The sequence below is a fragment of the Solanum lycopersicum genome, chromosome 4 (genome assembly GCF_036512215.1).
Source record: "Solanum lycopersicum chromosome 4, SLM_r2.1".
NCBI lineage: Eukaryota > Viridiplantae > Streptophyta > Magnoliopsida > Solanales > Solanaceae > Solanum > Solanum lycopersicum.
In genome coordinates, this window is record NC_090803.1 from 21,659,645 (window position 1) to 21,731,733 (window position 72,089).

Below are 72,089 nucleotides of genomic sequence, written 5' to 3' on the forward strand. Positions count from 1 at the left end.
TGATGAGGATGTTTGATGCTAGTGATGAACACATTAAAGAGTTAGGGAGTGATTTAAAATGTATTTGGGCAGAAAGTCGATACACATGCAATATCGATTAAGCAACTTGAGTTGCAAATGGCCCAATTATCTGCGACTGTGAACACAAGGCAACATGACACTCTTCCTAGCAACACTGTCCAAAATCCAATAAATGAACACTGTATGGCAATCACTACTCGGGTGGTAAGCAAACCATTGACCCACCTATGACGTCTAATGAGGAAAAGTTGATAAAAGATAATGATAAAGTGGTAGAGGTTAGTGGTGAAGTAGAATATAACACTGGAAAAGATGTTGAAGTGCATACAAAGGTAACTCCCATGCCTAGACCATCCTCCCCCCCTTTCCTCAAAGATTAGTGAAAAAGACCGAGGATGGTAAATATCGGCATTTTATAACAATGTTGAAGCAACTTTCTATCAATGTCCCTTTGGTAGAAGCTCTAGCACAAATGCTCGGTTATGCCAAGTTTATGAAAGATCTAGTTACAAAGAAAAGATCAGTCACTTTTGAGGATGATGATAGAATGCAACATTGTAGTGCTATTGCTACAAGATTTCTAGTACAAAAGAAAGAAGATCCGGGTGCGTTCACTATTCCTTGTACAGTCGGGTTATTACATTTTACGAAAGCATTATGTGATCTGGGGGCAAGCATAAATCTCATGCACCTCTCAATTTACAAAAAGTTGGGTTTGGGGGATCCAAAGCCCACTGCGATGCGGCTACTGCTGGCCGATCGAACAGTAAAAAGGCCTATAGACATACTCCATGATGTGTAAGTAAAAATGGATTCGTTCATATTTCCAAGAGATTTTGTTATTCTTGATTGTGAAGTCGATTTTGAAGTGCCTATTATTCTTGGAAGGCCATTCTTTGCTACGGGTAGAGCCTTAGTTGATATGGAAAATGGGCAGATGTAAATTCGGTTGAACAATGAAGAACTGACCTTCAACATTTAGGTCCATGAGGCAAAGTGGTGAGCTCCAATCGGTATCTGCTATATCATACAAAGAAAAGATGAGGAAGTACCATGACCTAAAAATTTAAAAATGAGAGTTTATGGTTGGGGATTTGGTGCTTTAATATAATTCGAGGTTGCGCTTGTTTCCGGGCAAGCTCAAGTCCAAATGAACTGGCCCTTACTTGGTTACCCAACTATTCCCTCATGGAGCAGTTGAGTTGGAAACCAAGGAGGGTGTGCGGTTTAAGGTTAATGGAAAACAAATAAAAATCTATTTCGGGCATGTTGAATTGGCAAATGAAGAAATCGAGGCATACCATCTGGATGAAGTCTAATTAATCAAGTATCTTCAATCGTGCCGCGACATTAAATCAGACGCTGGTTGTGAGGCAACCCAATACATATAGTTTTCTTTCTAGTAATGGTAGAATTTTCTACTAATGGGTTTTAAATTTGCAGGCACATCACCAGGATATTCTGCAGAAAACTACTCTGCAACATTCACTGACGGATACAACGACGGACCGTCACACTTGCGACGGACCGTTGCATGAATCCGTCATGCCAAGTACGTTTTTTATTTATTTTATTTTTCAAAATTAAGGCACCCACGATGTAACCCATGACGGATCGTCGCATATGCGACAGACCGTCGTCGGGGTCTTGTTGCATCATTAACCAGCAAACCGACCCAACCCGACTGGAAACTTTTAAAAAAATGTCAACCTTTAAAAAACCCCACCCCTTTATTTGAACCATTTCTTTCCCTCTTTCTCCCATTCCCTCCCTTTCCAACTTCCTACCTTTCTCACCATCTTCTCTATCAACTGATCCATATCAATTCCCCAAATCCCCCATTCCCGAAATTTCCTTTCTACTGGTCAGAGTCTGCTGCTGTGGTTCTGTTCTTGATATCCAAGTGACTCACTTGCTTGTTTTTCTCCTCTTCTTAGGTATGTGTCTCTGATCACTACCCATTTACATTGCTTTTTTGTTTTTCAATTACTATTAGCCTATTTATTTTTGGTGGGTCTTTGTTCTTTGATCAAATTTTGTCTGGCTAAGGTTGAGAGTCCTCAAATTTCCTTGTTACACCTCTAGAAATTGGTGTTATAGCATTGATAGTTTGCTAGGTATTTAGGGTTAGAAACATGTAGGTCAACATTAAGTATTCTGTTTGAGTCACAAGGGATGATTGTGGCATCCTTAGTTCTATCACTGAATAACAGAACGAGACCCCGATGACGGACCATTGTACCCACGACGGACCGTCATAGGGTCTGTTCCAACACCCCACTATTCATTTTATCTAAGTGTCCACCAACGGACACATGCGACAGACCGTCATTCCAAAGATAGTCCATTCTGCACAACCGTTCAAGTTGTTAGAGACCCTCATCCTAAGGGTCTCCAACTTTTTCTAAGTGTCCTCTGGCGGACATCTACGACAGACCGACGTACCCTCGACAGTTTGCCCTGCACAACCATCATGGTTGTCAGAGACCCATGTCCTAAGGGTCTCCATTTTTCCAAGTGTCCACTAACGGACATCTACGACGGAGCGTCGTACCCTTGACGAAACGTACTGCACAACCGTCATGATTGTTAGAGAACCTAGTCCTAAGGGTCTCCAACTTTTTCTAAGTGTCCTCCGACGGACAGTCATTACCACGACGGACTGTACTGCACAACCGTCATGACAGTCAGAGACCCTTGTCCTAAGGGTCTCCATTTTTTTTCTAAGTGTCCACTAACGGACATCTATGACGGAGCGTCGTACCCTCGACGGTCCGTCCTGCACAACCGTCATGATAGTCAAAGACCCCTCTCTTAAGGGTCTCCATACTTTTTTTAAGTGCCCCATGACGGACATCGACGACGGACCGTCATTATCACGACGGTCCGTCCTACTTATCCGTCATAACTGTTAGAGACTTTCCTTCAGGGGTCTCCACATAAACATAGTTGAAGTAAGACATGACGGACCCCATGACGGTCCATCATACTCACGACGAGTCGTCACCTGGTCCGTCGTGTTTCACTGCTACTACATAGATGTCATTACAACTTTGCTCTAATGAGTATTTTGTCTCTTTTTGCTTGTCTTGTTTGCTCCTTCTAGTACTAATAATGATTCTTTACATGTACTATCTCTAATGGCACTGAAACAAGATCGAGTTTACGCATGTGGGCGTTCAAAGTCTATCGCCTCGTCTGCCCGACTGGTTATAGGCTTTGATGATAAGCATGATCTCGAGTACGTGCCCCCAGGAACTACCACTCAAGCACGAGCTGCACGTGCAACAAGAGCTACACCAAAAACATGACGTTTGGTGTAGTCACTGCCTCCCAATCTGATGAAGAGCGCACACTGACCGACACACCTTCTTGGAAAGCTACATAAGAAGAAAGAGCGTCTAGTTCCTTAGGAAATTTGTGAGCCTTCGGGTCCGCCGAAGTCCCTACACCCACCACGGCTGCACAGTATGCCTTATTTGGTGAGGATAACAGTCCTGATTCCACTCCAGGCTCACCGATTGGTGCTCTCATACCGGTTGCCGACCAGCCCAACCGGTGGTGTGTCGACGGGCAATACCAAGTGCATTCAAATGCCAAGTTTCTAAATGATAAAGCGTCATGGCACGGACCCTTACACTGGAGAGGCGGGTCCTCATGAGAATTCTCCCACCATGCCAGAAATCCACAATCTCTTCACCAGACACCAGCTAGAGTGGACAACTCGTTCTTTGGTCCCCTACAGTGAGGTGTTGGTCCAAGAGTTTTACGCCTCTTATATGGCTACTCTTCGATCACAGATCGATAGGCGGGCTACCCCCGCCAAATAGGCCCCACTTGAACACGTCAGAGTACGCGACATACAGGTTTACATCTCCCTGCCAGCCATCCGCCGGTATCTGTACGGAGAGGATGTTGATACCACCAGGACCCCTTTCACCGCCGAGTTTGACTGCCAGTGGCAAATTGTTAAAGATGGACAATTCTTGTGTGAGCCATCGCTGAGAGAGACCACCAAGAGGTGAATGGCCCTGCACTTATCTATTGATGAAGAGGGTGCCGACTAAGTCATGGAGCCAAAGGGAGACATTAGGAAGGCTAACTTGACCTTCACAGCTAATTTATTATGGTTGATTGTCCGCTACTTCCTCTCCCCAACGGCTGCTGATAATATAGTTACATGGGATCACGCAGTTCTGATGGCAGCGATGATAGCCGGATTTGAGGTTGACTTTGCTTGGCTTCTACAGATGGTCATGCACGAGAGGGATTTCAAGGTCACCACTACTTACCCTTTTTCCGTGCATGATATTTTCCTTATGCAGGTCCGCAGGTGTGCCCATCTGGCACATTGATCAGCTCAAGACTCCGCTGGGAACTGTTGATATCGGCCTCTTCAGGGATGAGGCCAATGAGTTGGCTCCACGCAGAGGGCCCCATCCAGAGTTGCCTCCACTTGGTGAAAATTTGGCTGATATTGTAGCACATGCTCGAACAGCTACGCAGGCTACTTCAACTACTGACACTACCTCGGTCGAGTCTATCTCGGGTAGTAGCACTGCCCCTAGCTCTTCTCGCTCAACCCCTTTCCTCGCTCTGTTCCCGCTTGCTAGGGTCCAAAAACTAGAGGTTCAGATGGCAACACTTCTGCATCACATCCAGCCTTGGATGTAGAGTTCTATTGCTAAGTCGGAGGAGCGCATGGAGCGTAGAATGGCAAAGCACACAGAGCGGAAGATCGTTGACGTTCATCAGCGCTTAGACGCTTTTGAGTTGCAGGTGCTAGCCCGGCCAGCCTCTCCAGTCGACATGTCAACCCTTCAACCTGCGGTTGAAAGTCTGCAAGCAGATATTGATATGATCTAGAGGCTAGGGTGCCTGAGTCTGAGGCCCCTTCTGCAGAGCTTGCTGAGGCCACAGTGTTGGAGGCTTTATTCGCCACTTCTGAGATTCCACCACCTCTCCCTCGAGAGCATGCCAAGAGGCATAAGGGTAGAGAGGAGGATTAGGCTAGATCAAGGAAGAAGGAGCGTCATGACATGGAGGCTGTGAGGAGAGCCTCGATTGCTGATGAGGAGGCGCGTTAGATCAGGGCTGTAGAGTCAGCTGCTGGGGCATCTAGCTCCAGAGATGTGGAGACAGCGAGAGGCACTACTAATAGTGTTGTTACTACTGAGGACACTACTGAGGGTGTCCAGACTACATAGGTAGTGGGTTCCGGGGAACAGGACCCACCAGCTTGTTGATCGCTGGCGCTTTGCACCCCAGGTTTACTTCACCTACCACTCTCGTATTTTCGTTTTTTTTATGCATTGGGGACAATTGCATATCTTTTTGTTGGGGGTGGGGTAAATGGAAAGTGAGTGCTAGGGTGAAGTCTAAGTAGCCCAATTCACGAGCCTCTTTTGGGTTTTCTTTCCTGTGTTCTTTTTCCCTAAGAGACTGATTATTTTTATTGTTGAACTGGCATGTCTATATCTTTTGTACATAGTATAACTTTGAAGCATGATGGATAAAACAAAAATGATATCCTGATGTAATGAAAATGATGCATGGCTAGGCACAGTAATTGATAAATGTGTAGCTCTAAGCATGACATAGAGATACACTACTGCATGACCCTAAGTCTAAGACTCGAACTAGGTGTCTGATAATCTGGTAGACTAATGAGATTTCAAGTGAGTATGAGGAAAATTTTAATAGTCCACTATTTGTAATGATCTAGAACTTGCCTAGTAAGTCCTGCTAAAAGTAAGTTGTAATAGACAATTAGGAAAGGATCATAGGCCCTTGTTCAATATAGCCAATTTTTAGCCTAAATAAACAAATAATCCCTCTTTGATCCAAATGATTTAAGCTTAAAATAGACCTTTCTTTTTCTCCCCAACTGATCTTTTCTAAGAATAATGTGTTGGCCCTGGTCCCTCTTTGGACATGTGCACCTCAGCTTATGCCAAAACTTATGCCAAAAGCATAAGTTGAGGGTGGCTAATGCAGTAAACAACCTTTTTGTGGCCCTGACCAAACTTTGGGTATTGTGTACTTTGGCTCATGGCAAAGCCATTAGTTGAGGGTGGCTATTATGAGGAATGCTCTGGAAAGTGGGTTTGAAAGAACAAAGAGAGAGAAAGAACAAAAGTAAAGTGACTCAAGTACCAGTTGAAAGAAAAGTGAAATAAAAAAATATAATAAATACAAGCAAGAAAAGAAAAGAGTCACTTACACAAATGAAGAAAGAAGGAAAAATAGCAAGGTGAAAGAATATAAGAAATAGGGCGAAATAAAATGATGAAAAGGTAGGACGCTTAATAGATATGTCAAAGAGGGAAACAAGTCACTAAAGTATACCTAAATATATCCTACCTAACCCTGAGCCTATGTTACAATCTAAGAAAGTCCTATCGTGATCCTAAGAGTTGTATAGAGATCTTAAAGCAGTGAAAATAAGGGCAATCTTATGGCAATATGTATGAATGAGTTGTGAATTTGTTCTGAGAGTGACTGTTGAAAAGTATTCCTTATACTCAAACTGAAATCATTGTGTGAAAAATGAGGATGTTATATTGAAGTGAGGACACTAGTTGCAATATCGGAAATATTAGCACCTCGGTGAGAAATTGAAGAGGATAGGTGTCAGTGCGTGGTGAGACTGTGTCATGGTCTAGTTCCACAAAATTCAAGCCTAATAGTGATAACATGCATAAACATGATGAGACTGATCGGTATTGATTGCCAAATGATTGCGAAAGCTAAAATATGGATACTAATGTACAAAGATTTTGTAGTGAGTCATAGTGCGTCGCTTGAGGACAAACAACGAATTTAAGTTGAGGGTGTTGATGTACCGTGGTTTCAAAGTATTTTTAATGTTTTTTTCTTAAGTTTAGTGTGTGTCCAAAAGCCTTTTTGTATTGATTTTTATGTAAGTTTCTCCTTATTTATGGGAAATCTGTCCAAAGATGAACGCGGAAATTTTTGAGCGAGAAATGCAGAAGAGACCACCTACGGAGCTTGTGACGGTTCGTACATCTTGTGATGGTCCGTAGGTGGCATCGTAGTGAACCTGCTGAAGGAAGATAGGGAAGTCTGACCTAGCGTGGGATTACGAAAGTCCACGACGGTCCGTCCTGCTAGTTTGTCGTGATGATCAGAGAGTAGTCCAGTACCCGAATTCCAAGAAGTTAAAGTATTATGGAACGGAGACCCTCGACAGACCGTCGCGCTTGGAATGGTCCGTCATACCTGTTTGTTGAGGGTAACGAAGAAAGCAAAAGAAGAATTTGTGAAGAATGAGACGACGGGCCAAGGAGGTAGATAATAGGAAAAGAATTATCAACATAATTTTAGTGTCTAATAGGCTAGTTTCAATTGGTACGAGGTAATAACTTAGTCAAATATCGAATACAATGCTTAATATGAGGTAAAGGTAAGGGTTAGTATAGCAACACACGCTGCCGGACCAAGGTGCGGAGTGAAACTTTCTAGATGACTAAGGAAAAGGTAATTCTCTTATGCATCATTACCTATTTCTATGTATGTAAGTATATGATTAATGAAGTTATGAACACATGTGATTAGAGGTGTTATGTGAACATAGATATCACATTGTACGTAGATACACATGATGTATGATTGTATGAATATGTGAAAGGACATCCTCACATGAAGTAGGGTCTATGATAAAAGGCGATTCTCATCTTAGAATCCTTTGAGCATTATGATGTATGAAGGAGCAAGCTCGTAAAGCCTTCTTTATGAACTAATGCATTAAAGTCTTAAATATATTTAAGAAGGGAGTTTTAGCCTAGCACCGAGCGAACATGACAAATGACAGTGGAGAGTTTCACGTTTAGTAAGTCCGGCTTCCCACAAGAGAAATTTCAGATTTAGCAAGTCTGGGTTCCCAACATAGATGTTGTCTCATGAGATGGAAACCTCCACTCTAGTAAGTCTAGGTTTCTAGAAGCAATCTCCATGTTTTATAACTACGTACCCGCATAGGTTATAGATTGTGGATTCCACCTAGATATCTTTGTATCATTGGTTACACATTAGACAAGTGTTAACACTCTCTTATTGGTGTGGGAGGAGAACACTAGATTCCATGTAGATCACATGGTCTATATCGGTTATGGCTATGTCTCCCAAAGTAAGAAATGAACTAAGATAAGATTATTACATGTATGCAAGTAATACTTATGTTATGTATGTATGAATTTTATGAATTCATGTTAAGTGACTTTGCTATGTCAAGACGTGAAAGGATAAAGTACTTTTATTAAATGAGTTCGAACTTTGTATCTTTTATTAAGGTTATATATTGGTCTTAATTAAAGCGGAATATATTTATGTGATATTCTGTTATTTTTTTTATTGTATAGATTTAGTTCAATTCCAAAAATTAATTATATTTTTTAAAATTTTATTATATTAAATTGAAAATATAGAGTATGTAATAAATTATTTTTATTTTTCCAATCTTAAACAAATCTAAAACAATCGGATTACCAAGAAAAAATAAGAACAAATTGAAACGGAGTAAAGTTTGAGCAGTAATTTCATTTGGAAACAAAAATAAGATTTTTTTTTTCATGTGATACACAGATTGTTCATTCAATTCAATTTTGCATAAAATCATCTCGACTCCTATTATTTCTCTTTCTTCTTCTTGTTTTGTTCATTTCCAGATCCAAAACGACCAATTTCAACCCAATTAGCAACTGATTGATTCTCAGATGCTTTAATTGCATCTTCCTCAGATCTCCATTGATAGATTCTGCTCTCATTTTGCAATTAAATCTACTCGTAAACAGTTAAAATAGTCAGCACTCCTGGATCTGATCGAGCTTTCTCATAGTTTCAAGGCGGACCCAATCATGAACCCCTTTTCCTCCGGCACGCGTCTCAGGTTAGTAATTGTACCAAGTTCCACATTTTCTCGCATTGTCATTGTTATTGTTATTATTCTTTTGTTGCATGATTCCATTGTTTCTTAGAGGATCTATATAGTCCACCTGACTAGTTTTCAATTAAGGGTGATTGTTGTTGTGTTGTTATTGGTGATGAATTGGTATCCATGTTTGGGTTAATGTTGCATTTATTTAAGAGATGTTTTCAGGTAATATGTTACTTGGTTGTAAGGGATTTAAGCTTGAATTCATAATTGTCTTGTCACTTTGTTTAAACTTTTGTTTATTTTTTCAATTTCTTCTTGTTCATGGGGTTTATTGGTTTAGGCTTTGCTTAAACACAACATTTCAGAAATGGTTGACGTTGCATAGTTTAAGCTTAAAGTCTGGAACTGTGTTGGTTCTGGGCTTAGTTAAGAGAAAGAGGGAACTATTGGAATTGGATGATTGATCCAAACGAAAATGCTGATCATACCTATACTGGTTCAGTGGACACAAAGGGTGTGTTCTGTTTGAAGGAAAACATTTTCTAGGAAAATAACTGGATATCTTACGTATTTTCTTATGTTTGGTTTTTAAGCAAAACATATTATCCTAAAACCATTTGCTTATAATCTAGACAAATACTATGGAAGGTGCGTGTAAGGGGTGGGGTGGTGGGGATGGGACGATGGGGGTAGGCCTGAAGATAAGGTGTGATGGAGAGTGGGGAGGACATAATCAATGTGGAATACCACTTGTGAAACTTGTTTTCCATACTTCCATTAGGGAAGCCATTATCCTTATTTTTAAGTACTTATTTTCCTAGAGAAAATGTTTTCCAAAGATTTTGTCCAACTGAGCATGGAAAAATTGGATTCTTTTACACAGTGAACACACCCAAAAACTCAAAATCCATGATCAGGCGTTCTTTAAACCATGAAATATGGTGTTGAGTAGATGACCTGCACAGCTATGAAGCAATAATATCATGCAAGTGTTATGTGATGTGGCTCCCTAGAATGCAGTATTGTAGTGATTAGTACCATTAGTGGCCTTGATCTCTTAACTAGATAGTTATAATCTTAGCTTTTGTCTTTTACCACCAGAAAGGCTAATTTTATAGCAATCTAAATTTAATTGTTTGTTTTTTCTCTACGATTTCTTTAATGCTCATCATTGATTGTTATAGTCTTAGACTTTGCAATCTGGACAAAAAATAAGAAATAAAGATCAGCCACTTGCTCCTTTTTTTTGTATCTATATCGAGATACCAACAACATACCAAGTATAGTCCCACAATGAGGTGTATAATATCAAGATATGTATGGAACTTTCCATCATTATTTTGTTAGCACAGGAAGCTTTTTAATAATCCTAGATATCTGATAAATTAAACATCTAAATGCTTTCACCGATTTTCAGATTGTTCTGTAATGCCAATCTGAGAGGAAGATCAAACTGAAGGATCCTCCCAATGTGCCACGTTGTCTGTTCTTTTGTCTTATTGCTTGATACCATGTTTAGATAGTATTTAAACCCTTTGGTGGTAGCTTCTCTAAGAGCTGGTTTCTTCTTTTCCTCCATGACTTGGCCTTAGAAGTGAGAGTGTGTGGACATCGTCGCTTGTTATGATGTTGGATTTCAATAACCTTTGTATTTAGTATATGGTGCTTTGAAAAAATTGTTGGTCACTAATATAAAATATGGCTAATAAGTATGAAATTTGAGGTTATCTGTATATGATATTTGTTTAGCTATGGATGAATGATATTTCAGATGTGAGGATTTGCTTAATCTAGAGATTCAAAGTTATGAAAAAATGTGTTTTTTCATGAGTCTATGTGATTGGTTATTCTTTTCTACACTGGAGCATGCTACTAGTTCTTGGTTGCACGGGGCTGGAAGCTCACTCAAACTTGTTTGGAATTGAAGCATAGTAGTTGTTGTTGTTGTGTTTGTCTACACATTATTCTGAAAACTTGTGGTTTTAGTTTTGTCCAAGTTGGCAGTTTGCTAGCTTCTTTTTCGGACTCCCATTAGTTTTCATGAGGGTTGGCAGTTGGCAAGTTGCTTGTTTTAAATTAAACCAAACTGAACTAAAAGTTCTACTTTTGAAATATAAAAACACTTTTAGCTTAGTTTGGTTTAATTTAAATGTGTTCTGTTTTCTACATATTCCAGGTCACATGTAGTTCTTATACATATGGTTTCAGTTACCTCTGAATTGATTGGTTTACAGCTTTGTTGGCGCCTATGCTGCCTTGTCGTATAGCAGCATCACAGTTTACATTTCATTTGATATAGAATAGAACTGTTTTTCTTTCTCTTTGTTTAACTGCATGATGCTCCACATTTTTTTTGACGACAAGGGAAACCTGCAGTCGCTACCCTTTTGGGTGCGCACATGGTAAAACCCCGCTCCTATGCAATACTCGCAAATCACATAGGAGAGGTAATCCACACTAGGCAAGCGTTCTTTCTCATTATTTAGTTTTGGAATTGTTTCTGATGGGTAAGGAAACAGTGTGGATGTATCCTAAGAGGTGTAACCCATTAAAGATTATTTTATTTTCTCACAGAAAGCGTTCAGAAAGCAGGAATTACCTGCATCACAATAATTTTTTATGAAACAACATTTCTCTTCACCTACTGACTGACTATATCATTTTACTTATCCCATCCTTGCACAACCATTCCCACAGGAAAAAAGAAAAAGTGTGTAAGGATGCTGATGCTAAGTTTCTGTGTCAGATTATGTTTGGTTAACTAAAGATGCGTAGTTCATAAGATAGCGTAGATGTGATAAAGATGATGATTACCGTTATTGTTCCAATGCAGGGACATGATTCGGGCTATCCGTGCTTGCAAAACTGCAGCAGAAGAGCGTGGCGTAGTAAGAAAGGAGTGTGCTGCTATTAGAGCTTCTATCAGTGAAAACGATCCAGATTATAGACATCGTAATCTTGCAAAACTAATGTTTATTCACATGCTTGGTTACCCTACACATTTCGGTCAAATGGAATGCTTGAAGTTAATTGCATCTCCGGGATTCCCAGAGAAACGAATAGGATATCTTGGTCTAATGTTGCTGCTTGATGAAAGACAAGAAGTTCTAATGTTGGTTACAAATTCTATAAAACAGTATCCATTTCAGACTTGCTGCTTTTATTGTGGTCTCTCCTTAATTTCTTTCTTTATCTACATTAGTAGAAGTCACTTGAATGATCAGACCAAATTAAAATGATTGAAGAGAGAATTGCTGGATTCGGGTTTTTTCATATCTTCTCTTTTGTTTTTTCAAAAACAACTTGATTCATCTCCCGAAAGAAGAAACAATAGAATAAGAAAAGTCTATTGCTGGTCGCTTCGTTCGGAAGATGGAATTTTATTTTAAAAGATACCTTAACTTTTAATAGAGATCTTAATCACACCAACCAATATATTGTTGGACTTGCGCTTTGCGCCTTGGGAAACATTTGTTCTGCAGAAATGGCTCGTGATTTAGCTCCTGAAATTGAAAGATTACTTCAGTTTAGAGATCCTAATATCCGAAAGAAGGTAAGTCTTACATCTCTTGCTAATAGATAAAGTTCTTTTAAGTTGTTGAAGTTCCATTCTAATGTGAAGTTCTTTTAAGTTGTTGAAGTTCCATTCCAATGTGAAGTTCTGTGGGACTAAGCTTGCTCACACAAACTCGTTAAATTTTAATTTCTTGAAGAACTCACTGATGAATCAATTTTTAAAGTTGAGGTTCATCTGTACAGAACTGGGGGGATGGTGAGTTAAAAGGAAAAGACAAAATGCTTAACGCATGTGTGGAAACACTGATAGCTTAATAGGAATTTCTATGTGTTGTGTTAGAGAAAGTGAACTTGCTCAATTTTATTATGATGTCTGTGGGATGTCTGAGCCAATCTGTGCATGAGGAACAAGGAATTTATCAGGAATTTCAGGATTTGTTATTAGAAGGTGACTTTTCCTGACCTACAGTAATATGGAGACTGTTCTTCAGATCAGAAGTTGCTGGTTAGTAAAATGTTGAGATGGAGTCTTTATAATGGAAGCTATCATTTATGCAATCCTAGATGGTGAAATTTGCATTATGCTCTAAGCAGAGCTGTCATCAAACTCCATGTAGGAATTGGGAATAAATACGGATGAGAAATCGACAATTGATTATCATAGGCAATTAAATGTTCTTGCTTGACATTGATTGCTCAACAGAAAATTGACTCCAGAATCAAGTTAAATACGGGGAAAAGCAGACTCAGACTACTTTTGCTTAGTTTAGTCACCAATGCAGACCATTCATTGTTTTATGAGTAGCTATTACCATTAGGTCTGTAGGCATATCTTATCAGATCCTTTTGGAACCGTGCATTTATATGATTGCTTCCCATAATCAACCATAATTTTTTTTTGTGAACTATCATTTGGGCTCCACTAAGAAAGGAGTAGCCCAGTGAAAGGACTTCTACCTCCAAATGTGATGTTGGAGGTTGGAGTCACCAAGGAAGCAAAGTGGGAAAGGGCCACTATTGACTTCTGCATAGGAGGGCGGAGAAGAAGGGGTTTCGTTATGGGTGGGGTTTGTTATATAAGAAAATCGATCCTCTTGGGCTCCATTTCTAATTTGCACTCTTCCTTTTTCTCTGTGGCCTCCTTTGAACAAGGTTGACTTATGCATATTATTCAAAATCATCCTTCGATCTTTAAGTATTCTCTTCTGTGTATTTAAGTACTGCTGGTCTGATGTGCCTTTGTTACTCACATATGTTTGTTACCAACATCTGTTCACTTTACTTTGGTCTACTGGTCTACTGTAGGCTGCACTTTGTTCTATAAGAATTATAAAGAAGGTCCCAGATCTTGCCGAAAATTTTGTTAACCCTGTAGCTGCCTTGCTAAAAGAGAAGCACCATGGAGTCCTCATCACCGGTGTCCAGCTTTGCGCAGATCTATGCAAAGTTAGTGCAGAGGCCCTTGAATATTTTAGAAAGGTAAGGTTAATATGGACACCATTATCTTTTGCTACTTGTACATTCGGTCATAAGGAAATCTGTTACATATTGCTCGTTCTTTCTCATTTTTGTGACATTCTGCTCTTGAATGCAGTTCTGAGAAGCTATTGTTAAGAAAGGAACACATCTTCATTTTAACTGGTGTACAACTCTAAATATAGACACAGTTACATAAAGAACCAGCATTTTTCTCTTTCTATAGCAATTTCCAACTATAGTCAGGGGATCTGATCTTCTTAAATTAAATGCGGGAACCTGGGCCTAAAAGAGTATGATACAATAATCAAAATTGATGGGAATATATGCACTGACAACTACGGCGGGAACGTAAGACCTCCCAGCCAACCAAAATAAGGGGGAAATATAGAGAAAGGGGAAAAAAGATGGTAGAAGATAGTCTGATTGGTATTAAGATTTCCACTTTCTTGGTCTTACTCTATGTACTTGTTAGGAGCATGACGTTTGTTGTTGTAACTCCATATTTTACTGTCTTTTATATTAGGATTTTGAGTTTATTTGCCATGTGAAATAGTGCTTTTTGTCATTTAGGGCTTTGACCTTATCATTCTTGTGTCTACTAATGTTCTTTTTCCCACTTTTGGTTCTACAAGGATATGTTTTGTTTACCCTTTAAAAAACAAAACAAAAAAGAATTATTTTACTTGCACAGAATTCCTTTATTTGCTGAGTTATTGCTTGTCCAAATTCAGGGATCCTTTTCTTTTCTTGATAATGTTGGGAAAATCTGTGACTGGTACTTGTGACTAACTGGTTTGTCTGGAAGGTAAGAAAGGAATGCCAAGAAGAAGTTCTAGAAATTTCTGTTCTCTTATTGGGTATGCTAAATGGAAACTATAATCCTCTCGGACACGCAAAATTTCTCACTGGATCAACAAAATCTCTTATTTCCTTTCCTGTTCTCTCTTTCAGCCCAAAAAGGAAAGTTAGTACCTTTCTACTACTCTTCCCGTTTTCCCTCATTTTGTTTCTCTTCCTTGCTCTGTGCTTTTCTAGTATCCGAACCAAAGGTAATAATCTGCTATGGTGTGTCAACCTGTCCTTTTCTAGTCTCCAAACCAAAGGGTTTCAACCTGGTAAAAAGTGGAAGATGTTACCCAAGGGGCTGGGGTGGGGCACAACACTAGGAGAGACATTTTGTTATGAATTAAATATCGTTTTATTGATTTTTCAAGATGGTTCCTAAACTATAAGGGGTCATTTTATTGCAGGCTAGGAGGTGATATAATTTATTTAAATCCTGCAGAACTTGTACATTTTTTATAGCATTTTTTTTGCTATGTATAAAATTCAACACACCAATTATGGTGTTTGAATAGAAATTTAGGATCCTGTGCAACTATACTTGTATAAGTTGTGGGAGAAGTTATGTATTATTTTCTACATGATAGAAGATGGACTAACTAATACATGAGTGACTAAAACCTGCATAGCAAAATCCTACATAACTAATTCCTGTATAACTAATACTTGCATAGCTCTAGACCAGCAACCAAATGACCCGTAAGTTCATTTGGGCTTCGTAAGCTACTGTCATTCTCCTGTCAAGCCTACCCAACTACCTGTACAAAAAGATATTCTTTCAAAATGCTAAAAGTGCATATGAAACAATACGAACACTTACTCTGATAAATCCTCCCAACCTTCTGTTTCAAATGCCTAAAAGAGGCATAATGGGCTAGATTTCCATGCTGCTTTCGTTCCATGTAAATGTTTTGGAGCAGAAATGCTTGGTCAACCTATTATTATTTTTCTTGCTTGTTGTAAAGTTTGCAATATTTTTATGGAAGTAGTATTATTTGCTGAGATTTCTACTTTCCAGAAAGTTAGTTTTGTCTGACTTGTTAAGTTAGATTTGATAACATGCCTCTACTTTTATTGGTCGAAGAATGTTAATAGGATCTTATCCAATCTTTCATTCTGATTCTTCCTTTCTACACCACACACTCTCTTTTCTGATGTTCCAACTGAAAAGAATGACTAAACCTGCACAGGTAATTTCTTAAATTCACTTGTGTAATGATTGATTGGGGTGAAAAGACAAGAGGTGGGACATTATGAAGTAAAAGAGGAGGCATAATTTTGTGTCTCTTTGGTTAAATATGAGGTATAAGGGGAAATGAATTATTCTTTCGGTTTCTTGACATCGCTCATATTTAAGGGGGGCGGGGGGGGGGGGGTGATATAAATTTTGTCTACTTATCTCCTTTAGACCAAAAAATTGGAGGTCAAACGTTTTTAACTAATGGCAGTTATCAATGATCCCATCTCCACATTGATATGCCTCACCTTGCCATCCATTATATGAAACATTAGTTGATATATTCTATGCATTAGCTTTGAGCTTAAATGCGTATTTGAATTATGAGATAGATAAGATTTGAAGGTTCATTTCAGTTCAACTAGGCATTTACATTATCTTTTTTGTTTTGTTTCTGTTCATCTGTGGTTATAGACATGCACAGATGGTTTAGTGAAAGTGCTAAAGGATGTTGCCAACAGCCCGTATGCACCTGAATATGACATTTCCGGCATTTCAGATCCTTTTCTTCATATAAGATTGCTCAAGGTCTTGCGTGTTTTGGGCCAAGGTGATGCTGACGCTAGTGATTCCATGAATGACATTCTTGCTCAGGTCAGTTATAGCTCAGTGATCTATTTTAGCATATGTGAATGTCATGGAGTTGTACAGTTTTGAATTTTTACGAATGCTTTCCTCATAGGCTTGTTTTGTCAACATTTTGGCAGTTGATGTGTGAATCTTGCATTAGAATGGCCTATTCCCTTGATTAGTCTGTAAAGACAGAAGAATGAGTTTTTTTCCTCTCTGTGTGTACAAGATTAGCCAGATTGTTGATGATAAATGATTACTTATAGAAAAGGATAAAGAAAGCAAGGTATATTTGTACTTGATGATGCTTATAGTCAAAGTTAAAGGACAAGTGTATATAGTTACTTTATGCTCATTGGGTGTTCACGGCTCTTTTCATTTCATTTTGTTCCCTGTTTTCGTTGATCTTTATTAATACTCACAATCACCCTGCTGGGCTAGCTATTTTTATTTGGAAAATTTATTGTGTGAATCCTTGATGAGGATACTGAATGAAGCTAGTAAATGGTTGTGTTGAGCATATGCATTGCAGAATAAGTTTTTTCACAGTTCAGAGACTCTGATTAACACAAACATCATAGAAAATACAACAATCTGAGGCTATTGTATTTTTGCTTTTTCTCCTGGCTCATTTTTACAACTAATTTGTGGCAAGTTGAACTATGTTACCATCACTGGAACTACTATTATCTGTATGAATAAGAAGAAATGGAATTTGCTATTCATCAGGGAAGTTATTGTGTAAAGTCAAAATTTCATTTTCTTATTCATTGTCTAACAATTTTAAATTACTTTTTAGGTAGCAACAAAGACAGAGTCAAACAAAAATGCAGGCAACGCTATTCTCTATGAATGTGTTGAAACCATCATGAACATTGAAGATAATGGTGGTTTACGAGTGCTTGCTATTAATATTTTGGGAAGATTTTTGTCCAACCGTGACAATAACATCAGGTCATCTTCATTCATCTAGTTAAATTTTATTCCGAAAATTTGTTTGGGTAATCTACCAATTTGTTTGGGACTCTTTTTCTGTGTCTTAGGATTGCACCTTAGAATATTCTTTGGTTGAAACTGAATTAATCGTTTTCAAAGTTTGTGCACCTTCAATATGTGACTTCTTCCTGAACATCCTCCAATTGATTTTTCAAATATGTTGGGAAATGAGTGGTATGTATTATTTCTTTGCCTGCCGCACATCTGAATGTGAAAGGTCTTGAGTTATGATTCTATTGTGTTACATCAGGAGTGTAACTAGAACAATAATTTGGACCAAACCTATAATTACAAATTGGCAGAATATCTAAAAGCTCCCCTAAAATTTTGCATGGATTATTAGTTGCAGCTCTAAACTATTTGTGCTGATAATTATGCCTGAACTTAGCTGTTTGATAGTATTACCCCCCTCCCGGATGATCTCATCCCAGGGAAGTGGCATGCACGTGCTTGGCTTGCCATGTGGATTTTACTTTCCATGTCTTATTTCATTTAAATAAAAAGTTCTTTTACCTTTTGAAATTCAATAATTTTTTAGGTCATCTTTTTCCAGTCAAATTTGTGAGAGAATTTGCCTAGAACTTCCTTATGGCTAAATTTTTTTATTTTGCTAAAAGTGATGAAGTTTCAATTAATTACTTTTACAAATTTGGCCTACAAAAAAGTCATTGCATCTAAAAAAAGATATAAAAGAAATACACAGTTGAAGTTTATTATTATTATACAAGGATGATTTTGCCAAAAAAGAAAAATTCACAGTTGAAATATATAGAAATTGCATCTAATTAAGAAATAAAAAAGTAGACAGTTGCTTTGTCATTAGTTTTGCTATAACTTTTTTATTAGGCAAAAAATACTAGAGCTCTAGTCAATTTTTTTTAAAAAAATTAATTTCACCCGAAAACAAAAGTACATGGTTGAAATAAATAACTAGTGCATCTAAAGAAAAAAGATAACAGGAAATACATAGTCTGTTCTCCATTATTTTAGCTAAAACATGTCTGTTCTCCATTATTTTAGCTAAAACATTTTTATTTGGCTAAAATGGAGTTTGAGCCAAGTTTTTCACAACTTTTGGACCCAAAGAAAAAAAGTTGGGAGTTGGGACATATAGTCATCATACCTAAAGAAGAAATTAAAAAAAAATCAAAGTTGAGGTAGAACATTCATTATATAATAAGATGATGAAAGAAGAAGTTCAATATCTCCCAGGAACAGAGCCAGCAGCCATGAAGATTAGAAGTAGATCGATAATTGAGGAGAGGGAGACAATGAATGTGTCGAGAGAAGGCATGTCAGGAGAAGTAACAGTAGAAGTTGAGCAGCAATTAATAGAAGCAACTGACAAGGAGTTGGGGGAGAAAGAGACCTACAATATCACAAATAGATTAATTGAGGTTGGGGAGAGAAACTCAGAATAGTAGGGGAATGGGATATTGAGGATGCAGAACCACTGCAAGTCCAACAACAATCGATCATATGCAAGGAAAGGGAAACATCATTGTGGGTGAAGCAGAATATAATAAAACCGGGCAAAAAGCTTGGAGCAGATTTCCAAGGACATGAAGAAGAAGCTATGGAACTACTTCTACTGGTGGATAGTTCTCGACATGCAGAAGAATGGAGAATGTGAATTTCTGCAAGAACACAAGATTTAGAGGCTCCCAAGAGCTGAACTGTCTTGTGTCTTTTGATGTCAATTTTTTCTCTCTAATAAATAAATAAATAAATAATGGGAATAGGATAAAAAGAGATCGGTTAAGAGTTTAGTGATAGAATAGAATGTAGATATTATTTGTCTGCAAGAAATAAACTAGAGTGGAATTTGTCTGAGGAGGTGAAATAAATTTTGGGAGGAAGGCTGGTTAGATTTGCTTGCTCAGAAGCTAGTGGCACTAGAGGGGGTATGCTATTGCTATGCGATAGCACGACATGGAAGGGAGAAATCTTCTTATAATAGGTGCTTACTCATTAAACTGCAAATTGAGGCTCAATTGCAAGGCTTCTCTTGTCATATCACTGGGGTATATGCTCCTAACTGCTACATAGAAAGATGATTAGTGTGGGAGGAGATAGGGAGCAGTAAGGGGTCTGATGGAAGGTCCTTGGGTAGTATGTGGGGATTTTAATGTGGCCAGATTCATCACTGGAAAGAGATATTGTCTAAGAAGATCAAGGGGTATGAGAGAAATCTCTGTTGTCATTGACGAGTTGAAGCTGATAGATATACAACTTGAAGACAACCATTTTACTTGGTTCAAAGGCGATAACCAGAAGATAGCCTCTAGGATTGACAGAATATTTTTTTCAGAAGAATGGGATGAAAGCTTCAAGAATTTAAAGGGATAACCAGAAGATAGCCTTTGCAGAGACTAGGATGTGATCAAATTGATTGATCCACAACAAATTGCCTTCATCAAAGGTAGACAAATCATGGATGTAGTGCTATTAGCGAATGAAGTTGTTGACTCCAGACTAAAGCAAAAAAAATCCTAGAATCTCGGGTAAGCTAGACATGAAGAAAGCATATGACTATGTTAAGTGGGAGTACTTATTGGATTCTATGAGAAGAATGGGTTTTGGTCAAAAGTGGATACAATGGGTCAAATGCTGCATCTCAACGGTAAGATTTTCAGTGCACAAGGGGTTTAAGACAAGGAGATCCTTTGTTACCTTTTCTCTTCTTAATAGCTATGGAGGGTCTTAATAGCTTGATCATAACAACAAAAATGAAAGGGTGGCTCAGATGATTTGATGTGGCCAAAATTGGAGAAAGGAACCTGAAGATAAGTCACTTGCAATATGATGATGATACTATGATACTATGTGATGCTGAGGATCAACACGGACCTTGTGGATGATTTTGGTACTTCTTGAAGGAGTTTTTGGACATTAATTGGAGGAAAAGTTTCCTATGTCCTATTAATGAGGTGCAAAACATGGAGATTTTGCATGCAATCCTAGGTGGGGAATTAGGGAATCTACCACCATCTATATAGGGATGCCATTGGGAGAAAAAACTACAATAACTGAAATATGGAACAGTGTAATTGAAAGGTGTGAATAGAAATTGGCAAGATAGAAGGCTCAGTATCTCTCTAGGGGAGGCAGACTAACTGTCATCAATTCAGTCCTTGATTCACTCCCAACCTACATTATGTCTATTTTTCCCATTCCAGATGGGGTTATTAATAGATTAAACAAGGTGAGGAGAAAGTTTCTCTGGCAAGGAAAACAATGAAAAGAAGGGTTATAATCTGGTTAAATGGGAAGCAGTGATAACTAGCAAAGGACAAGGGGAATTGGGAATCAAGAACTTGAAATTCCAAAGCAAGGCCCTTAGAATGAAGTGGTTGTGGAAATATAGCAATATGAATTACACTCTACAGAGGAATGTGATTAATGCTAAGCATGAAGAAGAAGACCACTGGATGATGAAGGAAATAACAACACCATATGGAGTTGGTTTATGGAGGTCTATCAGAACATTATGGAGATTTTTGCAAAGATGAATGGCATGAGGCAGGAATATTGGAAAATTTGTTGGATATTCATGCATTAGTATCTATCAATAAAAGACTATTGTAGGATTTTGGACACCCCGTGGATGGAGATTCAACTTTAGAAGGCATCTAAATGACTGGGAGATCCGAGATCCAAAGAGTGGCATATTTCTTAAATACTATCAAACAATTCAATGGACCGGAAGTAGGTTAAGATACCTTATGGTGGAGAGGTAATAAGAATGGCCAGTTCAAAGTTAGTAATGCTTACTGGTGGATGAATCAAACACCTCAATGCATAAGCAACTGGCCATGGAAAGGCAGCTGGAAAAACAAAATTCCACAAAGTGGCCTGCTTTATTTGGTTGCTAGCCAAGGAAGCAGCTCTTACCCAAGACAATCTAATGAGGAGAGGGATGCCACTTTGTCCTAGGTGTTTTCTTTGTGGGGAAAAGGCTAAGACAGTTGATCATCTATTTTCTCATTGCAAAGTCACTGGACAGCTATGGAGGATTTTCTTAAATTCCAAAGGCATCTCATGGACTATGCCTGGAAAGATTACCGAAGCTATCTAGAGATGGGAGGAAGCTGGTGTGAAAGCAAAAACAGATATGGATGAAGATTTGGAAGGAGAGGAATGGTAGATGTTTTGACAGCACAGACAATAGTTTGCAACAGATTAAGCTAAACTGCCTTTTTCTTACTATGTTTTTGGTGAATCAAATATATTCAAATGACACTATCACCATAATTAATGTTCTAGATTCAATTTAGCTAGGAGTTTGCAGGATTTTGAAGTAAAATTTGTAAATATGGTTTTTAGTAAAACCTATGTACTGTTTGTCTCAATACATCCCTGGTTTTGGTATGATGTGCATGTGACCGCAACCTGTAAGGAGGTTCAGTACAAAATTTTCGTGCTGTCAGTTGGCTTATTTTTATTGCCACCTTCAGATGCTCCTGATTGTGTAAAACAATCCTTGAACGAAATCTAAATTTTCTTTGTTTGTTTCTCTCATTTAGGGGAAGGGGCGGAAAAGGGGGTTTCCTTCTGTGGATTGAGTGCCATTATTTTGGCTGCATAATTACTTCTACTCTTCTGCAATATGCTTTTCATTTTATTGAGGTTCAATTATTTCAGATATGTCGCCTTGAACATGCTGATGAGAGCTATAGCTGTAGATAGTAAAGCAGTACAAAGACATCGGGCAACAATTTTAGAATGTGTGAAGGTATACTGCCTTTATATTTTATTGTTTCTTCTCATAAACCATAACAATTTACGGCTTCACGGTTTTCCTGTTCTTCAATCTGTGTTCTTTTTCTCTCAAATGGAGTACCTCCTACATAATACATCTCTAGCGTATGTTTAGAATTGTGCTAGCCAGAGCTTTTCATGATTTGTGCTCTAGATGTGTGGTACTCTAGCTTTATAAGGTCCGTCGTAAAAGTTATGTAGATGCTGCTGGGGAATGTGTAACACGTACGTATATACATTATTAATGGCATCTTTTCGTGCTGGTACCTCCGTTATTATAGTGCTTCTTGAGTTGAAATGCAAATGTCTGACATCTTTTCCCAAAGTTTTCACATTTATCATTTCTGTTACGACTTATGTGCTATTAATTTTCAGGACTCCGATCCATCAATTCGTAAAAGAGCCCTTGACCTAGTGTGTCTATTAGTAAACGAAACCAATGTGAAGCCATTGACCAAGGAGTTGACTGAACATCTCGAAGTAAGTGATCCAGAGTTTAAGGGAGACCTGACTGCCAAAATCTGTTCCATTGTAGAAAAGTAAGTCAATACTGAATAAATGTCAAACTTATATCTCTTATGTTTGTAAAAATTCATAAAGTACTCCTGCTTTTGAATATTCTGGAAATATATCTTTGGTTGTTAGTTTGCTATTTCCTATTTTTACTTCTGTTGATTTTTCTGGCTGTCTCCTAGGGGATTATTGTGTTGTAATGTGATTACATAATTTTCCTGAACATGTGGGTTTATTCTCTTTAATGCATCTTGTGCTTACAACTGCTTATGGTGAACTAGGTTCTCCCATGAAAAAATTTGGTACATTGATCAGATGCTCAAGGTTCTCTCTGAGGTATGCATAAACTGGTAGATTCATAAATTTAAATCTCTTTTTCGTTTATTCAATAAATTTATATATCATAATTATCGTTGAAATCAATATTTTATGGTGCTCCTATGTGTTTATTGTTGGTGTGCAGGCTACAATATGATTTTGGTTCTGTGGCAATGTGATGTGGTGTTTCTAACTTTTAAGCCATCTTGTCTTTCCCTTAATGACCCTTTTTATGTTTTATTACCTGGACATGAACGCAGCTAACTATATTCTATGCGCTAAACTTTGGTAATGCAGAGGTTACAGTAGTACGGAGTTTTTGTTATATGTGGCGGCTTTCCTCTTAATAGTGGAGTAAAAAGTTCTTATTAAATTTCTATTAGTGAAAGGCTTTTGTGATTCTGACAAGTTTACCGCCATTTCACAAATATATGTTAGTAGGATGATCCTTTACAACAATAACAATTATGCCACAATTCCAGATTAGTTGTGTTGGCTATATGCATTCTCTATATCAATTTTTTTTTTGGAATCAGGTATACCAAATATAGAATTCCACAATTTTTTTTAATCCTCTGGGATACAACTGATACAATAGCACAATGAAGCTCAGTTCTGCAATGAGCATACCAAATATAGCAATTTCCCCTCATCATATATATCCACCACATTATAGCTAAATTGGACAAACATTTAAAATTAAAATCTGGATGTGATTTTTTTTGGTTGTAAAAAAGCACCTCAAGTTTCTTTATCAATATTGTCCAAAAAAACAGCTAGGGATATCCTCGATATGTTTCTTTTTGAGAAGGTAACAGTCTTGTATTATATTCCAAAAAATCAAACCTGCCACAACTTGTTACAGGTTTATTTATTACAAATGAGTATCAGGAAGATCGTCAATCCTAAATAAACAAAAATTACAAGGTGCCTAAAGCATTCATTACTGATTCTAGATCTTCCATATACTCCTGTTTACACCAAAAGTGAAATAAAACCAAGCAATTCATCTTCATCTTCTGGATGCTGTTACTTTTGTTCTGGAAGCATCTGAGGTTCCTCTCTTTCCACATAGACCACAAGATACAGGTGGGGATGATCTTCCATCTTTCTCTATGACCAGAAATGTAGGCAAAGCTACTCATATCTTCAGGGCTTGGACAATATCTCTTGGCATCACCCAAAGTGGGTCCTTCGATTTGATGAAAATGCTCCACAAAATATTAGTGATCCTACCGGGAAGAATGAGCTGGTTGACTGTTTCAGTCCCTTCTCCACACAGGAAACACCTAGGACTTAGTTGGATACCCCTTTTCATGAGGTTCTCCTGAGTCAAGACATCCTGCTTCGCTAGTAGCCAAGTGAAGCAGGACACTTTAGGAGGTATGTTAACTTTCTAGATAAGTTTTCATGGCCAGCCAGTAACCTGATGCGTGAAAGAGTTCAACTTTTTGTAAGCTTCCTTCACTCTGAAATTCCCGTTGCAGTTATTATTCCAAAAGAATCTATCTTGGGAGGTGGTGGTTCCTTCGAATTGTTCAAGGATTCGAAAGAAATCTACTAGCCTTTGGATCTCCCAATCATCTAAAGGTCTTCTAAAACTCACATTCCATCCCAGATTTGACCAAACTTTTGCTACAGTGTCTTTTTTTTGTTGGTTCAGAATGTAGATATCTGGGAAGAGGGTTTTTAGGGAGCCTTGTTCTAACCAGTTGTCCTCCCAGAAGAAGACCTTCATGCCATTTCCTACTCTAATCCTAGAATCTGCATATTCATTAGCCATTAAAATAGCATCCATGATCTCTCTTCCTTTAATGAAAGCAAGTTGTTGTGTGTCCACTAGCTTGTGCATAACCTTTTTAAGCCTCTCAGTTAACACCTTGGAGATTATTTTATACACACTACCAATTAAGCTAATGGGTCTAAAATCTGTGAGTTTCTTTGCACCCATCTTTTTGGGAATTAACACCACATAGGTGGAGTTGAAGCTTTTCTCAAAGAAACATCTCTCCTGTAAATTTTTTACTACAACAGTGATTTCCTCCCCAACAACCTCCCAGCAGTGGGTATAGAAGGCCATGGTGTAACCATTAGCACCCAGAGCTTTGTCTCCAGCACAAAGCTTTACACACTCCCATATCTCTTGGTTCTCAAATTCCCCCTGTAGCATCCTATTGTCTTCTTCAGAAATTTTGTGCCCTTCCCTGCAGCCACCAGAGGGTCTCCATGTTTCAGTTTCAGCATATAGCTTTTGGTAGAAGTCTATGATTTCTTTTTTTATTCACTCTGGATTTTTGATTGCTTCACCATCCACATTTAATTCGTCAATGTTATTGTATCTCCGGTGAGAGTTAGCAGTTTTGTGAAAGAACTTTGTGTTCTTATCTCCTGCTTCAACCAAGTAACCCTAGGTCTTTGTCGCCAAGATATCTCTTCAAATTTTGCTAAATTTTGGAACTCTATAAGGAGATCAGCCTTTAGTCTAATCTCATCTTCATGAAGAGCTCTTTGATCTTGCACGTCTTCTAATTCTGCAATTTGATTGAGAACACTGTTTCTGAGAGGCTAAGCTTCCTTGGGATGTTTTACTCCATTCCCTCAATTTATCCATAAGAGCTTTCAGTTTGAACGCTAGGATAAAGTCTGGCCTCCCTTCACATGCTATAGAGCTCCACCATTCCTTCATTCTATCCAGGAAACCCTCTGTAGTCACCAATTTTCAAATTTGAAATAGGACCTCATGGGTTTCCAATTCCCACTTTGAAGCATTATGGGATTATGGTCAGAGGTAACCTTGTGTAATAATGTTTGTTTGATGTTTCTAAATACTTCATCCCATTCATTAGACAAGAGAAATCTATCTAATCTGGATGCTGTGTCATGCCTGTCCCCTTTCCTCCAAGTATACTTGCCCCTACTAAATGGGGATCCAACAATCCCATGTCCTCAATAAAGTCCAACATTCATTGCTCTAGATATTCTGGAGTAATTCTTTTTTTTAGATGGGAATCTTGCTGTGTTAAAATCTTCGCAAACCACCCACGGGCCATCAAATAAACCTCTAGCACAGCCAACTTCCCACTAGACTTCCTCTCTTTCTACCCTAATATTTGGAGCATAAATGCCTGTGAGAAACCAAATTAAGTCTTTGTTTATCCCAGTGAGCTTACATGTAATGGAGTAAGCTCCTAGGCTGCTAATTTCCCTGACCACACTCTCCCATCCCACATAATTAAAATAGCACCTCTGGTTCCACCGGCTTCCAGTTGGCAATATTTAATCTGTTGGCCCATAAATCTTTCACGAAGCTCCCAATCTCTCCCTCAATTTTCGTCTCTTGAAAGCAACAAATGTCAGCTTTCCAACTATGAATGAAGTTCTTGATTATACACCTTTTGTTCGCCTGGTTCAAACCCCTCACATTCCATGATATGATGTTGACTATCATTGATCACCTGTCTTGTTCCCTTTCTTCTGAAGATGTTGCCACATTCCAAGCTCTTTAGTTCTTTTGCTCCTTTGACTGCTAAAGTCACTATAGCAATTTCCTTCCCCTTATCATTGTTGATCTGCCTCATACTGTCTATCTTCATAAATAGCATTGTTGCTTCCACTTTGCATCCCTTAATGTCAACACCAAAATCTTTGGCGAACTTGAGTATATTTTGATGAATCTAGATTGGCATATCAAACTCTGGATCATCTTCTTCCTCCAGATTCTTCAGGGAAATGCTTCTTCTATAGAAATCAGACTGGAATTATTTTTCTCGAGCCTTTGTGGGGTACAATGTTGCGTGCAAAAATTATCCAGGGCTGTAGAGTTTCTAGGACTTCCTTGGGTCATATTTATCCTCTCTCTCCCTTCTCTCTCCTCATGAATCTTCTTTTTGATATTTATCCTTGGCATCTGCCCTATTTCTAGTTCTTCTGGGCAATTTTGAAAAACTGCAGTGGAGGAGATATTGTTTGCTTCAGTTCTACCGTAAACAGATCAATTAAAGAAGATGGGCCACTTTCTTTTGTTTGTTCCATTAAAATACTTTGGGCCAACAGATCTGGGCCCAACTTTTCCCCCTTGTGTACCAGCCTATTCCTCTTAAAAAGAGACTTAAAACCCGCACGTGAGGAATCAGCTAGCAATTTTGAAATTGCAGGGTCATAGGACGACCCCACGTGACCTGACATTTCTGTAAAACCTAAAAGTTTTTCATTCACCTTAGGATCGGTCCTTTCAATAGACCGCTGGTCCTTCAAAAGCACTACTCTGCCCCACCGGAGATGATTCTCGCCGGCGCCTCTACCCATATTTGTATCTCGATATGTTATTCAGGTTCTTTGAAATACATCCAGCTTGCCAAAGGTTTTGTCGCATTTAGGTTTCTGAATTGAAGATATTATCTTTTAAATGCTAGTTATTATACTTTCCTTTGATCAACTGTTGTAGAACCAACTTCATAATCTCAGACATGTAAAGACACTTAGGCTTCATTTGTTGTATAAATACACATCTAAATGGTTAAGATGTTATCTATGCATATGTGTATTGAAGGATTAGGACTATTTGTTTTTCAATATCTAAATGTACATAGGTTATTTTTGTACACATAATAAATACACGACTCAAATAAAAAATTAAATTTGAGAAAAAATTAATTTAATAAAATAAAATAAAACCATTGTTTGATTAAAAAAATGAAACAATAAGTTCACAAGTGATGGTAGAGATGGTTTTTATGATGGGGTGGTGGTGGTAATGGCTGGTGTCAGTGGCTAAAAATGATGGTGGTGATAGTTGTGATGGAGAAGGTAGTTGGTATTGTAGTAATTGTCATGATGGTGGCGATAGGTAGTGGTTGTGATGGTGAAGTTGATGTTAGTAGTTGACAATGTTGATGGTGGTGGCTAAAAAAAGTGTGGTCTTTGACGATGTGTTGGTGGTAGTTGGCAGCGATGCTAGTTGTGATGATAGAGGTTGTTTGCAGTACGGATTGACCGCAATGGTGGTGGAGGTTGCGACATCGGTGACGACAGTGGTGGTGATAGTTGAAGAATGTGTGGTTCTTTATGATATGTTGGTGATAGTTGGAGGTGGTGCTAGTTGTGATGATGGCGTACTTGGTTGGTAGTAGAGATTGGTTGCAATAATGGTAGTCGAGGTGGCAACAATTCGAAGACGATGGTGGCAATGGATATATTTATAATGATGGAGGTGGTAGGTGCGATAGCTGTCGATAGTAGTGGTTGACAGTGGTGTTGGTTGCTAGCAGGGGCGGCCCCACATATCACGTTTCGGGTGCTCGAGCACCCATCGACCCAACATAAATTATAAATTGTTATATAGAAATTTCTTAATATTGTTATATAAAAACTCAAGAGCACCCATAAGCTATAAGTATGCGTGAGTGCTTTGGTTGAAATTCAGAAATAAGTGGATACGTTTGCTTTTACTTTCACGGTTCGATTCCCAGCTACAACATTTTTATAAGCTTTTGTTTTCTTTTCTTTATATTGCTTCTTTCTTTAGTCTTTTGCTTTCTTGGTTCACTTTTCTTAACTAGTTTTTAACTTTTTTTAATGTTGCTTTTTGTAAATTTTTTTTAAAGATTATTGTTGTGTTTAACATATATTTTGAATCAATTATTTTTATATTCATGATACTTGAGAAGAATAATCGGGAATGGTTATGATATTAAATTAAAGGGAGATAACATTTGTGTGTCGCATGGGTATTATACTAGTTTAACATTAAGGAAAGGTTAGTGGTTGGTGGCAGATAGTGCTGGTCAATACTATACCACACAAGAATACCTCTTAATGATAATAAAAGTTTGTTCAAGATCTTAATGGTTAAGACCTAGTCAAACAAGTTAAGTGCTTAAATCTTAACGAAAACAAATGCTTTTATGGCCTAAAGTTTGAACCATTCAGATTAAGACTTCCATTAAGTGCAAACAAATGAGGCTTAGTTACTGATGAATGTGCTTATGCTGCGGGCTGTAGATTTGACTCTACATATTTGAAATCCCTTGCTAGCCTGTTTTGGTTGATTACTTGTTCTTCCTTCCCTACCTTTGTGGTGTAAATAGTACTAATATGATGGGGGTGATGTAGGCTGGAAACTATGTCAAGGATGAGGTGTGGCATGCTCTGATTGTGGTGATTACAAATGCTTCCGACCTCCATGGATATGCTGTACGCTCTTTGTACAGAGCTGTGCAAAAAGCAAGGGATCAGGTACATCACACTGTTCCTTTATCTTATATCGGAATCTTGGTTCCTGTAGCCCATGAACAATTTTCTGGTCTTGAATATGTCCATATTGTTTAGTGTGTATATATATACACACTAAACATATTGTTTACTGTATTCTGTTTGATTGTTTGTTAGGAAACCCTCTTTCGAGTAGCAGTTTGGTGCATTGGAGAGTATGGTGAAATGCTAGTCAACAATTTTGGAAGGCTTGACATAGAAGAACCCACAACTGTGAGTTCATGCCTGTGGACAGTTGTTAGCAAATACGATCTATGAATATATCTTTTCCAAATAAGTCCTGCATCCTATTCTTGACCAGCTTTTATTTTATTTGTGATCCAACATTCTCTGGATTAAGTTTCTCATTCATTATTGTCATCCTCTACGTAAATCACTATGTTTGTGTTGACAATAACTATAACTGTTGAACTTTCTCTTACATTAATTGGAAGTTTATTAATAATGAATTTATACTCTTGTTGAATGTGGTAATGTATGTAAACTTGTCCGATGTGATTTTTAAGTCCTTGATAAAATACAGGTCTCCAAGAAATTCCTTATCCTTCCAAAATACTAAAGAAGGAGAAAAAAGGGGAGAGTGAACCTGTGAAAGAACGAAACGTTTTACTGAATGTGCTGCTACTCATGCATTTCAAGACTAGAATAGGATAATATACTGTGAAACATCATTGTTATTATGTGCATCTGCCATCTAGTAATATGCTTAAGTAAAATAAAGATGTAATTTTTAAAACAAAGGATGGACAGTTCAAAAAGATGGCTTATAATCATCACCATGACTTATCAAAAAGAATACTGAATTACTTTTGTATTCTATTTCAGTATTTCTTTGAAACTAATTTAGCTTCTTGCCTATTTGAAGTTCGGTGCATGTTTTTAATTTCAGCTTTTTTAGTTTTCACCTTCTGGGGCCTATATGATGTAGTTTCTTGGAGCAGGTGACAGAGTCGGATGCTGTGGATGTGTTGGAGACATCCATCAAAATCCATTCATGTGATCTCACATCTCAGGCAATGTGTCTGATTGCTTTGTTAAAGCTGTCCAGTCGCTTTCCAGCTTGTTCACAGTATGTATTCTTTTCTACTATGTGTAAAATGCTCCTGAGTATATGAAGCACATATATCTTATCCATCAGCTGACATTTCTGCCAGGATTAAAGTTCATTCAGTTTGATATCTGTTTGTGCTGTTCACCTATAATATATAGTCTATCATGTTCTATTTTTATGTGTGACTGTTCATTCTGGTAAATAGTCTGAACAATAAAATCTGCCTCTTGTGCCTTATAATCTTCAGCCTCTCACGGCTTCTCAACTATTCATAAATTTCAAAACTTTGTTCATTAACCGGTTTAATTTAAGCAATGATGTGATGTTCTGTTTAGGATGCCAAACAACATTATATTCAAGCACCATGGATAATTTAATGTTTCTTCCATCAGTATTATATGATTGGTTAATTGACTGATTCCTAAGTTTCTAAAGAGCCAATGAACTTTTCATTTTCGTTCAATAAGGTTATATTGATGATTTTGAAAACATGTATATAATTCCATCCTATAATTCTGATATTTATTTAAGACAAATAAGTTTCAGCCATTTAGAACAGTACTGACACCACTGCCTTTGATGTCCAGTGAGTGATCCCTTGCTAGTTTTCTGGTAGCCAGAGGCTGTTCTTATTTTAATCCTTACTCCATATAACCTTGCCAAGTCCATTTCATTTTGTCATTAATTAGCTCATTTGCCTTGATTATTTGATGTAATCCTAAAGTTATGCTGAGGCAACTCCTTTTCCTTTGCGAGCGGATGACGTCTCTTGCCTGGTTAATCAACATGTTCTAACACGTGTTGTATGGTGTGAGCATGTATTTCACATTTGTTATATTCTAGCCTCTGAGTTAGTATTTTCACACCCAATGTTGATCAACTTCAAGGCATTCTTTGGGCAATCAAGTAATTTTGTTGAAGGTGTGGGGCCTTCCGGTGGTGATTCTTGGGTTTTTGCTTTCTAGAAAGAATGTTTGATCTCTATAAAGGCTACCTGTCCATCTTCATCTCAATTCAATACAACTTCTTTTAGTTCTATAATACTCATCTTGTTTTTACCGAGAAATCCGCATGTGACCGTCCTATGGACCAATCACAACCTTCTAACTCGGTGGATAGTGGGCCCGCCCCTCTACCATTCTCCACTTAAATGCTATAATACTCATCTTCTTGAAGACATCTTCATTCGTTTAACCTTGTTAGACTCCCACGTGGGATAGGTATACGAGTTATAGTCTCATTATATGATCTTGGACAATTCTTATCACGTGGGCTAGTTGTTAAGTGGAGAAACAGAGATTCAGGAAGTTTTATGAAGATGCTTCAACTATATTATTACAAACTATGAACCCTATTTATAGACTTATAACCCTATATATAAATCCTATTTTAAAACTCCCCCTCAAGCTGTTGCATATAAGTCATATATATCAAGCTTGTTACAAATGTAACTAATACGAGGATCATCGAGGTAGAAATATCTGCAAGTTGATCACTTGAGTTCATAAATTTGAACAATACCTCTTAAGGGTATCTTTTCTCTAATAAAGTAAAGTTACAATCAATCTCAACGTATGTGCATAGTCCTCTCATGAAATACCAGATTTGATGCAATATGAAAGACTGTTTGGTTATCAAACACAAGTTCCATCTCCATTAGACTTATTTCTCCAAATTTTAATTCTCTAAGCAACTTTTCAATCCAAACTAGCTCACAATTTGCTGCAACCATTGCTCGATAATCTGCTTCTTCTCTAGATCAAGCAACCACATTTTGTTTCTTATTCTTCCAAAACACCAAATTACCTTCTACTAAAACACTATCTAGATGTAGAATGTCTATCAATATATAATCCTGCCCAATCAACTTTTGTGATCAAATGATCTGGCAATCTGCTCATGGTCACAACTCACAACCCTCCCAGAGTAATCTTCTCCTGGAGCTAACTTTATATATAGTAGAATGCTAAGAACATCATCCCAATGACCATCACATGGAGATTCCATAAACTAACTTACATCACTCATAAGAAAAGAAATGTAAGGTCTCATCACACTATGGGATGTAAGTTTCCAATTCATCATTTCTTGGATGATGAATTTTTAATATGAATACAAAGTTACCCTTTTTTCAAAAAAAAAAAAAAGGGTCTCATCACTATGAGATAAGTAAATTTACCAACTAGGGGCCTATATCTTTTGCAGATCACTGAGTGATTCTCCCTTCCTTGGCAGGAGTTAGCACTCAGATTCATAAGTGTGTCAATGGGTCCACATCTCATCATTCCATCAAGGCATCAACTCAAGAATGTCTAAGGCATGCTTTCGTTGTGAAGTAACAATATCTGATCTAGTCTATGCAACTTCATTACCTTTTAAATACTTTAATGTGCCGCGGTCTTTTTTTATTCCGAAAACACTGAAAGAGATGTTGCTTGATATAGTGATATCATTCTTATCATTGCCAGTGATAACAATGTCGTCAACATAAACCACCAAACGTGTGAAAAGAATCTGGTAAATTTGAGAAGACAATACCTTTTTTTGGGTGGAAGATTGACTTTAATAAATAGTATACTTGATGCTATGCTGACTTAATGATGTCATTATTTCCTTTGCTAGGGAGTGTCTTAAAGGAGCTAGACTCCAACCGGAGGAGCTTTTTATGGCAAGAAAATGGATAAGGGGAAAAATGTATGACTTGGTGAAATGGGATGCTCTGATCAACAATAAAAGAGAAGGGGAAATGGGCATAAAGGACCTTAAAGTACAGAATGAGAGTCTCCTCTTGAAGTGACCATGGAGGTTTGTCTCTGGAGAACAAGGTTTGTGGAATGATGATACAACTTCCAGACGTCTGCGCTGGTTAATACCCCTTGAAATAGTTGTACCTTGTGATGGGATCTATAACCTGAACCAACAAAAGGAGGCAGCAATAGTAGATGTTAGGGGCACCCAAGGATAGAACCTCTCTTTTAGGGGAATGTTAAATGACTAGGAGATAGGCAATGTAACAGATTTCTACAATTCATTGGAGTGGGTCAATAACCTTGACACAAATGAAAACAGTCTACAATGGCGAAATCCCAAAAATGGGAAATTCATAGTAATATCAGCTCATAAGCACCTTGATAGGCCAGCTGCAATTCCCTTACCAGGGTCTTGGAAGATGATGTGGAAATCTAAAACACCTCACGAGGTGGCTTGTTTCGCCTGGCTGGTAGCCAGGCAAGCAGTACTGACCCAGGAGGCCAGGACAATCTAATGAAAAGGGGAAGACAATTATGTTCTAGGTGCTTTTTTTGTGAAAGAGAAACAGAGAAAAAGAACCCATCTCTTCATCCATTGTAGAGTGACAGAGAAACTATGACAAGTGTTTTTTAATTTGTGGGGTATCAGTTGGTTCATGCCAAGGTATACATCAGAAGCTCTAGCATGCTTGAATAGAGAAGGAAACATGTCAGGCCACAAAGAGAGATGGAAGACCCTCGCTTGCATCTAGTGGACAAGAAAAGAACCAGAGATGTTCCAAAAACAAGTGCATCCCTTTCTCGAGTTCGAAATTGAACTGCCTTATAACCTTTTTTATTTTTTTTTATATAACTATGTCCTCCCCAAAAAGGAGGAGGATATTACTCAACTTTTGGATAGCTTAGGAGGGGTAGAGATGATATATATCTTTGGTTTTTGCTTACTGTAAACTACTGATGTAATTACTACTAAATTACACTATTGGTCTGTTTTGTTTATAAAATGTCAACTTTCTAAAAAAAAATTCACAAATTTGGAGCAGAATGCCAACAAAACATAAAGTGATCAACTTCACTACGAGGCATGAAATTACTGTGTTGACTTACCTATACTATGCTCAAGGATATTGTTTCAGGCCATAGAGTGGTTGACACAGCTGACATACAAGGCTACTAGACTCCCCCTTAGACAAAAAAAACTAAGTTGTTTCCATAAAAGCTTCATCCTCAAAGTCATCATGGAGAAGAACATTCTTAATGTTCAACTGATAAAGAGGCCATTGATGAACAACCATGACATAGAAAGACGAATAAATGTTATTTTAGTAGAAAGAGAGAGAGAGAGAGAGAGAGAGAATCACTATAATCAAGTCCAAATATCTGTGTATAACCCTTTGCAATAAGGCAATCTTTAAGCTGATCAACTTTGCCATCTAGACCCAGTGTTTTGTAAGGCGAGCCTTCTCGCCAAGGGCAAAAGGCGAGGCGAGAAGAGGCAGCATTGTGTATTACCGGCGGGGCGAGGCGATTTCAGAATGGCGAGATGTGGCGACTGAAAGGCGATAGGCCACATGGCGAGGCGATAGGCGTCACCTTTTTAATTTTTTTAAAAGGTCTGATTTAATAATTAAAAGCCAACATTAGGTTTTTTTTTGGGTATTTTTGCAAACCTTCCGCGAAATGCTACTCTTCTCTCTATTGCGAGACCTACGCTCCTCATCCTCGCTAGTTGCGACCCCTTTGAGAGTGAGGACAAGACCTTCGTTTTTCTTCTTCGTGGCTGTTGTTCAGCTAATGTACGTAGTTCCTCTTCATTTTTTTCTTTTCTTCTTCTCTTCTCTCTACTCTGTTTTTCAGTTGGAAGGAGTGGATTAGTGCTCTGTTTTCGGTGGTTAGTGACTAGTGAGTGTTCTGTTTTTTCTTTTTATGTTGGAGCTACTGAAGCTGAACTCTGTAATACATATTATTGCTATTAAAATTTTGGATATTTATATATGCAATTAAAATTTTAAATTTTTGGTATTAATTGGCGCCTCAACTCAAAAAAGTGAGCGCCACGAGGCGAGGTAGGTCCTTGTTGCCTTTTGTCACCTTTCTCCATAGACCTAATGACAAACCTACAATAGATTTACTTTAAGCAAAAAGGAACAAGAGCCTAAGTACCACTCGCTTGTAAAGCAAACATCTCTTCAATCATGCTTGTCGCTATCTTGGATGAAAAAGTGCTTCACCTCTAAACTAAGGGATGAAAAAAAAGCACAAAGATGATACAAAAACATAACGGAGTCATGAATTTAATAGGTTTGTTGAGGGTTATATTACGAGTGGACCATATACCTTTTTGAAATGCAATCCTTTGACTTGGAGGGACATTCATATTAGATGTAGGGCCTGGTGCAGGACATGAAACATTTGGGGCTGATATTGGACGTGGGTGACGATGATAAGTCAGGAGTGGTATCTCCGTAGATGGAAATCTGGATGTAACCGTAGATTACCCAAAAGTTGGTATAAGTCAGACCTCAAAGATATTAGGATAACCCAAAGAAGATGTAAAGTAAGGTCAAGACAAAAAGTGTGACATCGATTGACATAAGGTGCCAAGAAAATTAGGTGAGTAGCAACGATACCCCTTTTGAACCCGACAATAACCAAGAAAGAGACATTTGAGAGCATGAATTTCCCTGGGGCTAAAGTATGAACCAAACATGTGCTCTGAAAGACTCAAAGGGGAAGAGAGTATAGAGGTGCCCGAGGAAAAAATATAATACTAAATAAGGAATCTGATTCTAAGTGGAAGATGTGGACATTCAATAATTATATATCAAGATGTGAGAATTACATCGCCCTAAAAACACAACCTGAACATGAGATAGAATGGGAAGAGTATGAGCAGTCTCATTGAGGTGCCTATACTTCGCTCTACTACCTCATTTAGCTAAGGGGTGTACAAACAAGATGTCTAATGAACAATTCCCTTGTGAGCCATACTATTGAAACTAGGAGGATAAGTATTCTAAGACATTATCACTACAAAAAGTACAAACAGAACATAAATTGATTTTCTTTTTTAGCACTAAAACTATCTGAATGTATTGAAAACAATACAGAATGGTCATTCACACACAAAAAAAACCCAAGTATATCTTCAATAATTACCAATCAAACCAACAAAATAACAAAATACTAAGGTTGAATGGACTCTGCTAGGACCCAAAGTATCAGAATAAATTAACGAAAAAACTGGCTTTGCTAGACTCTCAACATTACGTGGAGAGCTAGTGCGAGTGTGTTTCGCAAGTTGACATGACTCACGATAGAATGTGGACAAACTAGACAAACTAAGACTATCTTTTGTAGCTTGAATAAATTAGATGTCCCATTCTTGGTTTACCCATTGGTGGTCCCTTATGTTATATTGTCCATGCTCTAGGTGTGCAATTTGAGCGTACGAGTATTTTTATTAAAGTCTTACTTTAGTTGAAGGAACAGGATGTTGTCTTCTTCTATGATCTCAGGTAATCCTCATCTCATGTGCTACTTTTGGGTTGAGTTAGGTTCAAGTTCCATTTTGCTTGCTGTAGCATTTGGGGTTGAATAAGGTCCAAGGTCCATTTCCTTAATATGGATTCATAGCCATTAGATACAAGAACCTTTGATGTTGGACTACCCAATGTTAACCAAGAAATATCTGGGTTATTTGGCCAGCCCTAGTTGGATGTCCAAAACTCTGTGGAGAATGGGGTTCCCCCTTTATCCTCCTGCCACTTAAATATCAGGTTTTAGTCTTTTGGTTGAGTTCAATCTTGTGATGCGCGTTTACCTCACATTGCACTGTACTTCCTTCATTGTCGGACAAAAGCTATGGGGCATCTTAGACTAGCCAATGTAGGGCGATGCATGATATGTTGCTCCTTCCAAATTTCTTGCCCTAAGTTAGAACCGCACATGATTAATTGTATGGGCTTCAGTCTCCTTATTGATTCAACCGATTCAGGATACTTCTTACCATTTGAACTAACTTTGCAGTTTGAGATACATTTTCTTGACAAACCTGTTTTTTTATCACGCTGAAGGAAGCGTTGTATTAGACTTTTTATTTTATCTATTTTTTGTCTACATCACTCTCAGACTGTGATGCTGTATTGTTCCTTGGGAGAGTTATCTCTTCTTGCAATCCAACATGACTCAAACTTGGTAAATTGTATTTTTTCCTATTTAATATCTTTACTTGATGCTCGATGCCCTTGCAAATAGTTGGAAACTAATAAATGGTTGGTCTCATAGTGTGACTTGAGTTAGTAATCTGCAATGCTCTTGTTTGGTGCAGGCGGATAAATAATATCATTGGTCAGTATAAAGGAAGTTTTGTGCTTGAACTACAACAGAGAGCTACTGAATTTAACTCTATTATCGAGAGGCATCAGAATATGAGGTTTGGTTGATATCTTGTAGAAAGTTCTTTCTATTCCTTTTGTTGTCTTTTTAGTGCGATTTATGCTGAGCAGCTATGTACGTTTTCAGGTCTTCACTCGCAGAGAGAATGCCGGTTCTGGATGAAGCAACCTTCAGCGGAAGGAGAGCTGGTTCTGTGCCAGCTGCTGTGTCAACTTCACAAGGAGTTTCTGTTAATCTTCCAAATGGATCTGCCAAACTCAGTACTGCTCATGTTGCTGACTTGCTCGATCTTAGTTTAGATGATGCTCCTGCACCTAGCTCTTCTGGTGGAGAGTTTCTTCAAGATCTTCTTGGTGTCAATTTGATGCCTGTCTCTTTGCAACCAGGTCACATTTACTGTGTATTGTATGAATCTTTCAGAATGCTTTTCCTGAATTATAATTCTGATCCTCACATTTTTTCTTTTTCTCCCTACTGTATTTAAAATTTTAGATTGGTATCTTTTGACCAGTCTAAGCACAAACTAATATCTAATTTAAACTTGACTTCATAGTGGATTTTTCTCTGTATTCTCTTTGAATTTCAGATGCAAATCAGGCCCAAAAGAGAGGCTCTGATGTTTTACTGGATCTTCTATCGATTGGAACTCCTCCTGCTCAGAGCAGCCCATCTACACCTCAGGTGTTATCCTCCAATACAGACAATAGAAGTCCATTGGATATATTAGATAGATTGTCCACACCTTCAGCTCCTTCAGCTCAAGTCTCTTCTACAGGTGGAAATTCTTCTATGTTGGATTTATTGAACGGGCTTCCTTCCAGTCCACCGACGTCTGGTACTATCTCTATCAGCTCTGTTACCTGTTATCCAGTCTAATTGTATTCTGGAAATGTTGACACCATCTTTTTAAGCTACAGAAGGCAATGGTCCAGCACATTCATCAGTTACTGCATTTGAGAGCAGCTCCTTGAGATTAACATTCAACATCTCAAAGCAGCCTGGAAATCCACAGATGACACTTATTGACGGTAGTTTTACAAATAAGTCACAAGATGTTTTCACGGACTTCATCTTCCAGGCAGCAGTTCCAAAGGTAAACATAGGAACAATCATCCATTGTTAATTTGTTGCGTTATTGTTTTTGTTCTTTATTTTCCACTTGGAATGTCGATTGGCATTTGTAAGTGTCCTAAGGGGTCGTTTGGTAGAGTGTATTAGAAAAATAATGCATGCTTTAGTTTTATGTATTATTAGTACCTTGTTTGGTGCACTTTTTTAGCCTATGTATAACTAATGTTTGCATTATTTATACACTCTATTGTGTATTGAGGTGTGTATTACTAATACTAAGGGTTTCAACTCATGCGTTGAATTGATTAATGACATGACTACCCCTCAAATCCCTCTCAAGACATTTCCTGTTTCCCAATGTTAGAGTGAGCACCCAATGTTAGTGTGAGCAGAGTATTTTTGTAGACAAGCAGCTATTTCTAATATATCAAACCAAACAGTGTATAAAAAATAATCCCATCATAACAAACGCAAGCATTACTAATACACTTTATTTAACATTATTTTATACATTCTACCAAACGACCCCTAAGAGAATAAATTGTTGTCTCCTGGTGTGATTTTGGGCAATGGTCATGTCATGACTTAGCTTTTTTGGTTGAGTTAGATGCAACGTTCGTTTTCTTTATGCTATCATAGTCAGTCCCATGCCAATTATTCTTTTATGGAATGTTAGACCCTCATGTTGTCCACTCCGAGATATCTTAACCTTGGATGTGGAATTCGGTGGTGTGGTGTAGTGGTTGGTTGGGGATCAAGCGGCTTGTTAAGTGTACTACATTGTTGTAATGTTCATTAATTGTTTTTTCCTCCTGGCTTTACACCATGTTGGTAGTTATTATACAATACAACTGTTGCACCACAGTTCCATAACATTGGGGTGGACTATTAGGAATTGTTGAAGTATGTAAAACTCTCATTTAAAAATTTAAGTTGTTAAAGAGAGCATATTTTCATTTACTTAATTATATTCTCACACGCCCCCTCACGTGTGGGCTGATTAATAACATTTCAAAGACACTACTTCCAATTTTAAGTGTCAACGATCGTAAATCTGTATGAAACTCAACTAAATGAGTTGGAGTCGAATCCCACAAGTAGTAGTATGTGTTTTTAATTCAATCAAGAAGTATAAACGCGGTCTAATCAGCCATAGGAACAAACATTATCAAAAAAAGATATCAAATAAAGGGGTGACACGAATGTCAGATGGGCGTTTTGGTTTTAGATTATAAACTACAAGTGCTTACAAAACTATGAAATAACAATAGGGAGACGAATTCTTTGGATGTGATCGATTATAGGCAAATATAGACATATGGGTAATTGCAACTATTAGTAATTAGCTAGATTATAGTGAATAGGCTAGACTATAAGGGAGGTAACTTCTCTGAACAATTACTACGAATCAGCTAATTTCTTTCGAACATCGAGAAGCATGTAAATTAAGAGCAGCCCACACCTTAATCCATTCACTCTCTCAAGCTAAATGTGTGGAGTTGGGTTTAGGATTCACCCTCTCGAGCTAAACCCAGTTCGGCCCCAATACCCACACACCATTAATCAAAAACCTTAGTTCTAAAACCTCTCTCGAGAGCAAGACAAGAACACAAAAATAGAACTGCATTTGTAACTACAATTCTTAAATTAAGCCACAATTAATGATTAAACTCACTTTTAAATAACACTTAAACTAACAACTAGCCATTCCCATAAACTAAATCAACCCATAATCACATGATCACACCCCAAAAATTGGGGTTTTAGATGGACATTATAAAAAGGTAAAAATAGTTACCAAATTGATTATACATTAACTGGGTAAGAGTAAGTTCCTCCTTACAATGCTCCAATTTGATGATTCTCAAAAATGCACTTCCAATTTCTCAAAAATGAATTTCTTCAATCCTTCAAAGCTAAGGAAAAACTCTAGAGAGAACTGTTTCCAGATGTAAAAGATAATTAAAAGATTTTAAGATGTTCCAACCTACTAAACTAAATGTTCAAAAACGTATTTATAGTTTCCAAAAATGTGCTATGAATAGGCATTTCCGGTGGAGTAAGTCGGGCTCACTGATCCACTCCACGAGCCGCCCTTTGATCTCCTCTATCACCTTTTCGCCTTGTCATTCAGCACCCTTGGTTCTGTAACTTTAGTTGATCTATCACTGCATTGCGGAACTATTCAGCGATGCGCCAATTGCTCCTTTTTGTCACCAATTTGTTTCTTCCCTCAAGGCTGACGCACTGGAACTTTAGACGGTGGAAGTGGCCCTTCGGAGATTCGCCAAACGCTCTTGGTGATCAGCAGGATTTCCTTCCTTCAATTCTTCAGTTTGTTTTGTTCCTTTTTGCATGTTAGTGTCCTTGCTTTGTTCCTCAATCATGTACCAAAAAATCAAGGATTTTTCATCAGTTTATGGCACAAATTAAGCATTTGAGGACACTAAGGGCCCGTTTGGATGGGCTTAATAAAAGCAGCTTTAAAAAAGTACTTTTGAAAGTGCTGAAACTTATTTTTAAAATAAGCAGTTATGTGTTTGGATAAATTGCTGAAGTTGCTATGCCAAACGTGAAAAGGGAAAAATGGAAGAAAGAGATGTTAGGGTTATGTGGGTAATTTGGAGATTGTATAAAAATATTAAGGGCAAAAAGATAAAAATGTGGTCAACTTAAAACAGTTTATAAGCTAAAAAAAAAGCACCCCTACCCCAGCTTTTAACTTTTGGCTTAAAATAAGTTTTTTTTAACTTAAAATAAGTTATTTAAAGTATTGCCAAACGGCTAAATAAGTCAAAAATCAGCTTTTAAGTCAGTTTGACCAGCTTTTAAGCTGAGCCAAACAGGCTCTAAATGTATTATACAGAGCCCTAAACGAGTCCCGAATCTCGAACTCATCATGGGCCTCATTCTTTAATCATGCGGCAAGCACATGAAAATTCTTTTTGATAATGCGTGGTGGTGAGATTCTATTCCAGGACGGTTTCCTTCTCTGATACAGTGTTGAAGTATGCTACTATCTCATCTAAAAGTTCAAGCCGTAAGAGAGAGCACGCCTTAGTTATATTCTCAGCATGTATTATCACTTGACCAATTCTTTTTTAATTTAAATTCATCAATACTGTATGAAATAAAAGCAGTTGCTTTGTCGTCCTTCCTCACGTATTATAGTATAGATGCTTTTCATGTTGCCTTTTAGTGGAAAATGGACTTAATAGATAAATAAGGGATGGGCAAGAACATGTTCTTGAACTCTAGAGAACAGACGGAAAGAAGTTAATCAGGGTGATAGGGAAAGCTTATAGAGGGGTGATCTTACTACAATAAATGAAGCCAAAGTTCCCTTTGTTCAGTATCTGTGGAAGTTTCTCCATTTTCTAATAGCATAAAGATTCTCGATAGTGTATATAAGCGGTCGCTCAAACATGCATGTTTTATTTATTTAGATACTTGAACTAAAGGTTGTATCTATCGAGCACTTGATGTTAGTTGAAAGACATACCTATCTGACACGGTGCTGACACGGCACAACTTGTGTAGTAAACTCACGTGAGAGCATGAGAAGCCCTTTTCTCCTGTTCAGTTAGATTTTTGCTTTGATCTACCGCCACAATCTCTTCTCCACCAGTTCTGCAACCAATAAAAACTACCTCCACATCCACTTCCGTCACTATTATAGCCACTGCCTCCACCGTCGTATAGACCATCCCAAACGAGAGTACTACAAGACAATATCAGAAAATAATTGTTGCCATGTGGAGACTTAATTCTATTTGACATTTTCAGAAAATCCGACAACTTTTTCCGACCTATGGGACTTGACCAGGCCTTCTTCAGGTTGTTAATCAGTTTTGATGGAGGAACTGGGGTTTTGGGAATGGAAGTTCAATACGTGTTTAGAATGAAAGTTGTGAAAATTGCCAGTGGTAGTTAATACGACCGTTGTTGCTTGCTGCTTGCAGGCTCGAAAATCTCTATTCGCCTCTTCTCCGTGTCTCAATTCTGTTTGATTAGCTTCTTCCTTTGCGCAAGCTACAGTCCAATGTCCCCCTTGTTCTGTTGCATCTTGTCATCTTCCGCTTCAGTCTGCTTTTTTGAGATAGCTGGTCTATAAGTGATTAAAAAATTTTTTTTTTTTGAGAAAATTGGCTAGAGCTAAGTAATTCTTATGGGAGAGAGGAAACAGATAGGGGTGACAATAGAGTGGGTTGTGTCAAATTAGGGCGAGTCATAATGGGTGAAGACAACAAATCGGGTCAAGACCCGACCCAACCCAACCCAAATTTGCTTTGGTCAAAATGGGTTATACAAGAGTCAAGACCCAACCCAACTCAAAGTTTACTAAGCTTAATGTTTTATTTGTTCTTTTAAACTATTTTAGTACCCCTAGTAAAATTATTTTTTTCCTTTATTATGGCTATATATAACATATCAAATTGAAAAACATGTTTTTTAAAAGTATTTAAGAAGATTACTCATGAGCCAATTTGGGTTACATATCAACCCAATTTTTAATGGGTTGTTCTTATGAATGGGCGGGTCAGTAAACCACCCTACTTAAACGGGTTTGACGGGTTGGGTTTGATTTTGTCATCCCTAGAAACAGAGGATAAAACTAATTTTTTGAAGAGCTAGGCATGCCTGTCTCAGCCGAACTATTGTTCTGTCTTGCTAGACGCCATATATCTTCATTTAGCCATGGAGTTTTTGTGAGAATCGACCAATCTGTGTCAAAATAGTAAGTAGTCAATTACCCTTTTTTATAGAAAAAGTAATCAATTACTACTTCTTGCATAACTATTAACAGAACATTTTAAAAATGTAGTCAACTACTCCTTAGTATTGAACTATTTATTATTATATTTGTTTGATATTTTTGTTCTTGAAACTAATTCTGTCTTTTATTTTATTTTTTATTTCTCCAAAAGAGTTAAAAAACTAAAAAGGTAGATGCAGTTTCGAGAGCAAAATTATCACAGAAAAATATAATAGTGCAATACTATGGAGAACACATTGGTAACTGATCTTCAGAAATTTTTATACTAATTTTGAGTTTTTAAGAACTCGAGTTTGATTTCGGAACTCAAGTCCAGTAACGGTGTGGTTCATGAAATTTGCTGATTTATTGTTTGAGATAGGCTGATGATGGTATTATGAAGGTATTAAAATAAAGAAAATGGATGTAGAGGGAGGAGTAGAAAAGAACAGTATCTTTTTTGTTGGTGTTTTCCATGTGTTATACATTGGTTCATCTCTTTGGCATGTCAGTGTGTTTGAAAGTCACATACTTATATGCAGAGATTGCCGTTGAGGGATCTAATAGGCACAATTTGCCTCGAGTTCCTGTGTCAATAGGTACAATCCTTAGTGCAAGTGTCAAAACAATTTTTTTTTTGGGAAGTTTGAGGGGCAAAGCCTATGTATTCTGCTAGAATCTCTCGCAGGGATAATACGATCATATTAAAGGTATATCCAACTGATTGGCATAGCCTATAAAGATACTTCTCTTCTATTATGCTGCATCTTTCACCATGTCTGCATAGATTTCAAGAAATTATTGTCCTTTTGAGACAACTTCTTTTCCATGTGATTTTAGGTCTACCTCGTCTCCTAAAACACTTCCATCCACCATGGTTCACACGTATGTACCAAAGCATCTGGAGTTTGACATTGGACATAATTAAACCATCTCAAACTACCTCTGTTCATTTTATCCTCAATTTGTGCAACTTGCATTTTTTTTATGGATGTAGTCATTTCTAATCACATCTAATCTTGTTTAATTAAACATCCATCTTAACATTCACATCTTTGCCACACTCACCTTGTGTATGAGTTAGATTTTGATGGCCCAACATTCACTCTTGTTGGTCTACTAGCCGATATAACTAATCTTTCACTTAGGTAGGCGGTCTAGCTTTATGTTAGCTTCCAACCTACCCGCTATCTCAATCCTCCATCTTTATTCGAGCTTTGAACCAGCAATGTGAGCAAGCTCACATAGGCAGAGTTGGTAGTTATGAGGTATAAATTCAGTTAAGTATGCCAGTAAATCTTTTCTCTATACAAGGACATTGCCGTTGGTGTGGATTTCATAGCTTGCAAATATCTCATCATGGTTGACTTTTCTGAAAGGCTAAGGCTGTTGTAAATAGGTCTATGAATTGTTCTAGGAAGTAACACGTCCCCTTCTTTGAAGTTCTAAAAGAAACAATTGAAAACAATTTGCTGAAGGTTTAAATGCAATGGGTTATTCATGGTATACAGGTCCTTCAATTAATTGCATTTGAATGTCAATAGTAATGGTTTAAAAAAAAAGTTAATCGTAATATAGATGGACTAATTTTCAAATTCTCAGTACATATACCATTTCTCATCTCTTGACTAAGCTTAATTGTCATTTCTATGAAGTTCCTTCAACTGCAATTGGATCCAGCTAGCGGTAATTCCCTACCTGCAAATGGTAATGGATCAATCACACAGAAGTTGAGAATCACAAACAGCCAACATGGCAAGGTAAGTGAATTGTTCATTTTCTGTCTTGGATCACTTTTACTAGACATTTTCTGGTTAGAAATAAATATAATAAATCGTATGACTTAGAAACCTCTCTTAGCCCCCTATTTTGTCTTAAACACAAATATGTCCCTGTATTCAAATGAAATAGGCCCACATATAGTAGATGAACATAGATGATTACAACAACATACATATATTAAGAAAAGCTTTTTGAATAGTAAGGAAGTGGACTTTCCTACTAGAGCGATTTGGATCCCGAAGATACCGTGTTGGTGTTTTCTAAAAATGGGGTAGCACAAAAGGATGGAAAATGTCTCTCAATATTTTATTAAGCATTATGGGGCTTTAAATAGCCAATTTAATAACATAATCTGCAGAAAATCTACATAACAAATATTTAAGAAGACTAAATAATATCAACAATTAAAACAACTAACAGATTTCAAAATTCAAATTCATCTTAGAACTAGGTAACCTGTTATTTTAAAAAAAATGACTGCAGTAACTAAAAGCGAACTCAACACTCCTCCTTTGCTTTTGAAACTACAATTTTAAAAAGTTAATCCTCCTCGACTTATGCTCCTACTACTTGTGCTTGAAGATTGTTCTTCAACTTGCTTACTTTTGTAACATGACTGGCATGTTTGCAATTTCCACATATTGCATCAGGTCGCCACCAACAAAAATTTTCCTAGTGTGTTTTTCTTTTGCAGTATTTGCAAAAAGGATAATTACCTTTTTCATTTTGGTTTTGTGCATAAAAGGCACCCTCAGTAACATTATCTTGTCTTGTCTGAAGGCTCTTCCTTGCTCTTGTGCTTAAAGAACACTTGTTCTTAGAGATGAAATTTCAGATTTGAATCTCTTTGGAATTGTCACAAGAATATCTTCTACTATTTTGTCATCTCTAATAAATTCTCGCCAAGCAACCTGACTTTATTAATAATAAAAGAAATCTTGTCTAATATTTAACAATAGTTTCATCCTCTTGCATCTTAAGAGATTCAAAATCTCTTCTCAAATTCAATATTTACATTTGCCCGACTCGGTCACTTCCTTGACATTCTCTTTTTAAAAAAAAATTTCCCAAGCCTTTTTGTCTTCTCACAAGCAATGATTTTAGAAAAAATTGAATCTTCTATTGAATTTTGAATTACAATTTTGGCTTTAAATTTTTTGGTTTTTTCATCCAAATGAGATTTAATTTGACCAAGGGTAGGATTTGCAAGGAGAGTTTGTAAGGGTACATTTCCATTACAACTTCCTACAGATCATAGGCTTCAAGATATGAATTTATTTTCACTGACCACATTTGATAGTTTTCACCGGTGAAAATTGTTTGGGCATCCAAAGAGAAATTGTTGTTTGCCATTATTTTGGTTAAAAATGGTTTAGGAAAGTCTTTGCGCTGAAAAGATAGCACTGATGGGTTTAAAAGGTAGGTTGTACGGGTTAAAAATGTATTGTAGTTCTTCAGAAGATTTCACAGATCCTTTAAAATCAATGAAGTTCTTGATACCACTGTTGTTATTTTCTAATAATGGGGCAGCATCGAAGGATTGAAAATGTCTCAATATTTTATTAAAGCATAATAGGGCTGGCGTTAAATAGCCAACTTGTTAACATAATTTGGAGAAAATCTGCATAATAAAAATTTAAGAAGACTAAATAATCTCAACAATTGAAGCAATCTAACAAATATCTAAAATTCAAATTCATCTTAGAACTAGGTAACTTATTATTTTAAAAAATGACTGCAATAACTAAAAGCAAACTCAACATACTGGAATTGGCCATTACCTCTTTAACTGTGCTTTGCATCACCCAAAACATCCCAAACCATTTAAAAATCTCCCATTATAATCTTGAAGCTACCGGAAATTGAATGAGGAGATGGTTGACATCTGCACCCGCATCTGCACCTGCACCCTTGCACATAAACCACCAACTAACATAACTGATCTTTCTTCTGCCTCAGTTTCTCTACTCTCAAGATTACTCCACTAGTTGCTAACTATGAGGAAAAACATTCTTTTCTCGTTGTCTTTGGGATCCAAATTGCTCTACGAGGAAACTGCACCTCGTCCGTATTCAGAAGCTTTGCATACTACGATTTAACCATGAAAACACCATTCATTCACAATAAATTTTTAATGGCTTAAGTCATACACGGCCCTTTAAAGTTGTCCGCATATTTCATTTAGACACCTTAAGGACGACTATTACCTATTGAGCAATTAAATTGTTCAAAAACTGTACCTATTAAACATAAAATGCTATTATGGAAAAAGAAGTGTTTTTCACTTCCTATGGGCGCGTGAGTTTTTGAAATACTGTTTTATTTTTATTTTTTCCAAAAAAAATTTACACTTTTTCTTTTTTAATTGACACCTGGCATTTGAATGAATTAAAATAATTCACATATTTTTAAAATAATATTCTTTAGTCAAAAAAGAAAGAGCACCCCTACCCGCCTTCAAGTCATCTTCTTCCCTAAATTTAAATTTTCAAACACAACTAAAGAATCTCCATTTTTTTTTCTTTTCAACATTCATAAAAAACAAAAATTGAATCAAGTAATTAAATTTGCAAGAAAAATAGCGAAAATAGATTTTTGAATATTGGGATAAAAAAGTAAGTTGACGTTTCATCTCCACTTTGGTCACCTTCGAATAAATATTACAATTCATATAAAATTGTAAACCCACTTAATTTATCAAAAACAATATCAAATAATTAGGTCCTCTTGATTTCTCCTTACAATTGATTTTAAGATGATTAACCATTGACAAACATCCTTTATTCATCACTCTTGTACCAACTCTTTGAATATCTTTCTCTATCACGTATTAGGAATGAAAAATAATTTTCAATAACACTAAGTCCTTTTTATTTTTCTTTGCAATCGATTTCCGAATGAGTAACCATTGACAAACTTCTTCATCACTTTTGTATCAATCTCTTTAAATATCTCTCTCACACATATTAGGAATACAAAATTTATTTTTCTTAAAATCAAATCAACAAGTAATTTGTTGTGAAGGTTTTTATCATTTGAGAAAAAAAAATTGATGAGAAGATGAAGAAGAAAGGGGGTTGGGTAGGGTGCGGTTGAGTAAAATTTATTTTCATTTCATTTATTTTTATTAAGAAATTAATATAAGATTTATTTGAAAAAATTTCATTCTTTTAACATAAAAAAAAATAATTTATAGTTGTTGGGGTCAAGTGACACATGTCATCTTCAATTAGTAATTTTTGCCACATCATAGCAAGTTTATTTCACACACCTTACCTTTTTTACTGATAATCGAAAAAGGTCTAATAGGAACAGGTTGTGAATAAATAAAAGTGTACAATAGATACTAGTCTTAGTTGAGGTGTCTAAGTGAATTATGCGGACAACTTGAAGGGTCCTCAGATGACTTAAGCCATTTTCAATCTATCTTGTTAGCAAAAAATATAGCCTCCATTGTAGATGGACTGGGCATATGCAAACTAGTGCTCCATCACTCGTGTCGTATTCCTAAGTGTTGCTCTGTGCCTCTGTCACTCTTGCACAGAGTTTCATCATATGATTCATGAGTTTAATGTCACTCTTTCCTAAGTGTCTGCTCTATCATTTTTTTTTCCAGCATAAAGAATTCATCTTAAAAATATCATCTTGGTTTATTATCAATTTGATACTGATAACCTGGTAGGCATGTTGCTTGTTCAATTTTATATGAGTTACGGTATTACGAATCAATACTAACTTCAAAACTTGGTTCCTTCCATTTGCTCATGAAGAGAAAAACTATTATCGAATGATTGCACGCCGATCTGCAAAACAATAAAATGAAAATATGTTTTATGAGTTCAGGCTTTTACCATGGTTACTTTTCATATGGATTCTGAGTGAATTGGATATGAAATGAGATAGGTTGAGAACTCGTGAAATTGTTGGAACATTATTTTCCCTTGTGGAGGTTTGAAAAGATAGCTACAGATGTATGTTGTTCTTAGCTATAAGAAACTGAAACTAGTAATGGAATTTTGTTTATAAGCTATTGGAACGGACTGCATTTCAAAATTATGCAGGTCGCATAAAGGTTGACACTGGGTGCACTTCTTACTACACCTTTCACTTTTCTCTTGAATTCTTGTGGTTCCCTGTCTTATATAACATTTATAAAGGGTGGTTTGGAATAACAACCAAAACAGCTCTTGTAATAGCTATATCTTTATCTTCATTTCCCCAGAAATCCCTTGTCATGCGCATACGGATAAGTTATAAGGTGAATAACAAAGATGTCTTGGAGGAAGGCCAAGTCAGCAATTTTCCTCGCGATTTGTGAGGTTGAATGGCCTTATAAGAGGATGCTTTGTAGCATTTCGTTTTTTTTTCTATATGGAGAAGCTTCTGCTTGTTGTTTGTACTTCCTAGAGCAATATATTCCATTGGTTTGAAAGAAGAGGCAATATTGGTTGGACTTCAAGTTGTGGCTTAACCTGGGATTGCTCTGATGCCTGACATTGCTTACTTCTTTGTATCTTCCAAGGTGGCACATTGTACATTAAGCCACTGTCAAACTCAATTTTGCCTATGTGGCACTCACAGGAGGAGATAATGTGTTGGACTTGTTAAAAAATTATGAGATGTGCATTGTGCAAATATTCTTTTGTTTCTAGGATTTTGGTTAATCAGATTCAAAATGAAGAATTGTAATGCATGGTTTCAAATTGGCTTTGGTAATGTTTTATCATAGTGCGTTAAAGTGGGATACATTTATTTGTAATGGAAACTGGGTATATGCCCATTGCTAGTTCATATTCTTCTCTGGAAGTGTTCATTTCCAAGATGTTTCAATTTCTATTTCCTTGTACATGTTCATTTTATTTTTTTGGAAGGGGATATTTTCCCTTTGTACTTTGAGAAAGGTTTTAATTTTGTATTCCGTTAAAAAATTGGATATCCATATCCTTGTTACAATTGTGGCGCTGAAATTGCCACAAGCCCCTAGCGGTGGGTTCATGGCTGACCAATTTTCTAATTAAAAGGGCAAATTTGAATATTTTCCCTACTATTTATTAACTAGTCTTTGGGAACGTGTGAGTCCCATATTATTTAATATAAACTTTTAAAACAACATAAATAGAAAAATGTGTGATGAATAACAATTTTTTTTCCTAAAAATGAAAAGTCAAACTTGAAATAAATAAGTACTAATCTATTTATTGTATACTCACGTCAACAAACAACTAACAAACACACAAATATAATGAGCGCAGGGAATAAAATAAAAATAAAAATATAATATGGTGATGAAAACATTTTGTATGGTGAGAGGAAGCAGAAACTAATACAAATCAAATTTGCTCAAAATTAATTTGTTTATGTGCATTTATAAATACTATTACAAATATTTATTAAACAAAAGTAAGGAAAAGATGGAGGAACTCACCATCTATAAATATTCATAATTTTCTCTTCAATTAATTTTTTACCTAAATAACTTATGCTCCTAGTTATAACAAGTAGTTTGTTAACTGCCCGTTTGGATGGGCTTAATAAAAACAGCTTTAAAAAAGTATTTTTGAAAGTTCTGAAATTTATTTTTAAAATAAACAGTTATGCGTTTGGATAAAAGGGCTGAAGTTAAAAAAAAAGTTGTTGATGTGTTTGACAAATAAGTGTTGATAAACAACTTTTTAAATCAAAATGTCTGAAATACCCTTAAAAGTTGTTAACATAATAAAAGTTAAATAATTTATATTTTACAGCCATAAATAATTATATTTTGCTATCATTCACATATTTCTTTCTCATCACAAATTATTTATAAGGGGAATATAAACTTATTATAGATTTTAAAGATATATAATTTGAATAGATCAAAGAACGATTTAAAATTTATTTTAGTTTCATCCATAGGTAATAATAATTGTCTATCATTCACATATTTCTTTATTATCACAAATCATTTATAAGAGGAATATAAATTTTTATTTTTCAACATGTTATCGGCATCAATTGAGAGAAAAGGAAGAAAACTAATAAAAAAGTAATCGAAAAAACTTACTTCAAGGTTTATCTTCACTTCAAATTGGAAGAACAGGAAGAAGTTCAGTAGCTATGCCAAACGTGAAAAGGAAAAAATGGAAGAAAGAGATGTTAGGGTTATGTGGGTAATTTTGAGATTATATAAAAATATTAAGGACAAAAAGGTAAAAATGTGATCAACTTAAAACAGTTTATAAGCTAAAAAAAAAAGGTACCCCTACCCCAGCTTTTAACATTTGGCTTAAAATAGGTTTTTTTTAAAATTTAAAATAAGTTCTTTTGAATATTGCCAAACAGCTAAATAAGTCAAAAATCAGCTTTTAAGTCAGTTTGACCAGCTTTTAAGCTGAGCCAAATAGATACTCTTTAACATAAGTAATTTATTTGGAGAAACTTTGGCATATAACTATTAAAAATAGCTTAATTACTTTTCATACGATATAGTTTGCTAATAATGATTCATAACTACATGTTAGGCGAGGAGAGAGACGAGCGAGAATGGGAGAGGGACGAGAAATATGAGTGAGATTGGGAGAGGGAGGAGTTGTATAATTCACATATATGTTTGTATAATTGAGTAATAAAAATTTCAAAATTGTACAAACATAAACTCAAAATATTTAATTGATACAAACACACAAACACATCATACAATGTATATTATACAAAATTCGAAAACTATACGTTTATACAAACTTAAAAGTTATACAAAAAAAGATTGAATGTATCTGATGATAAAACTAAAGAACCAAAGGAAATCACCGTCATATACATATACAAATCACCGTATACAATACAAATCAAACGAAGAATTGTTATTGCGAATTATACAAATGCAACGAATTATACAAACTCGAAGTCAACCCCAATAATTAATGCTTACTATTAGTCGCGAATGGTATGAAACTATAACTATAATAACTAATTAAGTAGTATAAATTTGCGTAGCTGCATAATTTTTCCTAATTTATTCATAAATAATTAGTTAAAGTTGGTGATGTATATGTTGTATAAAATATCATTTTTATAAAAGTAACATCCTTGTGCAAGTATCAAACAAAGCATTTTATAAAATAATACGATACTTCATCATATAAAATTATATGTAAGATTATGATTAAATAAAATTTTGGATACAAGTTTAAGTCAAGAATGAAGATATAAGCAAGACAATCCCAAAAATTGAAGATCAGCACAAAAGCAAGACTTCTTTGCCGCCATATGCATTGATAAACTCCAGGTCTGTCTTTCTAAGAATATAATACGAAAACAATAATAATATGTCCAGTGAATTAAAGTTTCACAAGTAGTGGTCTATTTGCACTGAGTTTGGTTTTATGTTGTTGAAGCATTACAAAATATGACATCAAATAAAGGTTATTATTACTATATAATATCTTCTTATCCTAATGATTCTTTAGGTTATGGCCATGCTACTTGCAACTCCATTATTGAATTTTCAGAGTGTGGCCTTTGTCTAAGTAGTGCAAACTCATTCGTGTTGAGTACTTGTGATGGTATCATTGACTTGCCCGTTGGGTACAAACCGCCAAACTTTGATATATATATATATATATATATATATATATATATATATATATATATATATATATATATATTCAATGGAATCGATGATCCTCATACACATGTAAGGGCATATTGTGACAAACTGGTAGGATTGGGGAGAGACGAGTGGTTAGAGTGAAGTTGTTGGTGAAGCTCTTGCTTGGTATACACAATAAGATCTCCATAAATGGCATGGTTTGAGTGACAGGACACAAGACTTTATGGATCTATTCAATTCAACACCGACATCACACCAGATAGGTTTTACCTGACCAAGTTGAAGAAGAAGTCAACTGAGACATTTCGTGAGTATGCTTCTGTGTTGGAGGTCAGAAGCAGCTAGAATCCAACCACGATGAGTGAAAGTGCAATGGCTGCTACCTTTAGTGAATGTCAAGATAACAATCTTTACTATGAGAAAATGGGACAAAAATTCACAGAAATCATTAGAATGGGAGAAATCTTGGAAGAAGGAATCGAATCAGGAAGAATCCGAGATTTTACGGCCTTGCCTGCTGCAAGCAAAACGAATCAATATGGTTCTATCATGATAGATGTATCCGCTATCATGATTGACCAAGGACGCATGCTATAAGCGATTTGACCCTTACTCCCAAGAGAATAACTATAAGGTTGAAAAACATCCATGTTTATTATAATTCTAAATATTCCCTCCATTCCTATTTAGACCATTTTAGATTTTATAAAATAATATTTTCAACCTATCAGTCATTAAAACTAAAATACTATATTATCTTATTTACAAGATTACACGATAAGAAATATTAATAATATAAACGAAAATGAAACTTATTCCATCTTATCATTTTTTTTTGAGATAAGGATAATTTATCTTATTATTTATTCTTAAAAACATAACCATAAATTAATGACCGTAAAAATACATACCAAGATCTGTAACATAAGCAATCGTGTCAGTGAGTTACTCAACAGGAACAAAGTACATAAATATTCAGTTATGAAGAACAAGAGGAAAGTTTTAGAATTTTCGTTGTTTTAAAATGAGAGAAAATCCCTCTATTTATAGACTATAAAGGGTAGCTTGCACAAATGTTATTGTGTTTTATCAGATAGTCACAACTCTTCATAGATAACAAAGGGTAGCTTGCACAAATGTTCATAAAAATTGCAACTCTTCATTAAAATCACAACTTTTCATGATAGTCACAACTCTTCAAAAAAGTCAGAACTCTTCATAAAATTCGCAACTTTTCGTAAAAGTCACAACTCTTCATAAAAGTCACAACTCTTCGTGAAAGTGGGATGCTAGTTTTGATAATAAATAAATAAATTTAAAAGGAATCTCTTGTTTGTAGGGGCGCCACATAGGCGGACCTTAGGTTTATATATATATATATATATATATATATATATATATATATATATATATATATATATATATATATATATATATATGATTCTTCAAAAGCTTCACCACATATAATTCCTCTTCAGCAGCTCCACGTCTTTCGTTCTCTCAGGAATCTCCTTTAAATTGGGACAATAATGGATACCAAGACCTTTAATCAGAGACATGACACTTGTGCCTAAATACCATCTTTCTAGGTTTCGAGGATCCTCAAGTTGAAGGAACTCTAGTTGACTGAAACTATTATCATTGCACATTATTTCTTTTCCTGCATAAGAACTAATCAAATCGAGATTCTTTAGGTTTGACAACATTCCCAAAATAAGCATCAGATCTTCTGTCAGTCTTGACTTCCAAATAAGCATCATTGTGATAGAATTTGGAAAGAGATGAGGCAGTTTCTCTATCACCCCTTCAAACCTCAATTTCTGGAGCTTTTCACAACAATTAACAAATTCAAGGTCTGGAAATGGAGATGAGTTACCATACCGACCCGGCAATGTGAGAGTGCTAAGCTACTAATGTTGTTTAAGGAGTAAGATTTGCTAATATCAAACATGCTTAATTCTCCAAGATCTACTAAATTAACAGGGTCAACATCTTTCGATTGGTCACACCAACACCTTCAAGAACTCAAAGACTAGTTAGTTTTTTGAATACCGAGAAACTAAATGTCTTAAATTTATCAGGTAAGTTGTCTCGCGGGGTAGTTGGAAAGTGTATCCTCCCACATCGACAACAAGTGTCTGTAGATTGTTGAGGTTGCTAATGGAAGAGGGAAGATCACGGATACCTCTTCAGCTTAAGAACTTGAGGTGGTACAAACTTCCAATGGCATCAGGTACGTCTATAGACATATTCCCAACATTCATATCCAAGTGCAACACATAGGTGTTGGAACACCCTCCTGATGTTTATAAGACTTGTCTTACAAAAGTCTCGATCGAAGAACATAATTGACCTCAACTTTAAGTTTGAAAGATCAAGTGAGAGGTACATTTCTCCTTGGTTGTGAATCATATGTCTGATACATAAAGATGATATGGAGTGGCTTCTTGGACCATAAATGTCAAAGAAGTTTATCTTTGATGCCTTCTGTATCGTAAGATCATGGAGTAAATCATGAACCCTACATTCAGTAACTCTTTCCTAAAATGTATTGGCCACTTGTAACAAGCTTCGTCTTATCGATTCATTCAAGAAACCTTCAGCGACATCATCCATTCTTTCTTCTCCTCTGGGTATGAAACCCTCGTCCATCCACAACCGTATTATGTTATCAACATTTACCACTTGATCTTCTGGAAAAATACCAAAGTAGAGAAAACACTGCTTGAGCGCATTTGACAAATCATTGTATCTTAAGGATATTATGTTAGATTTCAATAGATTTATCTTCTTTAATGTTCTTCCAAAGGTGGTCTTTCACCTGTTGCCATTCGTTTAGCCCTTTTTATGCGAAAGTAGTCCGCTCAATACAATGATTGCAAGAGGTAAATCTCTACAGTTTTCCACCATATCCTTAGCTAGACTTTCCATTTCTGAAACCATCGCTCAAACATCAAGTAATTTCCTACAAAAGAGATCCCAACTTTCTTCTTGACTTAGGAAATGAAGTTTATGAACAAAACCTCTGTCGTCTGCTCTTTCAGCGACATCCTCTTTGCATGTGGCAATAATGAATCTGCTGCCATTCTTTCTAACCGTGAATTCTCTCTTCAAACTCTCCCATGCTTCTGTCTTCCATACATCATCAACCACCACAGGGTATTTGCGTTCTTTTAATAGAGCACGAAGATAAATTTCTAGATCTCCTTCTGTCATCCTTTCCAACAAATCTTGATTTCCTTGATGTGACCTTGGATGGATTTTATGGTATTCTAAGAAGATCCATTGTGTTGTACTCTTGAGAGACACATATCCAAGGGCATGTAGGGAAACTATTGAGTATATTAGAACTGTTGTAAAGGTTTCTACCAAGAGTGGTCTTGCCTAATCCGCCCATGCCATAAATGGAGACAACACTTCGACAAGGCTCTACTTTGAGAAGTTCATCTTTTAATGTTTGTACAACATCTTGAAAGCCAACAAAAATGTAATCCTGGTCATCCACATATGAGGTAGTTCTTCTTAATGTTGTAACCTGATTAGTTTGCCCTTCTCCTGAATTAGTACTATTGATATTTGTAATACCATAAATCTCTCGTTTGCAAGAGATATCCATGATTCGTTTCTTGAGTGATTTAATCTCCTCGGCAACATTGTAGAATTTCTTCTCCTTCCTACATATGCAAGCGCAAGCCTTAGACGACTAGCACGTACCAGCCTCGAAGTTGTAAGTCTCGAGAATAGCAACAACTCTTTGATCTCCATGTTGCTTTAGTTCTGCATCTCTGAGGAATGAGGAAAGACTGTATGAAAGTAGCTCATTTCTCAGCCATGTAACCTCATCTCTCAAATTTGATATCAGGGAAACTTCTTGTATGAGGAAATCACTCAATTTTTGTACTGCAAATGACACAAACACATCAGCCATCTTTAGGAATACTAGTTTTGATTGGAAAAAAAAAGAGAAGAGGTTGTATATTGGAATACAAGTTGGATAATGGGTGATAGACATAAAAGTAAGACCTCAAATAATGTGTTCAAAGGGTCCACTAATCACTTATCTGATTAAAGTTTAGAATAAACGAATCATGAGTCATGACCATGTGATTTCTGAATAATAAATACGATTAGATAAGTATGTAGAATTCGTGTGCTGTTGTTTTAATGCTATTTCTTATGTTTGTTAGAGTTGCAAGAATTTTCCAATTTATGTTGGAAGATTCAGTACCACACACTACTAGTTATCTGATTTAAGTAAAACAAATAGGAACTCCAAAATATTAAGTCATTCTGAACTCACTATCTTAAAACAGACTAAAATTTCGAGTGTTCAATTACAAGAGAGAAATGAAAACAAGAAAGAATTTTAAACTTTCCTGTTTTCCGGTATAATGGCATGTTTCCTCTCCCTCTTGTTTTTATTTGGTCTCTGGGGATTTTTTCCTTTTTGTCTAACCCATTTTTAACCCTCTCATATTCAATCCAACCTGCCCATTTTGAGTCGTCGTACAAGACCTTGTACACTTGAAATGTTCACAAGAAAATTGACTCAGGTGCCTCTATTAGTCGGATACTTATGAAAGTTGCATTGTCTCCTCTGATGCATATTTTTCCCTTGCTTTGATGAGTTAACGATAGCTTTTGATATAGTTTTGGTGGACAAAATCCAGGTCTTTCAATAGAGGATGAACGATCATACAACACCCTGAAAATTCTACCTCAAATTTGATCTTCAAAATTTTCTGCAAGCTAGTGCCACGAAAGGCATCCCGTCGGTCCGTGGAACCATGCTCTTGAAAATTAGTTCTGAGGTCTAAGGTTCACAAGACGACCTACGGGTCGTAGAAGCACCTACGATAAGTGGAATCATGCTCTTAAAAATCTTTAATATTTTTGAAATAAATTTTATATACTTGTAACTAGGTAAAATATTATAATTCAAAATAATTGATAATTCAAAATGTTTAGAAGATCTATCAAAAATTTACGATCAAAGATAGACTTGTTTGAATTTCAAAATTTGAAAAAGTATCACATAAAATGGAACGGAGCGAGTAGTTCAAATGAATTTTTGTTTTACTATTAACTCATTTTTGTCATTAGGTTCCTAACTCCAACCAAACAATTCCTAAAAGTTAAGTTATTTCCCCCCTCCTCAAGTTGTTACTTTTTTACAAAAAGAAATTAACAAAATAACAGAGAAAGACTTTGAGGGAAAAAAATTGTTAAATGGAATTATTTTATTAATAATTCAAAGACTTATATTTATAGATATAATTTCTAACTAAAAATAGAAAAATATGCTACTAACTTACAAGTAAAATTCAAATAACAAATAAAAGAATTGACTCCTAAATATAAGTCAAATAGGACTATACTAACATAGTTTAAAATATTTAAAAATAGCTAACTAATTAATTTGCAATATCCTGAGACATATTCTCAATACTCCTTCTTGGATCAGGAATTGTACATTGTAGTCTCATCTGAAATTGACCTTGTGAACAAATCTCGTAATTCATCCTTTGTCTTGCAAGGCTTGTGTGCACCTTTTGTTGGATTAAATGAGAAGCTCTTATCTCTCATTTCAACTTGTAAAATCTCTTGATTAGTAGAATCAAAGGTTCGACAATATTTGTCTCAAATAATAATTTAAATTTTTTATATTAATTGAAGACAATAAACAAACTTTTATCAATATCAGACACATAAAGAACATCTGAAATTATTTTTGTACCTGAATTTATTTTAATTGAAACAAACCCTTTTCCTTTTATAGGAAAACAATCACCATTTCTAATTATGACTTTCTTATTTTCAATAGGAATGACGAACTCTTTAAAAAGATTTCTTTCATATGTCATGTGGTTTGTACAACCACTATCAATCATCAATCATCCAAAAATCAATTTTTTTGGGTTGAAAAATAAGTTGTCACAAATAAGTAGTCTTCTTCTTCTTCTTCTTCAGTAGTGACTTGGACAACTGTTTCATCCTTTTGAAATTTACATTTGCAAATTACAGCTTCATGACGAAGTTTTTGCAGTTCTTGCATTGTGCATCTGGTCTTTTTCAACATTTATATGGACGATTTTCATTTTTTTCACAGTGCTGACAAGGTGGGTAGTTTTTCAAAATTTACCTTTGCTATGAATTGTTTGGCTGGCTACTAATGCTCCTTCACCTATGTCATGTTTGCCTCATAAGTCTCCTTTGTTCCTCAGCCGGCAAAGATTTTAACAATATTCCCAACATAAGTTTAGACAGATATTGTGCATTTTCCAAGGTATATACATCCTTCATATCTTTCAGACACTGTAAGAAGAACTTTTTCAACAATTATTGTATCTTTTAATTCAGTGCCTAATAATCTTACCTTGTTGACAATACCAAGCAATCTTTCAGTGTATTCCTTCACTATTTTTGTCTCTTTCATTCTCTGCAATTCAAATTCCCTCATTAAATTTAATGCCTTCATTCCTTGTATTATTTCATTATTATCATATTCTTTCTTAACATAATTACAAATATCTTTTGGAGATGTGAGAGTCATGATTTTCGTGAAAATAGTTGTTGAAATAGCAACAAACAAAGTTGCTTTTGCCTTCGATTTAATGGTGTTCTTATCCTTGTGACTCTTGATTTGGGCCATGGTGGAATTATTTCGCAGTAAATTGATTTCATAATCCTCTTCCACGACTTTTCAAAGATCAAGAACCTCCAAGTAAGTTTCCATTCTCACAGACCATAGTTGATAATTCTCACCATAAAAAAAGAGGACTAATTCGTGAAAAATTATTTTCGAAATCCATTTTTCTACTCACATGTCCCTTAAGAAGAAGACTCTAGATACCAATTGTTAATTTTTGTCACGCCCCGAGCTACCCCCAAGAAGCGGACACGGAACCTAGGACCACAAGTGATCCCAAGCTAACCCTGCTGCCATGATCATGAGCATACTAAATATAATAAACTGTTGCGGAAGCTAAATCATAATTTAAACTCAAAAGATGGGGATACCCATATTCTATAAATAAGATATTTAAAAATAATGAGTTTTATACAAAGAAAATATTAACTCAATACTAAGTTGAAACTAATTATGTCTGAAATAAGCCTCTAAACTAGACTAGATATACTGGGACAAGCCCCAGCTAAATCTAGCAAAAACTAAAACTAAAAGACTAAATGCTGAAAAGAAACTCATGACTATTGTCCTCGGAGAATGAGGACTCACCACAGAATCTGCTGAACTGAAGATCAGAAATTGATCTATGCGTGATCTGGATGTTGAGAACCTGAACCTACAGTACGAGAAGATGTGGCACACGTATGCGTCAATAATTGAAAGGTACTGAGCATGTCGGATAGAATAAAGCTGAATAAAAATATAATTGAACAAGCACAAAAGCAAGTATAATAATCTGAACATGATATAGAAAATTCTGAGCTAACTGAATGCAATGACCAATTAATAACATGCTGAAATTGAATATTGAATATACTGATAAATGGTTAATGCAAAAGAGTCTAACTGAACTGTGGGAGCTACTAATAACCGATAATAAAACCATATGAGCTAAATGTGGAGTCCGATGTATACGCTCCATCGAGAGGACCCAATATACCCTACTAGAGGTATAAAAGCATGCTGACGTGATCACTAAACTGACTGCCTACAGAGGGGACTTACAACCCACTTGGATAATAGTTCTGGAACTAATTGGGTAAGCCAAACCCTAGTCCAACTCGGTATTATGCTATTCCCATAGATTTATATAGTTAACTGATTATGTCTAAATTTTTTATAAAATACTGGGTAGCTCAAAACTGAACATGCAAACTGAGATTGCAACATTTAATCTTGTAATGATGCTTAAAAATGGAGGCATGTTTAACTGAATAACTGAAATATCTAACCTAGCATATGTGATTCAAGAACTAAAGAAATACAAAGCTAGGGTTCTAGAATTCATGCGATAAACTGAATAATAACTTTACAATCTGATTTGAAGCATAAATTTAATAAATTCATGAAGATCTATCAAAGTTCTAGAAATGCTAGATTTATTCATGATAAGAGAATCAAGAACTGACTGAAAACTAGGGACCCAATGGGTGAAAGGAATCCACTAGTGAAATTTCACATACCTGGTGATGAAATTCACATAGAAGCACTTAGATTTCGGGTCTAGAACTAGTGTAACTTTGCTGCGTTCTTGAGCTAGGGTTCTTGACCTTTTTCTGCTTTTTGCTACTAATTTTCTATGTTTTGATTAATTATTTGACTTAGATAAGTTTCAATTATGTTTCAAGGCTTAAACTGACTAAAATATGATGATTTAGGGATAAAATGATGTATCTTAGGTTTAAACGAAGTGGAAAAAGATCAAAAGACCCCTGGGTTAATTGCTGTCATACCAAACGATGACATGGACTGATGGTCCGTCGTTCCATTGACGGTCCATCATTTGGGTCCGTAGGTTGGGCCTGTTCGAGAAACCTTTACTAAAATATGGCATAAATTATTACTTGTAGGTCTTATTTTATCAAGGTTGGTGGCTATGGAAAGATAATTTAATTATCTATCTTTTGGTAGGTCATGGGACACCTAATTCATTTTGTGCTAAGAGTTATGACCATCTGATGTTGACCCAAATGCATTTTCCCCCTAAGTGTCTGCTATTTCTCACCTACGGTCAAACCTATGATATGCAAGTCCATCTATGGACCGTGCTGGTCAATCGTGGTTCTTGTCAAAGAGTGGGTGAATCGGGTGTCGATCGACGATCACAGACTATGGATCGTAGTCTGACTTACGAACTGTCGGTTTGTCCGTCATTTGACAGTTAGTCAAATTTCCTGGAGTGAGATTTTGGGGGTCTCTTACTCCATCGACGGATGTGCAGGACGGACCGTGGGTCAGGTTATGGTCCGTCGATGGCCACCATGTGTTGCACCTGTAGATTTTTTGAAAAACTGGTTTTTAGTCTGTTTATGATATGGGGTGTTACATTATCTTCCCCTTGGGAACATTCGTCCTCTAATGAAGACTAAACTAGCTGGAATAGAGGGAGAGAGCTGCAAACCCTACTACTAAACAATGAGAGCATAGTCTCTATCTGAATCGAGTTCCGAGAACATGAAAGTACGCTGAAAATGCAAGTACAAATTGAGGGAACATGATTCTAATACTGAATTCACGCATGAATGACTAGAAAACTGAAGAGTAATTATTACCTCAAGCTGGAGTGGAATCAAAAGGAAAGAGGTGAGGATACTTGGCTTTCATGGTTGCTTCTGCTCCTCAAGTAGCTCCCTCTACGGACTGACTCCTCCACAAAACCTTGACTGAGGCGACTTCTTTATTTCTCAACCTCCTAACCCGACGGTCAAAAATATAAACTAGTACATCCTCATAAGAAAGACTATCTTTCACAGCTACACTCTCTAATGGCACTATGGAGGATGGATCACCCACACACTTCTTTAAGATCTAGATGTGGAAGACCGGAGGCGTTGCAGCTAGGTTTGCCGGTAACTCTAACTCATATGCGACCTTGCAAATCCTTTTCAATATCTTGTAGGGGCATACATATCTAGGACTGTGCTTCCCTTTCTTGCCAAATCTTATTACTCCTTTCATAGGGGACACTTTCAAGAAAATCCAATCATCAACTTGGAACTCTAATTCCCTTCTCCTTACATCTGCATAAGATTTCTGACGACTTTGGGCTATCTTAAGTCTATCTCTAATGAGTTGCACTTTCTCCATATCTTAAAGGACTGAATCTGGCCCTATCAAAGCTGCTTCACCTACTTCAAACCAATCAACGGGAGGTCTACATCTACGCCCATATAAAGCCTCATAAGAGGCCATCTGATTGCTGGAATGGTAGCTATTGTTGTAGGAAACTCAATAAGAAAAAGGTGATCATCCCAAGTACCCTTGAAATCGATCACACAAGCTCTCAGCATATCCTCTAAGGTCTGAATGGTACGCTCTGCCTGCCCATCCTTCTGTGGATGAAATGTTGTGCTAAGGTTAACTTGAGTACCAAGACCCTTCTGAAATGACTTCTAAAAATGAGAGGTAAACTGAGGACCTCTATCTGAGATGATAGACAAAGGAACCCCATGCAACCTCACAATTTCATTGATGTAAAGCTTGGCATAGTCCTCCGCCAAATCTGTAGTTTTGACTGCTAAAAAGCGAGAAGACTTAGTCATCCTATCAAGTATCACCAAATTAAGTCATATTGTCTGTGAGTACGAGGTAACCCTGTGATGAAATACATATTGATCACTTCCCACTTCCAAGTACGAATATCAATCTCTTGAGTCATTCCTCCTGGTTTCTGATGTTTTACTTTGACTTCCTGGCAATTGGGGCACTTACTCCCAAAGTCTACTATATCCCTCTTCATGCCATTCCACTAATAGACTTCCCACAGATCGCAGTACATCTTAGTGGCACATGTGGCGAACAAATATCTGGAGTTATGGGCTTCCGCAAGGATATTCTTTCTCAACTCACCCACATTGAACACACAATCTACCCTGGTAGTGAAGTACACCATCTCCCCCATGGGAGAAAAACTGCACTCTCTGATTATGGAATGCATTCTCAAGTTCAAGCAAAGTTGGGTCAGTGTCTTGATTTTCCTTAACCTCCACTATCAAAGAAGATTTTGCCCCATTTTGAACTGTTACACCACAATCTGATATGCTCATAAGGCGAACTCCTAAACGAGCAAGCCTGTGAACATCCTTCACTATCTCCTTCCTTTGTTTCTCAACGTGGGCTACACTACCCATAGATAATCTACTAAGAGCATCTGCTACTACATTCGCTTTACCAGGATGATAATGCACACTCATATCATAATCCTTAAGGAACTCAAGTCATCTTCTCTGGAGAAGATTAAACTCTTTCTGGGTGAACACATACTGAAGGCTCTTATGGTCAGTGAACACATCTACATCAATACCATACAAGTATTGTCTCCATATCTTAAGTGCAAACACCAGTGCTTCAAGCTCGAGGTTATGAGTTGGATAGTTCTTCTCATGTACCTTAAGCTATCTAGAAGCATACACTATAACCTTATGTCGCTGCATTAACACACAACCTAGGCCAACTCTAAATTCATCACAATATATCACATAACCATTTGAACCCTCTGGTAGAGTCAAGACAGGAGCTGTAGTCAATCTTGTTTTCAATGCTGTAAAGCTTTTCTAGCAATCATCTGACCATCGAAACTTGACCATCTTCTGAGTTAACCTAGTCAATGATAAGTTTATGGATGAAAATACTTCCACGAACCTTCTATAATAATCCTGTAGACCCAAGAAACTTCTGAAATCTGTAGCAGCGGTAGGTCTAGGCCATTGTTTCACTGCTTCTATCTTCTGTGAGTCCACTCGGATCCCTTCGCTAGACACAATGTGACCAAGGAGAGCAAGAGATTGCAACCAAAAGTCAAATTTGCTAAATTTAGCGAATAACTGGCTATCCTTGAGTGTTTATAAAACAATTCTCAAATGACTCACATATTCTTCCTCATTCCTAGAGTAAACAAGGATATCATCAATGACAATGATAACGAATAAGTCTAAGTACTGTTTGAACACTCTGTATATCAAATCCATGAAAGCTGCAGGAGCATTGGTTAGTCTAAACGACATAACTACAAATTCATAATGACCATATCGAGTTACGACGGTTGTTTTTGGAATGTCACTATCTTTGACTCTAAGCTAATGATAACCCGATCGGAGGTCTATCTTTGAGAAGTGCCTAGCACCTTGTAGTTGGCCAAACAGGTCATCAATATTGGGTATGGTATTCTTAATTCTTAATTGTGACCTTGTTCACATGTCTATAGTCAATGCACATTCTAAGAGAACCATCTTTCTTCCTTACGAACAACACTGGTGCACCCCATGGTGAAATACTAGGTCTAATGAAGCCCTTATCTAGAAGGTCTTTCAACTGCTCTTTCAATTTCTTAAGCTCTGCTAGAGCCATTCTATAAGGAGGAATAGAAATAGGTTGCATATTTGGAAGGAGATAAATTCCAAAGTCGATTTCCCTTTCGAGACGGACTTCAGGAGCATTTTCTGGAAACACTTCTGGGAACTTATTGACTATTGGAACTGACTCAATAGTTGGGGTTTCAAAGCTAGAATTCTTAACCCGAACTACATGATAGAGATATCCCATTAATATCATATTCGTGCCTTAAGGTAAGAAATGAATTGACTCATAGGCGCTAAGCTACTATCCTTCCATTCTAGGATTGGTTCATCTGGAAATCGAAAACGAACAATCCTAGTTCTACAATCGACTGAGGCATAGCATGAATGTAACTAATCCATGCCTAGAATGACATTGAAGTCTACCATTTCTAACTCTAATGAGTTGACTTTCTGAGAGACTGTGACAGGGCAATTTCTGTAAACACTTCTAGCTATAGCTGGGTCACCAACTGGAGTAGAGACTGAGAAAGGTTCTGAGAGAGTTACTGGACTAACACTGAATTGGACTGGTAATAAGTAGTTACAAAAGAAAGAGAATCCTTGGATCTAATAATGCATAAACATCAAGGTCAAAGACTCGTAATGTACCAGTAACTACATCAGAGAACCCTCCTGATCTTGGCGAGCCTGAAGAACATACAACCTGTTCTGCTGACCGCCACCTATACTAGATGAGTTACCCTGCTGAGTTGGGCTACTTGCTGGTGCTGCTAAAGTTGTAGACTGAGCTATACCATTACCACCTCCTTGACCCTGTCTACAAGGATAATCCCTCAACCTATGACCAGACTGACCGCACCCAGAGCATCCTCCTTTTCCTGCGAAACACTTGGCCGGATGTTTTTTACCACAGTTAGGGAAAATGGGGTAAGTCTTGGTGTCTGAAACACTTCTTTGAGACTTAGAGCCTGGTGCTCTACCCTTATGGTCATACCTGTTCTTGGAGGATGAAACACTAGTTTGACGAAGGGGCTGGAGCTAAAAACTTCTGCTAACTCCGCGGGCGATTTCCACCACCCGATTTCTGTTGAGAATAGTCATAGTTCCCAGTCCTAGACTTTTTATTCTCCTTAGCCTGTTCCCTAAGCTTATCACCCTAAACCTGCTTAGCATGAGTCATAAGCCTAGAGATGTTCATATCTCCAAGTAACATAGCACTTCTGCACTTAATTTTCACCAAATCTGACACTTCATACAAAAACTTATTCATCTGACCCCTGGAGTCAGCAACTATGTGAGGAGCATACCTGGAGAGTTTGTTAAACTTGAGTCCATACTCTTGGACTGTCATGTTACCATGCCTTAAGTTTATAAATTATTGGGCTTTTGCTTCTCTCAACTCTATTGGGAAAAACATGTGGGGAAAAGTCTCACTAAAGCAATCCCAAGTGATAGGAGACGCATTTCAACTCCTATGCTCCTTCCACTGAGTGTACCAAATATGAGCAACATCTTTCAACTGGTATGATGCCAAGTAAACCTGATCATTCCCAGTGAATTGCATTACCTCAAAGATTTTGTTGATCTCATCCAAGATATTCTGAGGATCCTAATTAGATTGCGATCCTAAGAACTCAGGAAAATTCATCCTAACAAAGTCACAGACCTTTGCTAATATTGATCCACCATTTTCTTTCACATGAACATGAAACTCATTGTTCTGGTTAGTCATACTCTGAACCAACATCTGTATAGCATTTTTTAACTCAACTTTGGAAACTTCCTGATCTTGGACTGGAGGAGCTGCGTTTGCATTTCTGGCATTCGCAATCCTAGCGTTAGCTCTACGAGAAGGCATGATCTGAAACGTAGAATATCACGCACAATAAAAGTAACGACAAGGTGAAGTTTTCCTAAAACACTTTGTAATCTCCCTCTCATTAGATGTGGTGCACTTCACACCATGAAAATGACTCTACGAAGTGAGGCTTTTCATACATCCTAGGTCTCTTGAACCTAGTTCTCTGATACCAAGTTTTGCCACGCCCCGAGCTACCCCCAAGACGCGGACACAGAACTTAGGACCACAAGTGATCCCAAGCTAACCTTGATGGCATGATCATGAGTATACTAAAGAAAATAAACTATTGTGGAAGTTAAATCATAATTTAAACTCAAAAGATGGGGATTACCTATATTGTATAACTGAGATATTTGAAAACAATAATTACAAAGGAAATTTCAACTCAATACTAAGCTGAAACTAACTATGTCTGAAATATGCCTGTAAAATGTACTAGAAATACTAGGACAAGCCCCAACTTAATCTAGAAAAAACTAAAACTAAAAGGCCAAATACTGAAAAGAAACTCATGACTATTGTCCTCGGAGAATGAGAACTCACCACTGAATCTGCTGAATTGAAGACCGAAAATCAATCTATGCGTGATCTGGATGTTGAGAACCTAAACCTATATTACTAGAAGATGTAGCACACATATGCCTCAGTATTTGAAAGGTACTGAGCATGTAGGATATAATAAAGCTGAAATAAAACATAATTGAACAAGCATAAAAAAGTATAATAATTTGAACATGATATAGAGTATTTTGAGCGAACTGAATGCAATAACCAATTTATAAAATGCTAAAATTGAATGTTGAATATAATGATAAATGGTTAATAATAGAGATTCTGACTAAATTGTGTGAGATACTAATAACCGATAATAAAACCACATGAGCTAAATGTGGAGTCTGATGTATACACTCCATCGAGAGGACCCAATATACTCTGCCAGAGGTATAAAGGCATGCTGGTGTGATGACTGAACTGATTGCTCACAGAGGGGATTTGCAACCTACTTGGCTAGTAGGTCTTGGACTAATTGGGTACGCTGAATACTAGTCCAACTCGATATTATGCTACTCGCATGGAATTATATATCTAACAGATTATGTCTAAATTTTTTGTAAATACAAGATAGCTCAAAACTTACCATGCAAACTGAGAATGCAACATTTAATCTGATAATGATGCTTTACATACTGAGGCATGTATAACTGAATAACTGATATATCTAACCTAGCATGTGTAATTCAAGAACTAAAGAAATACAAAGCTAGGGTTCTGGAATTCATGCGATAAACTGAATAATAACTTTACAATCTGATTTGAAAATAAATTTAATAAATTCATGAAGTTCTATCAAAATTCTAGAAACCTTAGGTTTATTCATAATAGGAGAATCAAGAACTGACTGAACACTAGGGACCCAATGGGTGAAAGGAATGCACTAGTGAAATCCCACATACCTGGTGATGAAATTCACGGAGAAACACTTAGATTTCGGGGCTACAACCTTGCTGCTTTCTTGAGATAGGGTTCTTGACCTTTTTCTCCTTTCTTGCTTCTAATTTCCTAAGTCTTCATTAATGATCTGACTTATGTAAGTTTTAATTATGTTTCTAGTCTTAAACTAACTAAAATCTGATTATTTAGGGTCAAAACGACATATCTTAGGGTTTAAACAAAGTAAGAAAAGACCAAAAGACCCCTGTATTAATTTTTGTCGGACCAAAAGACGACCTTGACAGTTGGTCCATTGTTCCACCGACGGTCCGTCGTTTAGGTGCATAGGTTGGGCCTGTTCGACAAATCTTTACTAAAACAGGCATAACTTCTTACTCGGAGGTCTAATTAAAGCAAGGTTGGTGGATATGGAAAGATTTGGTAGGTCATGAGAAATCTAATTCATTATTTTCTAAGAGTTATGACCATTTGAAGTTTAACCAATTGCATTTTCCCCCTAACTATCTGCTATTTCTCACCTATGGTCCGTACGTCCATCTACGGATCGTGCTGATCAATCATGGTTCTTGTCAGAGAGTGGGTTAATAAGGTGTCGATCGACGGTCACAGATTACTGACCATAGTCTGACCTACGGACTGTCGGTCCGTCCGTCGTTTGACACTTAGTTAAATTTTCCTGGGCTGAATTTTGGGGGTCTCTGACTCCATCTACGGATGTGCAGGACGGATCGTGGGTCAGGCTATGATCCGTCAGTGGCCACCGTCTGTTGCACCTGTAGATTTTCTAAAAAACTGTTTTTTGGTCTGTTTTTGATATTGGTGTTACAATTTTTATAAAGAAATTAAGAAAGTAAAAGAAAAAGACTTTGAGAGAAAAAATACTACAAAATGTCAAAGGGAATTATTTTATTAATAATCCAAAGACTTAGATTTATAGATATAATTTCTAACTAAAAATAGAAAAATATTCTAATAACTTATCAGTAAAATTCAAATAACAAATAAAAGAACTAACTCCTAATATAAGTCAAATAGTAATTTAATAACATAATTTTATTCTAAAAATAGCTAACTAATTTATTTCTGGAATATCTTGAGACATATTCTCAACACAAGCAATTTGCCTCTATATTCTTGATGTTCCCTCTTTCTCTCCATTTAATTCTCAATATTCTTTTGGGTATTTTCCTTAAGATTTTCCCTTCTCATATTTTCTTGAATAGTGTATAACCATCAGGCGAAAAGTGCAAAAAATCTCTATGCTCCATGGGGCTTTAGGCGCAAAACGCAAATGAAGCTTGGAATTTAATGAAAAAGAATGCAAATAAAGTATGGAATTTTATGAAAAAAAGTCCATAGGGAGAAAAGAATTGTCATGCCCTGAGCCTACACCCTCGCCGTGGTCGACACTCGAAGATCATTAGTGGCCCTAAGTGAACCCTTGGCCTTGTTTTCATAACTCAGCGGAAGACTTAAACACAAGACAAAATAACTCAAGGAAAATATCTTTAAAGTATTAACTTAGCCAAAGCGGCATTGGAAAGATCTCTCCAAGGTCATTCCAATCATATCAAGAACCACTTCTAAATTATTGTGAGCTAAAAGTTATGGCCGTCTGAAAATGACCAAAACTCACTTTCTTAACCTAGGCAATTTTTCATATTTTTTCTTTTTTCTTTCCAAATATGAATATTTTTAGTTTCTTAGCTTATTCTTATCCATTTTAAATTGTGAGATGTTACAATATCTCGCCCTTGGGAACATTCATCCTCGAATGAGATTTATTTCACTAAGCTAAGGATCATCATGTTCAAACTCGACAAACAAAAGCAAGTAGCCATATGCTTACTCATAGTTTACAAAGTAATACGAAGAGAATTAGTGCCTTGATCTGCATTCTCTCTGGATTCAAAGAGATGTGGATATCTCTTCTTCATATCTTCTTCAGCTTCCTAAGTCGCTTCTTCAGCAAATTGATTCCTCCAAAGGACTTTGATTGACGCAACCTCCTTTGTTCTCAACTTGCGAACTTGGCAATCAAAAATCTTAAATGGAATCTCCTCATAGGATAAGATGTCCTTAATCCCCACATTGTCAGTTGATACAATCAATGAAGGATCGCCCATGTACTTAACTACTAAAAATTAGCTAAAAAACAACGAACAATATCGCATAGATCGTCGCTTTGTTACATTATCACTTTTTATTAAGAATAATTATTTATAAATTGAAAGAAGCCATGTAGTCCTTCTCTTTTTATTAATTTTTATTGTAGAGAGCTTCGCTTGGTCCGTCGCTTTTTGTTAAATATGTAAAACAAATCCACAATTTCCCCCCATTTATCTATTTTCCCAAATCAGAAATTTCCCATCCTCTCCACCTGTACTGTTGGACCTGCCGTTTGTTGCTGACGTCAAAGCTGCCGCCGCTGCCCTTGCTCTCCTCTCTCTTCAATATCTTCTCCTTTTAAGGTTAGGGTTATAATTACGTTTCAATATTTTTTAAATTGAGTTATATTTTGATTTTGTTAGCTATTTAATTTTAACTAGTTTAGTAATTGTTAGTTTGAATTAGGATTATTTGTTAGTTAGTAAATTCAAAATTTTATTGATAGGGTTAGTTTAAATTAGGGTATGATCGTAGGATTTGTTTGAATTTGTGTAATTTTGAGCTAATAGTTTTATTTTGGGATTGTAGTATTAGTTTGAATTGGGGTTTATTTTAAGTAGTTGTTAGAATTTAGGTATTGTTTGAGTTTGTTTGATTTTCAGATTATAGGACTAACTAGAGTTTGAATTATTATTGAGATTTTAGCCTAATAGTTTAGTTTGGGATTAGAAATAGCTATCTAGTTTGAATCCATGATTTTAGCAGTAGTTAGATTTTATGATTTTCAGATTAGTTTGAAATTGTGATTTTAAGACTAGTTTGAATTTGGATTTTAAGATAAGTTTGAATTTTATTTGGGAATTTGGAATTTTATACCAATTATAACTTGAATTTACTATAAATTGAACTTAATAAGGAATAAAACTTGAAAAGTTGTTGACTTTAATTCATTAGAACATAATTTTTTTCTTTTTAGAACTTGGATTTTACTTGAACTTAATTTAATTTTGTAGTATTTGAAAATTTTATTGACATTAATTAATTAGGAATAAATATAAACTTAATTTTGCTCAACTAATTAATTAGAACTCGAACTTAATATTCTTGTATTTGAATTCTATATTAAACTAATTTAGAACTTTTTGTTCTATGCTTCTGAGGAAGCTCAACATCTAAAAAAGTTGATACTAGACTATCTTGCTTCTTTCATCAAAGTAGGAGATAAGGTTGGTGCTTCTTAATTTCTAAAGTTCAATTAAAATTGTTTAAATAATGTATTTGTGTCCATATAGTTAGTATTGATACTATGCTTTAATTGTATTATAATTTATTAGTTAGTGTCGATCTAGTATTTATTTAGCATAAGTACTAACACTAGTTGATCCTATTGATGACAAATTTGATTTTCTTGCAAGATCAGTTGTGTCCATCTAGTGTTGTTACTTAAGCTTTAATTTAGGAATAATGTGTTTGTTTAGCATAAGGACCAACACTAGTTGATCCTATAGATAACAAAATTGATTTTCTTGCAAGATCGATTTGTGTCCATCTAGTGTTGATATTAGGCTTTAATTTAGGAATAATGTGTTTGTTTAGCATAAGTACCAACACTAGTTGATCCTATTGATGACCCAATTGATTTTCTTGCAAGATCGTTTTGTGTGCATCTAGTATTGCCACTTAGCTTTAATTTAGGAATAATGTATTTGTTATGCACAAGTACCAACACTAGTTGATCCTATTGATGATAAAAATTGATTTTCTTGCAAGATCAATTTGTGTTCATCTAATATTGACATTTAGCTTTACTTTAGGAATAATGTGTTTGTTAAGCACAAGAATCAACACTAATTGATCTTCTTGATG

At 36.4% G+C, this 72,089-nt stretch overlaps 1 protein-coding gene and 1 pseudogene across 2 annotated transcripts; one reads left to right on the plus strand and one right to left on the minus strand.

The window, feature by feature from the left end:
- Positions 1-8,478: 8,478 nt before the first annotated feature.
- Positions 8,479-50,058, plus strand: LOC101262006 (AP-1 complex subunit gamma-2-like). Of its 2 annotated transcripts, none has more exons than XM_004237210.4 (18): positions 8,479-8,929; positions 11,751-12,053; positions 12,329-12,470; positions 13,739-13,912; positions 16,407-16,586; positions 17,362-17,516; positions 22,203-22,293; positions 22,695-22,858; positions 23,114-23,168; positions 29,262-29,384; positions 29,538-29,633; positions 30,362-30,489; positions 37,552-37,656; positions 37,746-38,005; positions 38,206-38,454; positions 38,537-38,712; positions 45,102-45,206; positions 49,451-50,058. In XM_004237210.4, the coding sequence occupies exons 1-18, from the start codon at positions 8,898-8,900 to the stop codon at positions 49,544-49,546; spliced, it is 2,634 nt and encodes an 877-aa protein (XP_004237258.1). In that variant the 5' UTR covers positions 8,479-8,897; the 3' UTR covers positions 49,547-50,058. The 2 variants fall into 2 exon arrangements, with proteins under 2 accessions (XP_004237258.1, XP_025886463.1); XM_026030678.2 differs by having other exon boundaries at positions 8,499-8,929; positions 38,531-38,712.
- A 5,593-nt stretch (positions 50,059-55,651) lies between these two features.
- On the minus strand, positions 55,652-56,744 carry LOC101266930 (disease resistance protein RPP13-like; annotated as a pseudogene).
- Positions 56,745-72,089: the final 15,345 nt, after the last annotated feature.

What these genes read in the sequence shown, in the direction of transcription:
- LOC101262006 (XM_026030678.2), top strand. Translation starts at nt 8,898, where the DNA reads ATGAACCCCTTTTCCTCCGGCACGCGTCTCAG. An exon ending in CGCTTTCCAGCTTGTTCACA is followed by an intron (nt 30,490 to 37,551) that starts GTATGTATTCTT and finishes TGTTTGGTGCAG; the next exon opens with GCGGATAAATAATATCATTG. An exon ending in CAAACAGCCAACATGGCAAG is followed by an intron (nt 45,207 to 49,450) that starts GTAAGTGAATTG and finishes TCATTTCCCCAG; the next exon opens with AAATCCCTTGTCATGCGCAT.